General features: G+C 51.3%; 15 non-coding genes across 15 annotated transcripts; all 15 read left to right on the top strand.

Annotated features, from left to right (window-relative positions):
• The first annotated feature begins 1,904 nt into the window (after positions 1-1,904).
• Positions 1,905-2,068, top strand: LOC130131159 (U1 spliceosomal RNA). Its single transcript, XR_008812323.1, has one exon. It is a non-coding gene; the product is annotated as a U1 spliceosomal RNA (small nuclear RNA).
• A 2,209-nt stretch (positions 2,069-4,277) lies between these two features.
• Positions 4,278-4,441, top strand: LOC130131119 (U1 spliceosomal RNA). Its single transcript, XR_008812285.1, has one exon. It is a non-coding gene; the product is annotated as a U1 spliceosomal RNA (small nuclear RNA).
• Positions 4,442-6,650: 2,209 nt separating this feature from the next.
• On the top strand, positions 6,651-6,814 carry LOC130131151 (U1 spliceosomal RNA). The gene has a single exon (XR_008812315.1). It is a non-coding gene; the product is annotated as a U1 spliceosomal RNA (small nuclear RNA).
• A 2,209-nt stretch (positions 6,815-9,023) lies between these two features.
• Positions 9,024-9,187, top strand: LOC130131048 (U1 spliceosomal RNA). Its single transcript, XR_008812219.1, has one exon. It is a non-coding gene; the product is annotated as a U1 spliceosomal RNA (small nuclear RNA).
• Positions 9,188-11,396: 2,209 nt separating this feature from the next.
• On the top strand, positions 11,397-11,560 carry LOC130131150 (U1 spliceosomal RNA). The gene has a single exon (XR_008812314.1). It is a non-coding gene; the product is annotated as a U1 spliceosomal RNA (small nuclear RNA).
• Positions 11,561-13,769: 2,209 nt separating this feature from the next.
• Positions 13,770-13,933, top strand: LOC130131148 (U1 spliceosomal RNA). The gene has a single exon (XR_008812312.1). It is a non-coding gene; the product is annotated as a U1 spliceosomal RNA (small nuclear RNA).
• A 2,209-nt stretch (positions 13,934-16,142) lies between these two features.
• LOC130131149 (U1 spliceosomal RNA) lies at positions 16,143-16,306 on the top strand. Its single transcript, XR_008812313.1, has one exon. It is a non-coding gene; the product is annotated as a U1 spliceosomal RNA (small nuclear RNA).
• Positions 16,307-18,515: 2,209 nt separating this feature from the next.
• LOC130131045 (U1 spliceosomal RNA) lies at positions 18,516-18,679 on the top strand. Its single transcript, XR_008812216.1, has one exon. It is a non-coding gene; the product is annotated as a U1 spliceosomal RNA (small nuclear RNA).
• Positions 18,680-20,888: 2,209 nt separating this feature from the next.
• Positions 20,889-21,052, top strand: LOC130131047 (U1 spliceosomal RNA). The gene has a single exon (XR_008812218.1). It is a non-coding gene; the product is annotated as a U1 spliceosomal RNA (small nuclear RNA).
• Positions 21,053-23,261: 2,209 nt separating this feature from the next.
• On the top strand, positions 23,262-23,425 carry LOC130131102 (U1 spliceosomal RNA). The gene has a single exon (XR_008812269.1). It is a non-coding gene; the product is annotated as a U1 spliceosomal RNA (small nuclear RNA).
• A 2,209-nt stretch (positions 23,426-25,634) lies between these two features.
• LOC130131101 (U1 spliceosomal RNA) lies at positions 25,635-25,798 on the top strand. The gene has a single exon (XR_008812268.1). It is a non-coding gene; the product is annotated as a U1 spliceosomal RNA (small nuclear RNA).
• Positions 25,799-28,007: 2,209 nt separating this feature from the next.
• LOC130131100 (U1 spliceosomal RNA) lies at positions 28,008-28,171 on the top strand. Its single transcript, XR_008812267.1, has one exon. It is a non-coding gene; the product is annotated as a U1 spliceosomal RNA (small nuclear RNA).
• A 2,209-nt stretch (positions 28,172-30,380) lies between these two features.
• On the top strand, positions 30,381-30,544 carry LOC130131138 (U1 spliceosomal RNA). The gene has a single exon (XR_008812303.1). It is a non-coding gene; the product is annotated as a U1 spliceosomal RNA (small nuclear RNA).
• Positions 30,545-32,753: 2,209 nt separating this feature from the next.
• On the top strand, positions 32,754-32,917 carry LOC130131121 (U1 spliceosomal RNA). The gene has a single exon (XR_008812287.1). It is a non-coding gene; the product is annotated as a U1 spliceosomal RNA (small nuclear RNA).
• A 2,209-nt stretch (positions 32,918-35,126) lies between these two features.
• Positions 35,127-35,290, top strand: LOC130131046 (U1 spliceosomal RNA). The gene has a single exon (XR_008812217.1). It is a non-coding gene; the product is annotated as a U1 spliceosomal RNA (small nuclear RNA).
• The last annotated feature ends 17,346 nt before the right edge of the window (positions 35,291-52,636 follow it).

The following is a 52,636-nucleotide window of genomic DNA, read 5'->3' as shown; positions in this document are numbered from 1 at the left end:
CAGGATCACGCTATTCCTCCAGTTCTCCCTCTCCCCCGAACAGGCGCCCCGACCGATCAGAGGAGGCGCTACTGCAGCCACCTCGACACATACTCACATCCGGCTTCACACCCGCACACACGGCCAATTGTGGCTTTAGCGACACCAATCAAGGCGGGGGTAACACGGGGATTCGGTCCGGCGACGAGTCCTAAAAGTAGATGAAGAAAACCCAATTAAACAAATGAGACAAAAATATGATACTTGCTCATTCATTTATTGAGCAAAATGATCCAATATTTCACATCTGTGAGTGGCAAAAGTAGGTGAACCTTTGCTTTCAGTATCTGAAGTGACGCCCCTTGTGAAGCAACCTGTCAAACACAACTCATAAGGCCATTTTCCACCAGCGGAACTACCCGAACCTTTTAGGGGGCCGGCAGCTTTGCTGGTGTTTCCACTAGAGGAACTACCCCTGACCGGAACTCTTACTGGGACTTTTAAGGGAGCGTCTCTAGTCCCTGCTCTGGGGTCGGTACTTCTGAGCGGCCCTGAAAACCTGCTGGGAGGGGCTCGACGCCGATTGGTTGAACGTCGGAAGCAACCAGCCTTCTACTTCGGTGTTCAACAAGCGCAATTGTATAAGCCAGCAACCAAGCTGTGTGGTAGCAAACTTAATTTCGATCAAGCGAAATGGAGAAATCAGCCGAGAAACGGACAGACGAGGAGGTGCAGGCTTTGTTGGCTGACTACGCCACCGACGAGGTTCAGCGGGGGCTCGAGTCCTCCAGGAGAAACGAGACGATTTACCTCGACATTTCCCGCCACCTGGATGGGATAATTACGTCGCGGTGAAAGCTGTCGCAAAATGCTGACGTCAACTCATGATCCCGGCGGTTCCTACGTCGCTATGGAAACACGACTCTCGACAGGGCGACTACGGGGTAGTTCCACTTGTAATTCGCGCCAGCCTGTGAGTTCGTGTAGTTGTTCCTATGGAAAATCGCTAATAGCTATAGCTAACACTTTTCCTTCAAAGGAATCATCGAAGAACAAACATCGCCGTAAACTTTGAAAACCACTCTTCTTCCTCTTGATAAGCTTTGATGCTCGTCTCATCTGGGACCTATGACTGGTACGCTACAATCGGCTCTTTCGGCTTCCGATTAGTCTAGAGCGTTCACTCACCGTAGACTTTAGACCGATCAGGAGCCGTAACTGTGTACAGTCGAGGTAGACTTTACACTCCTCTAGAACGCCTCGAGTTCAATTGAGCTTTCGCAAAGTACCTCCCCAGAACGGTGCTTGTCCAATCCGACCTTAGCAACGGTCCGTCAAGCTTTCAAACGCACAACAAAATGCTGAAACGGTGTGCCTATGGGATCTGCAGATCGGATACTAGATATGTGAAAAGTTTGGAGGGGGTGTCATTTTCTTTCCCTTCCCGAAAGCCAGAACGCAAGAAGCGCAATGTCGTCAATAGATGTCACAGTATAGCAGACCCCATGGCCAGCTTAATCCATCCAAAATCAACAAAAATACCTGTCTGCTCCAAGCTAAGCTTGCTACTAGCTATTATTGATAGCTAATGTATTACTACTGTTACTTTTAACCACACAATGCGCTGATTTCTTTCTTCATGTTTTGGTGTTTTCCGGCTACTCCCTGGATAGTTCTGAAAGGCTTGACGGTCATAGCAACGGTAACTGACTTTGCGAAAGGTCAATTCCCCAAATGTTATAGACTCTGGACTGCATCATTTCCGGTAGTGGGGGACTGCGTTCGCGCTCTCCCCCGTTTACATGTTAAAAGAAACAAACCTTGATTTCTGTGAGGACAAAGCAGTCGCTTTACTTGATGCCGTGGCACCGTCATACAGATAGATGTGTGTCAGAATCAGCTCCTCTGTGCGATGGCTGGGGTTCATACTTACCTGGCAGGGGAGACACCATGATCAAGAAGGTGGTTCACCCACGGCGAGGCTTGACCATTGCACTCCGGTTGTGCTGACCTGTAAGAATTCCCCAAACGTGGGAATCTCGACTGCATAATTTCTGGTAGTGGGGGACTGCGTTCGCGCTCTCCCCTGATTAAATGTCAAAAGAAAAACAATAAGGTTCCCGTTAAGGCAGGAAAACACAAACTTTACGACATTCGGCGTGTTAATAATCTTGCGTCCCTTAATTCATCATCGGGGTTTCGTTCCTCTTTGTCTCCCCAATTATATGGGACCAATTACCCCACTCTTCCGATCCCTCCCGGTTTCTGCTCCATCCCCTCTGCCATTGCGGGGAGGGCTGCAGACTACCACATGCCTCCTCCGACGCATGTGGAGTCGCCAGCCGCTTCGTTCCCCTGACAGTGAGGCGTTTCGCCAGGGCGACGTAGCGCGTGGCACGATCACGCTATTCCTCCAGTTCTCCCTCTCCCCCGAACAGGCGCCCCGACCGATCAGAGGAGGCGCTACTGCAGCCACCTCGACACATACTCACATCCGGCTTCACACCCGCACACACGGCCAATTGTGGCTTTAGCGACACCAATCAAGGCGGGGGTAACACGGGGATTCGGTCCGGCGACGAGTCCTAAAAGTAGATGAAGAAAACCCAATTAAACAAATGAGACAAAAATATGATACTTGCTCATTCATTTATTGAGCAAAATGATCCAATATTTCACATCTGTGAGTGGCAAAAGTAGGTGAACCTTTGCTTTCAGTATCTGGAGTGACGCCCCTTGTGAAGCAACCTGTCAACACAACTCATAAGGCCATTTTCCACCAGCGGAGCTACCCGAACCTTTTAGGGGGCCGGCAGCTTTGCTGGTGTTTCCACTAGAGGAACTACCCCTGACCGGAACTCTTACTGGGACTTTTAAGGGAGCGTCTCTAGTCCCTGCTCTGGGGTCGGTACTTCTGAGCGGCCCTGAAAACCTGCTGGGAGGGGCTCGACGCCGATTGGTTGAACGTCGGAAGCAACCAGCCTTCTACTTCGGTGTTCAACAAGCGCAATTGTATAAGCCAGCAACCAAGCTGTGTGGTAGCAAACTTAATTTCGATCAAGCGAAATGGAGAAATCAGCCGAGAAACGGACAGACGAGGAGGTGCAGGCTTTGTTGGCTGACTACGCCACCGACGAGGTTCAGCGGGGGCTCGAGTCCTCCAGGAGAAACGAGACGATTTACCTCGACATTTCCCGCCACCTGGATGGGATAATTACGTCGCGGTGAAAGCTGTCGCAAAATGCTGACGTCAACTCATGATCCCGGCGGTTCCTACGTCGCTATGGAAACACGACTCTCGACAGGGCGACTACGGGGTAGTTCCACTTGTAATTCGCGCCAGCCTGTGAGTTCGTGTAGTTGTTCCTATGGAAAATCGCTAATAGCTATAGCTAACACTTTTCCTTCAAAGGAATCATCGAAGAACAAACATCGCCGTAAACTTTGAAAACCACTCTTCTTCCTCTTGATAAGCTTTGATGCTCGTCTCATCTGGGACCTATGACTGGTACGCTCCAATCGGCTCTTTCGGCTTCCGATTAGTCTAGAGCGTTCACTCACCGTAGACTTTAGACCGATCAGGAGCCGTAACTGTGTACAGTCGAGGTAGACTTTACACTCCTCTAGAACGCCTCGAGTTCAATTGAGCTTTCGCAAAGTACCTCCCCAGAACGGTGCTTGTCCAATCCGACCTTAGCAACGGTCCGTCAAGCTTTCAAACGCACAACAAAATGCTGAAACGGTGTGCCTATGGGATCTGCAGATCGGATACTAGATATGTGAAAAGTTTGGAGGGGGTGTCATTTTCTTTCCCTTCCCGAAAGCCAGAACGCAAGAAGCGCAATGTCGTCAATAGATGTCACAGTATAGCAGACCCCATGGCCAGCTTAATCTATCCAAAATCAACAAAAATACCTGTCTGCTCCAAGCTAAGCTTGCTACTAGCTATTATTGATAGCTAATGTATTACTACTGTTACTTTTAACCACACAATGCGCTGATTTCTTCCTTCATGTTTTGGTGTTTTCCGGCTACTTCCTGGATAGTTCTGAAAGGCTTGACGGTCATAGCAACGGTAACTGACTTTGCGAAAGGTCAATTCCCCAAATGTTATAGACTCTGGACTGCATCATTTCCGGTAGTGGGGGACTGCGTTCGCGCTCTCCCCCGTTTACATGTTAAAAGAAACAAACCTTGATTTCTGTGAGGACAAAGCAGTCGCTTTACTTGATGCCGTGGCACCGTCATACAGATAGATGTGTGTCAGAATCAGCTCCTCTGTGCGATGGCTGGGGTTCATACTTACCTGGCAGGGGAGACACCATGATCAAGAAGATGGTTCACCCACGGCGAGGCTTGACCATTGCACTCCGGTTGTGCTGACCTGTGCGAATTCCCCGAACGTGGGAATCTCGACTGCATAATTTCTGATAGTGGGGGACTGCGTTCGCGCTCTCCCCTGATTAAATGTCAAAAGAAAAACAATATGGTTCCCCTTAAGGCAGGAAAACACAAACTTTACGACATTCGGCGTGTTAATGATCTTGCGTCCCTTAATTCATCATCGGGGTTTCGTTCCTCTTTGTCTCCCCAATTATATGGGACCAATTACCCCACTCTTCCGATCCCTCCCGGTTTCTGCTCCATCCCCTCTGCCATTGCGGGGAGGGCTGCAGACTACCACATGCCTCCTCCGACGCATGTGGAGTCGCCAGCCGCTTCGTTCCCCTGACAGTGAGGCGTTTCGCCAGGGCGACGTAGCGCGTGGCAGGATCACGCTATTCCTCCAGTTCTCCCTCTCCCCCGAACAGGCGCCCCGACCGATCAGAGGAGGCGCTACTGCAGCCACCTCGACACATACTCACATCCGGCTTCACACCCGCACACACGGCCAATTGTGGCTTTAGCGACACCAATCAAGGCGGGGGTAACACGGGGATTCGGTCCGGCGACGAGTCCTAAAAGTAGATGAAGAAAACCCAATTAAACAAATGAGACAAAAATATGATACTTGCTCATTCATTTATTGAGCAAAATGATCCAATATTTCACATCTGTGAGTGGCAAAAGTAGGTGAACCTTTGCTTTCAGTATCTGGAGTGACGCCCCTTGTGAAGTAACCTGTCAACACAACTCATAAGGCCATTTTCCACCAGCGGAGCTACCCGAACCTTTTAGGGGGCCGGCAGCTTTGCTGGTGTTTCCACTAGAGGAACTACCCCTGACCGGAACTCTTACTGGGACTTTTAAGGGAGCGTCTCTAGTCCCTGCTCTGGGGTCGGTACTTCTGAGCGGCCCTGAAAACCTGCTGGGAGGGGCTCGACGCCGATTGGTTGAACGTCGGAAGCAACCAGCCTTCTACTTCGGTGTTCAACAAGCGCAATTGTATAAGCCAGCAACCAAGCTGTGTGGTAGCAAACTTAATTTCGATCAAGCGAAATGGAGAAATCAGCCGAGAAACGGACAGACGAGGAGGTGCAGGCTTTGTTGGCTGACTACGCCACCGACGAGGTTCAGCGGGGGCTCGAGTCCTCCAGGAGAAACGAGACGATTTACCTCGACATTTCCCGCCACCTGGATGGGATAATTACGTCGCGGTGAAAGTTGTCGCAAAATGTTGACGTCAACTCATGATCCCGGCGGTTCCTACGTCGCTATGGAAACACGACTCTCGACAGGGCGACTACGGGGTAGTTCCACTTGTAATTCGCGCCAGCCTGTGAGTTCGTGTAGTTGTTCCTATGGAAAATCGCTAATAGCTATAGCTAACACCTTTCCTTCAAACGAATCATCGAAGAACAAACATCGCCGTAAACTTTGAAAACCACTCTTCTCCCTCTTGATAAGCTTTGATGCTCGTCTCATATGGGACCTATGACTGGTACGCTCCAATCGGCTCTTTCGGCTTCCGATTAGTCTAGAGCGTTCACTCACCGTAGACTTTTGACCGATCAGGAGCCGTAACTGTGTACAGTCGAGGTAGACTTTACACTCCTCTAGAACGCCTCGAGTTCAATTGAGCTTTCGCAAAGTACCTCCCCAGAACGGTGCTTGTCCAATCCGACCTTAGCAACGGTCCGTCAAGCTTTCAAACGCACAACAAAATGCTGAAACGGTGTGCCTATGGGATCTGCAGATCGGATACTAGACATGTGAAAAGTTTGGAGGGGGTGTCATTTTCTTTCCCTTCCCGAAAGCCAGAACGCAAGAAGCGCAATGTCGTCAATAGATGTCACAGTATAGCAGACCCCATGGCCAGCTTAATCCATCCAAAATCAACAAAAATACCTGTCTGCTCCAAGCTAAGCTTGCTACTAGCTATTATTGATAGCTAATGTATTACTACTGTTACTTTTAACCACACAATGCGCTGATTTCTTCCTTCATGTTTTGGTGTTTTCCGGCTACTTCCTGGATAGTTCTGAAAGGCTTGACGGTCATAGCAACGGTAACTGACTTTGCGAAAGGTCAATTCCCCAAATGTTATAGACTCTGGACTGCATCATTTCCGGTAGTGGGGGACTGCGTTCGCGCTCTCCCCCGTTTACATGTTAAAAGAAACAAACCTTGATTTCTGTGAGGACAAAGCAGTCGCTTTACTTGATGCCGTGGCACCGTCATACAGATAGATGTGTGTCAGAATCAGCTCCTCTGTGCGATGGCTGGGGTTCATACTTACCTGGCAGGGAAGACACCATGATCAAGAAGGTGGTTCACCCACGGCGAGGCTTGACCATTGCACTCCGGTTGTGCTGACCTGTGCGAATTCCCCAAACGTGGGAATCTCGACTGCATAATTTCTGGTAGTGGGGGACTGCGTTCGCGCTCTCCCCTGATTAAATGTCAAAAGAAAAACAATATGGTTCCCGTTAAGGCAGGAAAACACAAACTTTACGACATTCGGCGTGTTAATGATCTTGCGTCCCTTAATTCATCATCGGGGTTTCGTTCCTCTTTGTCTCCCCAATTATATGGGACCAATTACCCCACTCTTCCGATCCCTCCCGGTTTCTGCTCCATCCCCTCTGCCATTGCGGGGAGGGCTGCAGACTACCACATGCCTCCTCCGACGCATGTGGAGTCGCCAGCCGCTTCGTTCCCCTGACAGTGAGGCGTTTCGCCAGGGCGACGTAGCGCGTGGCAGGATCACGCTATTCCTCCAGTTCTCCCTCTCCCCCGAACAGGCGCCCCGACCGATCAGAGGAGGCGCTACTGCAGCCACCTCGACACATACTCACATCCGGCTTCACACCCGCACACACGGCCAATTGTGGCTTTAGCGACACCAATCAAGGCGGGGGTAACACGGGGATTCGGTCCGGCGACGAGTCCTAAAAGTAGATGAAGAAAACCCAATTAAACAAATGAGACAAAAATATGATACTTGCTCATTCATTTATTGAGCAAAATGATCCAATATTTCACATCTGTGAGTGGCAAAAGTAGGTGAACCTTTGCTTTCAGTATCTGGAGTGACGCCCCTTGTGAAGCAACCTGTCAACACAACTCATAAGGCCATTTTCCACCAGCGGAACTACCCGAACCTTTTAGGGGGCCGGCAGCTTTGCTGGTGTTTCCACTAGAGGAACTACCCCTGACCGGAACTCTTACTGGGACTTTTAAGGGAGCGTCTCTAGTCCCTGCTCTGGGGTCGGTACTTCTGAGCGGCCCTGAAAACCTGCTGGGAGGGGCTCGACGCCGATTGGTTGAACGTCGGAAGCAACCAGCCTTCTACTTCGGTGTTCAACAAGCGCAATTGTATAAGCCAGCAACCAAGCTGTGTGGTAGCAAACTTAATTTCGATCAAGCGAAATGGAGAAATCAGCCGAGAAACGGACAGACGAGGAGGTGCAGGCTTTGTTGGCTGACTACGCCACCGACGAGGTTCAGCGGGGGCTCGAGTCCTCCAGGAGAAACGAGACGATTTACCTCGACATTTCCCGCCACCTGGATGGGATAATTACGTCGCGGTGAAAGCTGTCGCAAAATGCTGACGTCAACTCATGATCCCGGCGGTTCCTACGTCGCTATGGAAACACGACTCTCGACAGGGCGACTACGGGGTAGTTCCACTTGTAATTCGCGCCAGCCTGTGAGTTCGTGTAGTTGTTCCTATGGAAAATCGCTAATAGCTATAGCTAACACTTTTCCTTCAAAGGAATCATCGAAGAACAAACATCGCCGTAAACTTTGAAAACCACTCTTCTTCCTCTTGATAAGCTTTGATGCTCGTCTCATCTGGGACCTATGACTGGTACGCTCCAATCGGCTCTTTCGGCTTCCGATTAGTCTAGAGCGTTCACTCACCGTAGACTTTAGACCGATCAGGAGCCGTAACTGTGTACAGTCGAGGTAGACTTTACACTCCTCTAGAACGCCTCGAGTTCAATTGAGCTTTCGCAAAGTACCTCCCCAGAACGGTGCTTGTCCAATCCGACCTTAGCAACGGTCCGTCAAGCTTTCAAACACACAACAAAATGCTGAAACGGTGTGCCTATGGGATCTGCAGATCGGATACTAGATATGTGAAAAGTTTGGAGGGGGTGTCATTTTCTTTCCCTTCCCGAAACCCAGAACGCAAGAAGCGCAATGTCGTCAATAGATGTCACAGTATAGCAGACCCCATGGCCAGCTTAATCCATCCAAAATCAACAAAAATACCTGTCTGCTCCAAGCTAAGCTTGCTACTAGCTATTATTGATAGCTAATGTATTACTACTGTTACTTTTAACCACACAATGCGCTGATTTCTTCCTTCATGTTTTGGTGTTTTCCGGCTACTTCCTGGATAGTTCTGAAAGGCTTGACGGTCATAGCAACGGTAACTGACTTTGCGAAAGGTCAATTCCCCAAATGTTATAGACTCTGGACTGCATCATTTCCGGTAGTGGGGGACTGCGTTCGCGCTCTCCCCCGTTTACATGTTAAAAGAAACAAACCTTGATTTCTGTGAGGACAAAGCAGTCGCTTTACTTGATGCCGTGGCACCGTCATACAGATAGATGTGTGTCAGAATCAGATCCTCTGTGCGATGGCTGGGGTTCATACTTACCTGGCAGGGGAGACACCATGATCAAGAAGGTGGTTCACCCACGGCGAGGCTTGACCATTGCACTCCGGTTGTGCTGACCTGTGCGAATTCCCCAAACGTGGGAATCTCGACTGCATAATTTCTGGTAGTGGGGGACTGCGTTCGCGCTCTCCCCTGATTAAATGTCAAAAGAAAAACAATATGGTTCCCGTTAAGGCAGGAAAACACAAACTTTACGACATTCGGCGTGTTAATGATCTTGCGTCCCTTAATTCATCATCGGGGTTTCGTTCCTCTTTGTCTCCCCAATTATATGGGACCAATTACCCCACTCTTCCGATCCCTCCCGGTTTCTGCTCCATCCCCTCTGCCATTGCGGGGAGGGCTGCAGACTACCACATGCCTCCTCCGACGCATGTGGAGTCGCCAGCCGCTTCGTTCCCCTGACAGTGAGGCGTTTCGCCAGGGCGACGTAGCGCGTGGCAGGATCACGCTATTCCTCCAGTTCTCCCTCTCCCCCGAACAGGCGCCCCGACCGATCAGAGGAGGCGCTACTGCAGCCACCTCGACACATACTCACATCCGGCTTCACACCCGCACACACGGCCAATTGTGGCTTTAGCGACACCAATCAAGGCGGGCGTAACACGGGGATTCGGTCCGGCGACGAGTCCTAAAAGTAGATGAAGAAAACCCAATTAAACAAATGAGACAAAAATATGATACTTGCTCATTCATTTATTGAGCAAAATGATCCAATATTTCACATCTGTGAGTGGCAAAAGTAGGTGAACCTTTGCTTTCAGTATCTGGAGTGACGCCCCTTGTGAAGCAACCTGTCAACACAACTCATAAGGCCATTTTCCACCAGCGGAGCTACCCGAACCTTTTAGGGGGCCGGCAGCTTTGCTGGTGTTTCCACTAGAGGAACTACCCCTGACCGGAACTCTTACTGGGACTTTTAAGGGAGCGTCTCTAGTCCCTGCTCTGGGGTCGGTACTTCTGAGCGGCCCTGAAAACCTGCTGGGAGGGGCTCGACGCCGATTGGTTGAACGTCGGAAGCAACCAGCCTTCTACTTCGGTGTTCAACAAGCGCAATTGTATAAGCCAGCAACCAAGCTGTGTGGTAGCAAACTTAATTTCGATCAAGCGAAATGGAGAAATCAGCCGAGAAACGGACAGACGAGGAGGTGCAGGCTTTGTTGGCTGACTACGCCACCGACGAGGTTCAGCGGGGGCTCGAGTCCTCCAGGAGAAACGAGACGATTTACCTCGACATTTCCCGCCACCTGGATGGGATAATTACGTCGCGGTGAAAGCTGTCGCAAAATGTTGACGTCAACTCATGATCCCGGCGGTTCCTACGTCGCTATGGAAACACGACTCTCGACAGGGCGCCTACGGGGTAGTTCCACTTGTAATTCGCGCCAGCCTGTGAGTTCGTGTAGTTGTTCCTATGGAAAATCGCTAATAGCTATAGCTAACACCTTTCCTTCAAACGAATCATCGAAGAACAAACATCGCCGTAAACTTTGAAAACCACTCTTCTCCCTCTTGATAAGCTTTGATGCTCGTCTCATATGGGACCTATGACTGGTACGCTCCAATCGGCTCTTTCGGCTTCCGATTAGTCTAGAGCGTTCACTCACCGTAGACTTTAGACCGATCAGGAGCCGTAACTGTGTACAGTCGAGGTAGACTTTACACTCCTCTAGAACGCCTCGAGTTCAATTGAGCTTTCGCAAAGTACCTCCCCAGAACGGTGCTTGTCCAATCCGACCTTAGCAACGGTCCGTCAAGCTTTCAAACGCACAACAAAATGCTGAAACGGTGTGCCTATGGGATCTGCAGATCGGATACTAGATATGTGAAAAGTTTGGAGGGGGTGTCATTTTCTTTCCCTTCCCGAAACCCAGAACGCAAGAAGCGCAATGTCGTCAATAGATGTCACAGTATAGCAGACCCCATGGCCAGCTTAATCCATCCAAAATCAACAAAAATACCTGTCTGCTCCAAGCTAAGCTTGCTACTAGCTATTATTGATAGCTAATGTATTACTACTGTTACTTTTAACCACACAATGCGCTGATTTCTTCCTTCATGTTTTGGTGTTTTCCGGCTACTTCCTGGATAGTTCTGAAAGGCTTGACGGTCATAGCAACGGTAACTGACTTTGCGAAAGGTCAATTCCCCAAATGTTATAGACTCTGGACTGCATCATTTCCGGTAGTGGGGGACTGCGTTCGCGCTCTCCCCCGTTTACATGTTAAAAGAAACAAACCTTGATTTCTGTGAGGACAAAGCAGTCGCTTTACTTGATGCCGTGGCACCGTCATACAGATAGATGTGTGTCAGAATCAGATCCTCTGTGCGATGGCTGGGGTTCATACTTACCTGGCAGGGAAGACACCATGATCAAGAAGGTGGTTCACCCACGGCGAGGCTTGACCATTGCACTCCGGTTGTGCTGACCTGTGCGAATTCCCCAAACGTGGGAATCTCGACTGCATAATTTCTGGTAGTGGGGGACTGCGTTCGCGCTCTCCCCTGATTAAACGTCAAAAGAAAAACAATATGGTTCCCGTTAAGGCAGGAAAACACAAACTTTACGACATTCGGCGTGTTAATGATCTTGCGTCCCTTAATTCATCATCGGGGTTTCGTTCCTCTTTGTCTCCCCAATTATATGGGACCAATTACCCCACTCTTCCGATCCCTCCCGGTTTCTGCTCCATCCCCTCTGCCATTGCGGGGAGGGCTGCAGACTACCACATGCCTCCTCCGACGCATGTGGAGTCGCCAGCCGCTTCGTTCCCCTGACAGTGAGGCGTTTCGCCAGGGCGACGTAGCGCGTGGCAGGATCACGCTATTCCTCCAGTTCTCCCTCTCCCCCGAACAGGCGCCCCGACCGATCAGAGGAGGCGCTACTGCAGCCACCTCGACACATACTCACATCCGGCTTCACACCCGCACACACGGCCAATTGTGGCTTTAGCGACACCAATCAAGGCGGGCGTAACACGGGGATTCGGTCCGGCGACGAGTCCTAAAAGTAGATGAAGAAAACCCAATTAAACAAATGAGACAAAAATATGATACTTGCTCATTCATTTATTGAGCAAAATGATCCAATATTTCACATCTGTGAGTGGCAAAAGTAGGTGAACCTTTGCTTTCAGTATCTGGAGTGACGCCCCTTGTGAAGCAACCTGTCAACACAACTCATAAGGCCATTTTCCACCAGCGGAGCTACCCGAACCTTTTAGGGGGCCGGCAGCTTTGCTGGTGTTTCCACTAGAGGAACTACCCCTGACCGGAACTCTTACTGGGACTTTTAAGGGAGCGTCTCTAGTCCCTGCTCTGGGGTCGGTACTTCTGAGCGGCCCTGAAAACCTGCTGGGAGGGGCTCGACGCCGATTGGTTGAACGTCGGAAGCAACCAGCCTTCTACTTCGGTGTTCAACAAGCGCAATTGTATAAGCCAGCAACCAAGCTGTGTGGTAGCAAACTTAATTTCGATCAAGCGAAATGGAGAAATCAGCCGAGAAACGGACAGACGAGGAGGTGCAGGCTTTGTTGGCTGACTACGCCACCGACGAGGTTCAGCGGGGGCTCGAGTCCTCCAGGAGAAACGAGACGATTTACCTCGACATTTCCCGCCACCTGGATGGGATAATTACGTCGCGGTGAAAGCTGTCGCAAAATGTTGACGTCAACTCATGATCCCGGCGGTTCCTACGTCGCTATGGAAACACGACTCTCGACAGGGCGCCTACGGGGTAGTTCCACTTGTAATTCGCGCCAGCCTGTGAGTTCGTGTAGTTGTTCCTATGGAAAATCGCTAATAGCTATAGCTAACACCTTTCCTTCAAACGAATCATCGAAGAACAAACATCGCCGTAAACTTTGAAAACCACTCTTCTCCCTCTTGATAAGCTTTGATGCTCGTCTCATATGGGACCTATGACTGGTACGCTCCAATCGGCTCTTTCGGCTTCCGATTAGTCTAGAGCGTTCACTCACCGTAGACTTTAGACCGATCAGGAGCCGTAACTGTGTACAGTCGAGGTAGACTTTACACTCCTCTAGAACGCCTCGAGTTCAATTGAGCTTTCGCAAAGTACCTCCCCAGAACGGTGCTTGTCCAATCCGACCTTAGCAACGGTCCGTCAAGCTTTCAAACACACAACAAAATGCTGAAACGGTGTGCCTATGGGATCTGCAGATCGGATACTAGATATGTGAAAAGTTTGGAGGGGGTGTCATTTTCTTTCCCTTCCCGAAACCCAGAACGCAAGAAGCGCAATGTCGTCAATAGATGTCACAGTATAGCAGACCCCATGGCCAGCTTAATCCATCCAAAATCAACAAAAATACCTGTCTGCTCCAAGCTAAGCTTGCTACTAGCTATTATTGATAGCTAATGTATTACTACTGTTACTTTTAACCACACAATGCGCTGATTTCTTCCTTCATGTTTTGGTGTTTTCCGGCTACTTCCTGGATAGTTCTGAAAGGCTTGACGGTCATAGCAACGGTAACTGACTTTGCGAAAGGTCAATTCCCCAAATGTTATAGACTCTGGACTGCATCATTTCCGGTAGTGGGGGACTGCGTTCGCGCTCTCCCCCGTTTACATGTTAAAAGAAACAAACCTTGATTTCTGTGAGGACAAAGCAGTCGCTTTACTTGATGCCGTGGCACCGTCATACAGATAGATGTGTGTCAGAATCAGATCCTCTGTGCGATGGCTGGGGTTCATACTTACCTGGCAGGGGAGACACCATGATCAAGAAGGTGGTTCACCCACGGCGAGGCTTGACCATTGCACTCCGGTTGTGCTGATCTGTGCGAATTCCCCAAACGTGGGAATCTCGACTGCATAATTTCTGGTAGTGGGGGACTGCGTTCGCGCTCTTCCCTGATTAAATGTCAAAAGAAAAACAATATGGTTCCCGTTAAGGCAGGAAAACACAAACTTTACGACATTCGGCGTGTTAATGATCTTGCGTCCCTTAATTCATCATCGGGGTTTCGTTCCTCTTTGTCTCCCCAATTATATGGGACCAATTACCCCACTCTTCCGATCCCTCCCGGTTTCTGCTCCATCCCCTCTGCCATTGCGGGGAGGGCTGCAGACTACCACATGCCTCCTCCGACGCATGTGGAGTCGCCAGCCGCTTCGTTCCCCTGACAGTGAGGCGTTTCGCCAGGGCGACGTAGCGCGTGGCAGGATCACGCTATTCCTCCAGTTCTCCCTCTCCCCCGAACAGGCGCCCCGACCGATCAGAGGAGGCGCTACTGCAGCCACCTCGACACATACTCACATCCGGCTTCACACCCGCACACACGGCCAATTGTGGCTTTAGCGACACCAATCAAGGCGGGCGTAACACGGGGATTCGGTCCGGCGACGAGTCCTAAAAGTAGATGAAGAAAACCCAATTAAACAAATGAGACAAAAATATGATACTTGCTCATTCATTTATTGAGCAAAATGATCCAATATTTCACATCTGTGAGTGGCAAAAGTAGGTGAACCTTTGCTTTCAGTATCTGGAGTGACGCCCCTTGTGAAGCAACCTGTCAACACAACTCATAAGGCCATTTTCCACCAGCGGAGCTACCCGAACCTTTTAGGGGGCCGGCAGCTTTGCTGGTGTTTCCACTAGAGGAACTACCCCTGACCGGAACTCTTACTGGGACTTTTAAGGGAGCGTCTCTAGTCCCTGCTCTGGGGTCGGTACTTCTGAGCGGCCCTGAAAACCTGCTGGGAGGGGCTCGACGCCGATTGGTTGAACGTCGGAAGCAACCAGCCTTCTACTTCGGTGTTCAACAAGCGCAATTGTATAAGCCAGCAACCAAGCTGTGTGGTAGCAAACTTAATTTCGATCAAGCGAAATGGAGAAATCAGCCGAGAAACGGACAGACGAGGAGGTGCAGGCTTTGTTGGCTGACTACGCCACCGACGAGGTTCAGCGGGGGCTCGAGTCCTCCAGGAGAAACGAGACGATTTACCTCGACATTTCCCGCCACCTGGATGGGATAATTACGTCGCGGTGAAAGCTGTCGCAAAATGTTGACGTCAACTCATGATCCCGGCGGTTCCTACGTCGCTATGGAAACACGACTCTCGACAGGGCGCCTACGGGGTAGTTCCACTTGTAATTCGCGCCAGCCTGTGAGTTCGTGTAGTTGTTCCTATGGAAAATCGCTAATAGCTATAGCTAACACCTTTCCTTCAAACGAATCATCGAAGAACAAACATCGCCGTAAACTTTGAAAACCACTCTTCTCCCTCTTGATAAGCTTTGATGCTCGTCTCATATGGGACCTATGACTGGTACGCTCCAATCGGCTCTTTCGGCTTCCGATTAGTCTAGAGCGTTCACTCACCGTAGACTTTAGACCGATCAGGAGCCGTAACTGTGTACAGTCGAGGTAGACTTTACACTCCTCTAGAACGCCTCGAGTTCAATTGAGCTTTCGCAAAGTACCTCCCCAGAACGGTGCTTGTCCAATCCGACCTTAGCAACGGTCCGTCAAGCTTTCAAACGCACAACAAAATGCTGAAACGGTGTGCCTATGGGATCTGCAGATCGGATACTAGATATGTGAAAAGTTTGGAGGGGGTGTCATTTTCTTTCCCTTCCCGAAACCCAGAACGCAAGAAGCGCAATGTCGTCAATAGATGTCACAGTATAGCAGACCCCATGGCCAGCTTAATCCATCCAAAATCAACAAAAATACCTGTCTGCTCCAAGCTAAGCTTGCTACTAGCTATTATTGATAGCTAATGTATTACTACTGTTACTTTTAACCACACAATGCGCTGATTTCTTCCTTCATGTTTTGGTGTTTTCCGGCTACTTCCTGGATAGTTCTGAAAGGCTTGACGGTCATAGCAACGGTAACTGACTTTGCGAAAGGTCAATTCCCCAAATGTTATAGACTCTGGACTGCATCATTTCCGGTAGTGGGGGACTGCGTTCGCGCTCTCCCCCGTTTACATGTTAAAAGAAACAAACCTTGATTTCTGTGAGGACAAAGCAGTCGCTTTACTTGATGCCGTGGCACCGTCATACAGATAGATGTGTGTCAGAATCAGATCCTCTGTGCGATGGCTGGGGTTCATACTTACCTGGCAGGGAAGACACCATGATCAAGAAGGTGGTTCACCCACGGCGAGGCTTGACCATTGCACTCCGGTTGTGCTGACCTGTGCGAATTCCCCAAACGTGGGAATCTCGACTGCATAATTTCTGGTAGTGGGGGACTGCGTTCGCGCTCTCCCCTGATTAAATGTCAAAAGAAAAACAATATGGTTCCCGTTAAGGCAGGAAAACACAAACTTTACGACATTCGGCGTGTTAATGATCTTGCGTCCCTTAATTCATCATCGGGGTTTCGTTCCTCTTTGTCTCCCCAATTATATGGGACCAATTACCCCACTCTTCCGATCCCTCCCGGTTTCTGCTCCATCCCCTCTGCCATTGCGGGGAGGGCTGCAGACTACCACATGCCTCCTCCGACGCATGTGGAGTCGCCAGCCGCTTCGTTCCCCTGACAGTGAGGCGTTTCGCCAGGGCGACGTAGCGCGTGGCAGGATCACGCTATTCCTCCAGTTCTCCCTCTCCCCCGAACAGGCGCCCCGACCGATCAGAGGAGGCGCTACTGCAGCCACCTCGACACATACTCACATCCGGCTTCACACCCGCACACACGGCCAATTGTGGCTTTAGCGACACCAATCAAGGCGGGCGTAACACGGGGATTCGGTCCGGCGACGAGTCCTAAAAGTAGATGAAGAAAACCCAATTAAACAAATGAGACAAAAATATGATACTTGCTCATTCATTTATTGAGCAAAATGATCCAATATTTCACATCTGTGAGTGGCAAAAGTAGGTGAACCTTTGCTTTCAGTATCTGGAGTGACGCCCCTTGTGAAGCAACCTGTCAACACAACTCATAAGGCCATTTTCCACCAGCGGAGCTACCCGAACCTTTTAGGGGGCCGGCAGCTTTGCTGGTGTTTCCACTAGAGGAACTACCCCTGACCGGAACTCTTACTGGGACTTTTAAGGGAGCGTCTCTAGTCCCTGCTCTGGGGTCGGTACTTCTGAGCGGCCCTGAAAACCTGCTGGGAGGGGCTCGACGCCGATTGGTTGAACGTCGGAAGCAACCAGCCTTCTACTTCGGTGTTCAACAAGCGCAATTGTATAAGCCAGCAACCAAGCTGTGTGGTAGCAAACTTAATTTCGATCAAGCGAAATGGAGAAATCAGCCGAGAAACGGACAGACGAGGAGGTGCAGGCTTTGTTGGCTGACTACGCCACCGACGAGGTTCAGCGGGGGCTCGAGTCCTCCAGGAGAAACGAGACGATTTACCTCGACATTTCCCGCCACCTGGATGGGATAATTACGTCGCGGTGAAAGCTGTCGCAAAATGTTGACGTCAACTCATGATCCCGGCGGTTCCTACGTCGCTATGGAAACACGACTCTCGACAGGGCGCCTACGGGGTAGTTCCACTTGTAATTCGCGCCAGCCTGTGAGTTCGTGTAGTTGTTCCTATGGAAAATCGCTAATAGCTATAGCTAACACCTTTCCTTCAAACGAATCATCGAAGAACAAACATCGCCGTAAACTTTGAAAACCACTCTTCTCCCTCTTGATAAGCTTTGATGCTCGTCTCATATGGGACCTATGACTGGTACGCTCCAATCGGCTCTTTCGGCTTCCGATTAGTCTAGAGCGTTCACTCACCGTAGACTTTTGACCGATCAGGAGCCGTAACTGTGTACAGTCGAGGTAGACTTTACACTCCTCTAGAACGCCTCGAGTTCAATTGAGCTTTCGCAAAGTACCTCCCCAGAACGGTGCTTGTCCAATCCGACCTTAGCAACGGTCCGTCAAGCTTTCAAACGCACAACAAAATGCTGAAACGGTGTGCCTATGGGATCTGCAGATCGGATACTAGATATGTGAAAAGTTTGGAGGGGGTGTCATTTTCTTTCCCTTCCCGAAACCCAGAACGCAAGAAGCGCAATGTCGTCAATAGATGTCACAGTATAGCAGACCCCATGGCCAGCTTAATCCATCCAAAATCAACAAAAATACCTGTCTGCTCCAAGCTAAGCTTGCTACTAGCTATTATTGATAGCTAATGTATTACTACTGTTACTTTTAACCACACAATGCGCTGATTTCTTCCTTCATGTTTTGGTGTTTTCCGGCTACTTCCTGGATAGTTCTGAAAGGCTTGACGGTCATAGCAACGGTAACTGACTTTGCGAAAGGTCAATTCCCCAAATGTTATAGACTCTGGACTGCATCATTTCCGGTAGTGGGGGACTGCGTTCGCGCTCTCCCCCGTTTACATGTTAAAAGAAACAAACCTTGATTTCTGTGAGGACAAAGCAGTCGCTTTACTTGATGCCGTGGCACCGTCATACAGATAGATGTGTGTCAGAATCAGCTCCTCTGTGCGATGGCTGGGGTTCATACTTACCTGGCAGGGGAGACACCACGATCAAGAAGGTGGTTCACCCACGGCGAGGCTTGACCATTGCACTCCGGTTGTGCTGACCTGTGCGAATTCCCCAAACGTGGGAATCTCGACTGCATAATTTCTGGTAGTGGGGGACTGCGTTCGCGCTCTCCCCTGATTAAATGTCAAAAGAAAAACAATATGGTTCCCGTTAAGGCAGGAAAACACAAACTTTACGACATTCGGCGTGTTAATGATCTTGCGTCCCTTAATTCATCATCGGGGTTTCGTTCCTCTTTGTCTCCCCAATTATATGGGACCAATTACCCCACTCTTCCGATCCCTCCCGGTTTCTGCTCCATCCCCTCTGCCATTGCGGGGAGGGCTGCAGACTACCACATGCCTCCTCCGACGCATGTGGAGTCGCCAGCCGCTTCGTTCCCCTGACAGTGAGGCGTTTCGCCAGGGCGACGTAGCGCGTGGCAGGATCACGCTATTCCTCCAGTTCTCCCTCTCCCCCGAACAGGCGCCCCGACCGATCAGAGGAGGCGCTACTGCAGCCACCTCGACACATACTCACATCCGGCTTCACACCCGCACACACGGCCAATTGTGGCTTTAGCGACACCAATCAAGGCGGGCGTAACACGGGGATTCGGTCCGGCGACGAGTCCTAAAAGTAGATGAAGAAAACCCAATTAAACAAATGAGACAAAAATATGATACTTGCTCATTCATTTATTGAGCAAAATGATCCAATATTTCACATCTGTGAGTGGCAAAAGTAGGTGAACCTTTGCTTTCAGTATCTGGAGTGACGCCCCTTGTGAAGCAACCTGTCAACACAACTCATAAGGCCATTTTCCACCAGCGGAGCTACCCGAACCTTTTAGGGGGCCGGCAGCTTTGCTGGTGTTTCCACTAGAGGAACTACCCCTGACCGGAACTCTTACTGGGACTTTTAAGGGAGCGTCTCTAGTCCCTGCTCTGGGGTCGGTACTTCTGAGCGGCCCTGAAAACCTGCTGGGAGGGGCTCGACGCCGATTGGTTGAACGTCGGAAGCAACCAGCCTTCTACTTCGGTGTTCAACAAGCGCAATTGTATAAGCCAGCAACCAAGCTGTGTGGTAGCAAACTTAATTTCGATCAAGCGAAATGGAGAAATCAGCCGAGAAACGGACAGACGAGGAGGTGCAGGCTTTGTTGGCTGACTACGCCACCGACGAGGTTCAGCGGGGGCTCGAGTCCTCCAGGAGAAACGAGACGATTTACCTCGACATTTCCCGCCACCTGGATGGGATAATTACGTCGCGGTGAAAGCTGTCGCAAAATGTTGACGTCAACTCATGATCCCGGCGGTTCCTACGTCGCTATGGAAACACGACTCTCGACAGGGCGCCTACGGGGTAGTTCCACTTGTAATTCGCGCCAGCCTGTGAGTTCGTGTAGTTGTTCCTATGGAAAATCGCTAATAGCTATAGCTAACACCTTTCCTTCAAACGAATCATCGAAGAACAAACATCGCCGTAAACTTTGAAAACCACTCTTCTCCCTCTTGATAAGCTTTGATGCTCGTCTCATATGGGACCTATGACTGGTACGCTCCAATCGGCTCTTTCGGCTTCCGATTAGTCTAGAGCGTTCACTCACCGTAGACTTTTGACCGATCAGGAGCCGTAACTGTGTACAGTCGAGGTAGACTTTACACTCCTCTAGAACGCCTCGAGTTCAATTGAGCTTTCGCAAAGTACCTCCCCAGAACGGTGCTTGTCCAATCCGACCTTAGCAACGGTCCGTCAAGCTTTCAAACGCACAACAAAATGCTGAAACGGTGTGCCTATGGGATCTGCAGATCGGATACTAGATATGTGAAAAGTTTGGAGGGGGTGTCATTTTCTTTCCCTTCCCGAAACCCAGAACGCAAGAAGCGCAATGTCGTCAATAGATGTCACAGTATAGCAGACCCCATGGCCAGCTTAATCCATCCAAAATCAACAAAAATACCTGTCTGCTCCAAGCTAAGCTTGCTACTAGCTATTATTGATAGCTAATGTATTACTACTGTTACTTTTAACCACACAATGCGCTGATTTCTTCCTTCATGTTTTGGTGTTTTCCGGCTACTTCCTGGATAGTTCTGAAAGGCTTGACGGTCATAGCAACGGTAACTGACTTTGCGAAAGGTCAATTCCCCAAATGTTATAGACTCTGGACTGCATCATTTCCGGTAGTGGGGGACTGCGTTCGCGCTCTCCCCCGTTTACATGTTAAAAGAAACAAACCTTGATTTCTGTGAGGACAAAGCAGTCGCTTTACTTGATGCCGTGGCACCGTCATACAGATAGATGTGTGTCAGAATCAGCTCCTCTGTGCGATGGCTGGGGTTCATACTTACCTGGCAGGGGAGACACCATGATCAAGAAGGTGGTTCACCCACGGCGAGGCTTGACCATTGCACTCCGGTTGTGCTGACCTGTGCGAATTCCCCAAACGTGGGAATCTCGACTGCATAATTTCTGGTAGTGGGGGACTGCGTTCGCGCTCTCCCCTGATTAAATGTCAAAAGAAAAACAATATGGTTCCCGTTAAGGCAGGAAAACACAAACTTTACGACATTCGGCGTGTTAATAATCTTGCGTCCCTTAATTCATCATCGGGGTTTCGTTCCTCTTTGTCTCCCCAATTATATGGGACCAATTACCCCACTCTTCCGATCCCTCCCGGTTTCTGCTCCATCCCCTCTGCCATTGCGGGGAGGGCTGCAGACTACCACATGCCTCCTCCGACGCATGTGGAGTCGCCAGCCGCTTCGTTCCCCTGACAGTGAGGCGTTTCGCCAGGGCGACGTAGCGCGTGGCAGGATCACGCTATTCCTCCAGTTCTCCCTCTCCCCCGAACAGGCGCCCCGACCGATCAGAGGAGGCGCTACTGCAGCCACCTCGACACATACTCACATCCGGCTTCACACCCGCACACACGGCCAATTGTGGCTTTAGCGACACCAATCAAGGCGGGGGTAACACGGGGATTCGGTCCGGCGACGAGTCCTAAAAGTAGATGAAGAAAACCCAATTAAACAAATGAGACAAAAATATGATACTTGCTCATTCATTTATTGAGCAAAATGATCCAATATTTCACATCTGTGAGTGGCAAAAGTAGGTGAACCTTTGCTTTCAGTATCTGGAGTGACGCCCCTTGTGAAGCAACCTGTCAACACAACTCATAAGGCCATTTTCCACCAGCGGAGCTACCCGAACCTTTTAGGGGGCCGGCAGCTTTGCTGGTGTTTCCACTAGAGGAACTACCCCTGACCGGAACTCTTACTGGGACTTTTAAGGGAGCGTCTCTAGTCCCTGCTCTGGGGTCGGTACTTCTGAGCGGCCCTGAAAACCTGCTGGGAGGGGCTCGACGCCGATTGGTTGAACGTCGGAAGCAACCAGCCTTCTACTTCGGTGTTCAACAAGCGCAATTGTATAAGCCAGCAACCAAGCTGTGTGGTAGCAAACTTAATTTCGATCAAGCGAAATGGAGAAATCAGCCGAGAAACGGACAGACGAGGAGGTGCAGGCTTTGTTGGCTGACTACGCCACCGACGAGGTTCAGCGGGGGCTCGAGTCCTCCAGGAGAAACGAGACGATTTACCTCGACATTTCCCGCCACCTGGATGGGATAATTACGTCGCGGTGAAAGCTGTCGCAAAATGTTGACGTCAACTCATGATCCCGGCGGTTCCTACGTCGCTATGGAAACACGACTCTCGACAGGGCGCCTACGGGGTAGTTCCACTTGTAATTCGCGCCAGCCTGTGAGTTCGTGTAGTTGTTCCTATGGAAAATCGCTAATAGCTATAGCTAACACCTTTCCTTCAAACGAATCATCGAAGAACAAACATCGCCGTAAACTTTGAAAACCACTCTTCTCCCTCTTGATAAGCTTTGATGCTCGTCTCATATGGGACCTATGACTGGTACGCTCCAATCGGCTCTTTCGGCTTCCGATTAGTCTAGAGCGTTCACTCACCGTAGACTTTTGACCGATCAGGAGCCGTAACTGTGTACAGTCGAGGTAGACTTTACACTCCTCTAGAACGCCTCGAGTTCAATTGAGCTTTCGCAAAGTACCTCCCCAGAACGGTGCTTGTCCAATCCGACCTTAGCAACGGTCCGTCAAGCTTTCAAACGCACAACAAAATGCTGAAACGGTGTGCCTATGGGATCTGCAGATCGGATACTAGATATGTGAAAAGTTTGGAGGGGGTGTCATTTTCTTTCCCTTCCCGAAACCCAGAACGCAAGAAGCGCAATGTCGTCAATAGATGTCACAGTATAGCAGACCCCATGGCCAGCTTAATCCATCCAAAATCAACAAAAATACCTGTCTGCTCCAAGCTAAGCTTGCTACTAGCTATTATTGATAGCTAATGTATTACTACTGTTACTTTTAACCACACAATGCGCTGATTTCTTCCTTCATGTTTTGGTGTTTTCCGGCTACTTCCTGGATAGTTCTGAAAGGCTTGACGGTCATAGCAACGGTAACTGACTTTGCGAAAGGTCAATTCCCCAAATGTTATAGACTCTGGACTGCATCATTTCCGGTAGTGGGGGACTGCGTTCGCGCTCTCCCCCGTTTACATGTTAAAAGAAACAAACCTTGATTTCTGTGAGGACAAAGCAGTCGCTTTACTTGATGCCGTGGCACCGTCATACAGATAGATGTGTGTCAGAATCAGCTCCTCTGTGCGATGGCTGGGGTTCATACTTACCTGGCAGGGGAGACACCATGATCAAGAAGGTGGTTCACCCACGGCGAGGCTTGACCATTGCACTCCGGTTGTGCTGACCTGTGCGAATTCCCCAAACGTGGGAATCTCGACTGCATAATTTCTGGTAGCGGGGGACTGCGTTCGCGCTCTCCCCTGATTAAATGTCAAAAGAAAAACAATATGGTTCCCGTTAAGGCAGGAAAACACAAACTTTACGACATTCGGCGTGTTAATGATCTTGCGTCCCTTAATTCATCATCGGGGTTTCGTTCCTCTTTGTCTCCCCAATTATATGGGACCAATTACCCCACTCTTCCGATCCCTCCCGGTTTCTGCTCCATCCCCTCTGCCATTGCGGGGAGGGCTGCAGACTACCACATGCCTCCTCCGACGCATGTGGAGTCGCCAGCCGCTTCGTTCCCCTGACAGTGAGGCGTTTCGCCAGGGCGACGTAGCGCGTGGCAGGATCACGCTATTCCTCCAGTTCTCCCTCTCCCCCGAACAGGCGCCCCGACCGATCAGAGGAGGCGCTACTGCAGCCACCTCGACACATACTCACATCCGGCTTCACACCCGCACACACGGCCAATTGTGGCTTTAGCGACACCAATCAAGGCGGGGGTAACACGGGGATTCGGTCCGGCGACGAGTCCTAAAAGTAGATGAAGAAAACCCAATTAAACAAATGAGACAAAAATATGATACTTGCTCATTCATTTATTGAGCAAAATGATCCAATATTTCACATCTGTGAGTGGCAAAAGTAGGTGAACCTTTGCTTTCAGTATCTGGAGTGACGCCCCTTGTGAAGCAACCTGTCAACACAACTCATAAGGCCATTTTCCACCAGCGGAGCTACCCGAACCTTTTAGGGGGCCGGCAGCTTTGCTGGTGTTTCCACTAGAGGAACTACCCCTGACCGGAACTCTTACTGGGACTTTTAAGGGAGCGTCTCTAGTCCCTGCTCTGGGGTCGGTACTTCTGAGCGGCCCTGAAAACCTGCTGGGAGGGGCTCGACGCCGATTGGTTGAACGTCGGAAGCAACCAGCCTTCTACTTCGGTGTTCAACAAGCGCAATTGTATAAGCCAGCAACCAAGCTGTGTGGTAGCAAACTTAATTTCGATCAAGCGAAATGGAGAAATCAGCCGAGAAACGGACAGACGAGGAGGTGCAGGCTTTGTTGGCTGACTACGCCACCGACGAGGTTCAGCGGGGGCTCGAGTCCTCCAGGAGAAACGAGACGATTTACCTCGACATTTCCCGCCTCTTGGATGGGATAATTACGTCGCGGTGAAAGCTGTCGCAAAATGTTGACGTCAACTCATGATCCCGGCGGTTCCTACGTCGCTATGGAAACACGACTCTCGACAGGGCGACTACGGGGTAGTTCCACTTGTAATTCGCGCCAGCCTGTGAGTTCGTGTAGTTGTTCCTATGGAAAATAGCTAATAGCTATAGCTAACACTTTTCCTTCAAACGAATCATCGAAGAACAAACATCGCCGTAAACTTTGAAAACCACTCTTCTTCCTCTTGATAAGCTTTGATGCTCGTCTCATCTGGGACCTATGACTGGTACGCTCCAATCGGCTCTTTCGGCTTCCGATTAGTCTAGAGCGTTCACTCACCGTAGACTTTAGACCGATCAGGAGCCGTAACTGTGTACAGCCGAGGTAGACTTTACACTCCTCTAGAACGCCTCGAGTTCAATTGAGCTTTCGCAAAGTACCTCCCCAGAACGGTGCTTGTCCAATCCGACCTTAGCAACGGTCCGTCAAGCTTTCAAACACACAACAAAATGCTGAAACGGTGTGCCTATGGGATCTGCAGATCGGATACTAGATATGTGAAAAGTTTGGAGGGGGTGTCATTTTCTTTCCCTTCCCGAAAGCCAGAACGCAAGAAGCGCAATGTCGTCAATAGATGTCACAGTATAGCAGACCCCATGGCCAGCTTAATCCATCCAAAATCAACAAAAATACCTGTCTGCTCCAAGCTAAGCTTGCTACTAGCTATTATTGATAGCTAATGTATTACTACTGTTACTTTTAACCACACAATGCGCTGATTTCTTCCTTCATGTTTTGGTGTTTTCCGGCTACTTCCTGGATAGTTCTGAAAGGCTTGACGGTCATAGCAACGGTAACTGACTTTGCGAAAGGTCAATTCCCCAAATGTTATAGACTCTGGACTGCATCATTTCCGGTAGTGGGGGACTGCGTTCGCGCTCTCCCCCGTTTACATGTTAAAAGAAACAAACCTTGATTTCTGTGAGGACAAAGCAGTCGCTTTACTTGATGCCGTGGCACCGTCATACAGATAGATGTGTGTCAGAATCAGCTCCTCTGTGCGATGGCTGGGGTTCATACTTACCTGGCAGGGGAGACACCATGATCAAGAAGGTGGTTCACCCACGGCGAGGCTTGACCATTGCACTCCGGTTGTGCTGACCTGTGCGAATTCCCCAAACGTGGGAATCTCGACTGCATAATTTCTGGTAGCGGGGGACTGCGTTCGCGCTCTCCCCTGATTAAATGTCAAAAGAAAAACAATATGGTTCCCGTTAAGGCAGGAAAACACAAACTTTACGACATTCGGCGTGTTAATAATCTTGCGTCCCTTAATTCATCATCGGGGTTTCGTTCCTCTTTGTCTCCCCAATTATATGGGACCAATTACCCCACTCTTCCGATCCCTCCCGGTTTCTGCTCCATCCCCTCTGCCATTGCGGGGAGGGCTGCAGACTACCACATGCCTCCTCCGACGCATGTGGAGTCGCCAGCCGCTTCGTTCCCCTGACAGTGAGGCGTTTCGCCAGGGCGACGTAGCGCGTGGCAGGATCACGCTATTCCTCCAGTTCTCCCTCTCCCCCGAACAGGCGCCCCGACCGATCAGAGGAGGCGCTACTGCAGCCACCTCGACACATACTCACATCCGGCTTCACACCCGCACACACGGCCAATTGTGGCTTTAGCGACACCAATCAAGGCGGGGGTAACACGGGGATTCGGTCCGGCGACGAGTCCTAAAAGTAGATGAAGAAAACCCAATTAAACAAATGAGACAAAAATATGATACTTGCTCATTCATTTATTGAGCAAAATGATCCAATATTTCACATCTGTGAGTGGCAAAAGTAGGTGAACCTTTGCTTTCAGTATCTGGAGTGACGCCCCTTGTGAAGCAACCTGTCAACACAACTCATAAGGCCATTTTCCACCAGCGGAGCTACCCGAACCTTTTAGGGGGCCGGCAGCTTTGCTGGTGTTTCCACTAGAGGAACTACCCCTGACCGGAACTCTTACTGGGACTTTTAAGGGAGCGTCTCTAGTCCCTGCTCTGGGGTCGGTACTTCTGAGCGGCCCTGAAAACCTGCTGGGAGGGGCTCGACGCCGATTGGTTGAACGTCGGAAGCAACCAGCCTTCTACTTCGGTGTTCAACAAGCGCAATTGTATAAGCCAGCAACCAAGCTGTGTGGTAGCAAACTTAATTTCGATCAAGCGAAATGGAGAAATCAGCCGAGAAACGGACAGACGAGGAGGTGCAGGCTTTGTTGGCTGACTACGCCACCGACGAGGTTCAGCGGGGGCTCGAGTCCTCCAGGAGAAACGAGACGATTTACCTCGACATTTCCCGCCACTTGGATGGGATAATTACGTCGCGGTGAAAGCTGTCGCAAAATGTTGACGTCAACTCATGATCCCGGCGGTTCCTACGTCGCTATGGAAACACGACTCTCGACAGGGCGACTACGGGGTAGTTCCACTTGTAATTCGCGCCAGCCTGTGAGTTCGTGTAGTTGTTCCTATGGAAAATAGCTAATAGCTATAGCTAACACTTTTCCTTCAAACGAATCATCGAAGAACAAACATCGCCGTAAACTTTGAAAACCACTCTTCTTCCTCTTGATAAGCTTTGATGCTCGTCTCATCTGGGACCTATGACTGGTACGCTCCAATCGGCTCTTTCGGCTTCCGATTAGTCTAGAGCGTTCACTCACCGTAGACTTTAGACCGATCAGGAGCCGTAACTGTGTACAGCCGAGGTAGACTTTACACTCCTCTAGAACGCCTCGAGTTCAATTGAGCTTTCGCAAAGTACCTCCCCAGAACGGTGCTTGTCCAATCCGACCTTAGCAACGGTCCGTCAAGCTTTCAAACACACAACAAAATGCTGAAACGGTGTGCCTATGGGATCTGCAGATCGGATACTAGATATGTGAAAAGTTTGGAGGGGGTGTCATTTTCTTTCCCTTCCCGAAAGCCAGAACGCAAGAAGCGCAATGTCGTCAATAGATGTCACAGTATAGCAGACCCCATGGCCAGCTTAATCCATCCAAAATCAACAAAAATACCTGTCTGCTCCAAGCTAAGCTTGCTACTAGCTATTATTGATAGCTAATGTATTACTACTGTTACTTTTAACCACACAATGCGCTGATTTCTTCCTTCATGTTTTGGTGTTTTCCGGCTACTTCCTGGATAGTTCTGAAAGGCTTGACGGTCATAGCAACGGTAACTGACTTTGCGAAAGGTCAATTCCCCAAATGTTATAGACTCTGGACTGCATCATTTCCGGTAGTGGGGGACTGCGTTCGCGCTCTCCCCCGTTTACATGTTAAAAGAAACAAACCTTGATTTCTGTGAGGACAAAGCAGTCGCTTTACTTGATGCCGTGGCACCGTCATACAGATAGATGTGTGTCAGAATCAGCTCCTCTGTGCGATGGCTGGGGTTCATACTTACCTGGCAGGGGAGACACCATGATCAAGAAGGTGGTTCACCCACGGCGAGGCTTGACCATTGCACTCCGGTTGTGCTGACCTGTGCGAATTCCCCAAACGTGGGAATCTCGACTGCATAATTTCTGGTAGCGGGGGACTGCGTTCGCGCTCTCCCCTGATTAAATGTCAAAAGAAAAACAATATGGTTCCCGTTAAGGCAGGAAAACACAAACTTTACGACATTCGGCGTGTTAATAATCTTGCGTCCCTTAATTCATCATCGGGGTTTCGTTCCTCTTTGTCTCCCCAATTATATGGGACCAATTACCCCACTCTTCCGATCCCTCCCGGTTTCTGCTCCATCCCCTCTGCCATTGCGGGGAGGGCTGCAGACTACCACATGCCTCCTCCGACGCATGTGGAGTCGCCAGCCGCTTCGTTCCCCTGACAGTGAGGCGTTTCGCCAGGGCGACGTAGCGCGTGGCAGGATCACGCTATTCCTCCAGTTCTCCCTCTCCCCCGAACAGGCGCCCCGACCGATCAGAGGAGGCGCTACTGCAGCCACCTCGACACATACTCACATCCGGCTTCACACCCGCACACACGGCCAATTGTGGCTTTAGCGACACCAATCAAGGCGGGGGTAACACGGGGATTCGGTCCGGCGACGAGTCCTAAAAGTAGATGAAGAAAACCCAATTAAACAAATGAGACAAAAATATGATACTTGCTCATTCATTTATTGAGCAAAATGATCCAATATTTCACATCTGTGAGTGGCAAAAGTAGGTGAACCTTTGCTTTCAGTATCTGGAGTGACGCCCCTTGTGAAGCAACCTGTCAACACAACTCATAAGGCCATTTTCCACCAGCGGAGCTACCCGAACCTTTTAGGGGGCCGGCAGCTTTGCTGGTGTTTCCACTAGAGGAACTACCCCTGACCGGAACTCTTACTGGGACTTTTAAGGGAGCGTCTCTAGTCCCTGCTCTGGGGTCGGTACTTCTGAGCGGCCCTGAAAACCTGCTGGGAGGGGCTCGACGCCGATTGGTTGAACGTCGGAAGCAACCAGCCTTCTACTTCGGTGTTCAACAAGCGCAATTGTATAAGCCAGCAACCAAGCTGTGTGGTAGCAAACTTAATTTCGATCAAGCGAAATGGAGAAATCAGCCGAGAAACGGACAGACGAGGAGGTGCAGGCTTTGTTGGCTGACTACGCCACCGACGAGGTTCAGCGGGGGCTCGAGTCCTCCAGGAGAAACGAGACGATTTACCTCGACATTTCCCGCCACCTGGATGGGATAATTACGTCGCGGTGAAAGCTGTCGCAAAATGTTGACGTCAACTCATGATCCCGGCGGTTCCTACGTCGCTATGGAAACACGACTCTCGACAGGGCGACTACGGGGTAGTTCCACTTGTAATTCGCGCCAGCCTGTGAGTTCGTGTAGTTGTTCCTATGGAAAATCGCTAATAGCTATAGCTAACACCTTTCCTTCAAACGAATCATCGAAGAACAAACATCGCCGTAAACTTTGAAAACCACTCTTCTTCCTCTTGATAAGCTTTGATGCTCGTCTCATATGGGACCTATGACTGGTACGCTCCAATCGGCTCTTTCGGCTTCCGATTAGTCTAGAGCGTTCACTCACCGTAGACTTTTGACCGATCAGGAGCCGTAACTGTGTACAGTCGAGGTAGACTTTACACTCCTCTAGAACGCCTCGAGTTCAATTGAGCTTTCGCAAAGTACCTCCCCAGAACGGTGCTTGTCCAATCCGACCTTAGCAACGGTCCGTCAAGCTTTCAAACGCACAACAAAATGCTGAAACGGTGTGCCTATGGGATCTGCAGATCGGATACTAGATATGTGAAAAGTTTGGAGGGGGTGTCATTTTCTTTCCCTTCCCGAAACCCAGAACGCAAGAAGCGCAATGTCGTCAATAGATGTCACAGTATAGCAGACCCCATGGCCAGCTTAATCCATCCAAAATCAACAAAAATACCTGTCTGCTCCAAGCTAAGCTTGCTACTAGCTATTATTGATAGCTAATGTATTACTACTGTTACTTTTAACCACACAATGCGCTGATTTCTTCCTTCATGTTTTGGTGTTTTCCGGCTACTTCCTGGATAGTTCTGAAAGGCTTGACGGTCATAGCAACGGTAACTGACTTTGCGAAAGGTCAATTCCCCAAATGTTATAGACTCTGGACTGCATCATTTCCGGTAGTGGGGGACTGCGTTCGCGCTCTCCCCCGTTTACATGTTAAAAGAAACAAACCTTGATTTCTGTGAGGACAAAGCAGTCGCTTTACTTGATGCCGTGGCACCGTCATACAGATAGATGTGTGTCAGAATCAGATCCTCTGTGCGATGGCTGGGGTTCATACTTACCTGGCAGGGGAGACACCATGATCAAGAAGGTGGTTCACCCACGGCGAGGCTTGACCATTGCACTCCGGTTGTGCTGACCGGTGCGAATTCCCCAAACGTGGGAATCTCGACTGCATAATTTCTGGTAGTGGGGGACTGCGTTCGCGCTCTCCCCTGATTAAATGTCAAAAGAAAAACAATATGGTTCCCGTTAAGGCAGGAAAACACAAACTTTACGACATTCGGCGTGTTAATGATCTTGCGTCCCTTAATTCATCATCGGGGTTTCGTTCCTCTTTGTCTCCCCAATTATATGGGACCAATTACCCCACTCTTCCGATCCCTCCCGGTTTCTGCTCCATCCCCTCTGCCATTGCGGGGAGGGCTGCAGACTACCACATGCCTCCTCCGACGCATGTGGAGTCGCCAGCCGCTTCGTTCCCCTGACAGTGAGGCGTTTCGCCAGGGCGACGTAGCGCGTGGCAGGATCACGCTATTCCTCCAGTTCTCCCTCTCCCCCGAACAGGCGCCCCGACCGATCAGAGGAGGCGCTACTGCAGCCACCTCGACACATACTCACATCCGGCTTCACACCCGCACACACGGCCAATTGTGGCTTTAGCGACACCAATCAAGGCGGGCGTAACACGGGGATTCGGTCCGGCGACGAGTCCTAAAAGTAGATGAAGAAAACCCAATTAAACAAATGAGACAAAAATATGATACTTGCTCATTCATTTATTGAGCAAAATGATCCAATATTTCACATCTGTGAGTGGCAAAAGTAGGTGAACCTTTGCTTTCAGTATCTGGAGTGACGCCCCTTGTGAAGCAACCTGTCAACACAACTCATAAGGCCATTTTCCACCAGCGGAGCTACCCGAACCTTTTAGGGGGCCGGCAGCTTTGCTGGTGTTTCCACTAGAGGAACTACCCCTGACCGGAACTCTTACTGGGACTTTTAAGGGAGCGTCTCTAGTCCCTGCTCTGGGGTCGGTACTTCTGAGCGGCCCTGAAAACCTGCTGGGAGGGGCTCGACGCCGATTGGTTGAACGTCGGAAGCAACCAGCCTTCTACTTCGGTGTTCAACAAGCGCAATTGTATAAGCCAGCAACCAAGCTGTGTGGTAGCAAACTTAATTTCGATCAAGCGAAATGGAGAAATCAGCCGAGAAACGGACAGACGAGGAGGTGCAGGCTTTGTTGGCTGACTACGCCACCGACGAGGTTCAGCGGGGGCTCGAGTCCTCCAGGAGAAACGAGACGATTTACCTCGACATTTCCCGCCACCTGGATGGGATAATTACGTCGCGGTGAAAGCTGTCGCAAAATGTTGACGTCAACTCATGATCCCGGCGGTTCCTACGTCGCTATGGAAACACGACTCTCGACAGGGCGCCTACGGGGTAGTTCCACTTGTAATTCGCGCCAGCCTGTGAGTTCGTGTAGTTGTTCCTATGGAAAATCGCTAATAGCTATAGCTAACACCTTTCCTTCAAACGAATCATCGAAGAACAAACATCGCCGTAAACTTTGAAAACCACTCTTCTCCCTCTTGATAAGCTTTGATGCTCGTCTCATATGGGACCTATGACTGGTACGCTCCAATCGGCTCTTTCGGCTTCCGATTAGTCTAGAGCGTTCACTCACCGTAGACTTTTGACCGATCAGGAGCCGTAACTGTGTACAGTCGAGGTAGACTTTACACTCCTCTAGAACGCCTCGAGTTCAATTGAGCTTTCGCAAAGTACCTCCCCAGAACGGTGCTTGTCCAATCCGACCTTAGCAACGGTCCGTCAAGCTTTCAAACGCACAACAAAATGCTGAAACGGTGTGCCTATGGGATCTGCAGATCGGATACTAGATATGTGAAAAGTTTGGAGGGGGTGTCATTTTCTTTCCCTTCCCGAAACCCAGAACGCAAGAAGCGCAATGTCGTCAATAGATGTCACAGTATAGCAGACCCCATGGCCAGCTTAATCCATCCAAAATCAACAAAAATACCTGTCTGCTCCAAGCTAAGCTTGCTACTAGCTATTATTGATAGCTAATGTATTACTACTGTTACTTTTAACCACACAATGCGCTGATTTCTTCCTTCATGTTTTGGTGTTTTCCGGCTACTTCCTGGATAGTTCTGAAAGGCTTGACGGTCATAGCAACGGTAACTGACTTTGCGAAAGGTCAATTCCCCAAATGTTATAGACTCTGGACTGCATCATTTCCGGTAGTGGGGGACTGCGTTCGCGCTCTCCCCCGTTTACATGTTAAAAGAAACAAACCTTGATTTCTGTGAGGACAAAGCAGTCGCTTTACTTGATGCCGTGGCACCGTCATACAGATAGATGTGTGTCAGAATCAGATCCTCTGTGCGATGGCTGGGGTTCATACTTACCTGGCAGGGGAGACACCATGATCAAGAAGGTGGTTCACCCACGGCGAGGCTTGACCATTGCACTCCGGTTGTGCTGACCTGTGCGAATTCCCCAAACGTGGGAATCTCGACTGTATAATTTCTGGTAGTGGGGGACTGCGTTCGCGCTCTCCCCTGATTAAATGTCAAAAGAAAAACAATATGGTTCCCGTTAAGGCAGGAAAACACAAACTTTACGACATTCGGCGTGTTAATGATCTTGCGTCCCTTAATTCATCATCGGGGTTTCGTTCCTCTTTGTCTCCCCAATTATATGGGACCAATTACCCCACTCTTCCGATCCCTCCCGGTTTCTGCTCCATCCCCTCTGCCATTGCGGGGAGGGCTGCAGACTACCACATGCCTCCTCCGACGCATGTGGAGTCGCCAGCCGCTTCGTTCCCCTGACAGTGAGGCGTTTCGCCAGGGCGACGTAGCGCGTGGCAGGATCACGCTATTCCTCCAGTTCTCCCTCTCCCCCGAACAGGCGCCCCGACCGATCAGAGGAGGCGCTACTGCAGCCACCTCGACACATACTCACATCCGGCTTCACACCCGCACACACGGCCAATTGTGGCTTTAGCGACACCAATCAAGGCGGGCGTAACACGGGGATTCGGTCCGGCGACGAGTCCTAAAAGTAGATGAAGAAAACCCAATTAAACAAATGAGACAAAAATATGATACTTGCTCATTCATTTATTGAGCAAAATGATCCAATATTTCACATCTGTGAGTGGCAAAAGTAGGTGAACCTTTGCTTTCAGTATCTGGAGTGACGCCCCTTGTGAAGCAACCTGTCAACACAACTCATAAGGCCATTTTCCACCAGCGGAGCTACCCGAACCTTTTAGGGGGCCGGCAGCTTTGCTGGTGTTTCCACTAGAGGAACTACCCCTGACCGGAACTCTTACTGGGACTTTTAAGGGAGCGTCTCTAGTCCCTGCTCTGGGGTCGGTACTTCTGAGCGGCCCTGAAAACCTGCTGGGAGGGGCTCGACGCCGATTGGTTGAACGTCGGAAGCAACCAGCCTTCTACTTCGGTGTTCAACAAGCGCAATTGTATAAGCCAGCAACCAAGCTGTGTGGTAGCAAACTTAATTTCGATCAAGCGAAATGGAGAAATCAGCCGAGAAACGGACAGACGAGGAGGTGCAGGCTTTGTTGGCTGACTACGCCACCGACGAGGTTCAGCGGGGGCTCGAGTCCTCCAGGAGAAACGAGACGATTTACCTCGACATTTCCCGCCACCTGGATGGGATAATTACGTCGCGGTGAAAGCTGTCGCAAAATGTTGACGTCAACTCATGATCCCGGCGGTTCCTACGTCGCTATGGAAACACGACTCTCGACAGGGCGCCTACGGGGTAGTTCCACTTGTAATTCGCGCCAGCCTGTGAGTTCGTGTAGTTGTTCCTATGGAAAATCGCTAATAGCTATAGCTAACACCTTTCCTTCAAACGAATCATCGAAGAACAAACATCGCCGTAAACTTTGAAAACCACTCTTCTCCCTCTTGATAAGCTTTGATGCTCGTCTCATATGGGACCTATGACTGGTACGCTCCAATCGGCTCTTTCGGCTTCCGATTAGTCTAGAGCGTTCACTCACCGTAGACTTTTGACCGATCAGGAGCCGTAACTGTGTACAGTCGAGGTAGACTTTACACTCCTCTAGAACGCCTCGAGTTCAATTGAGCTTTCGCAAAGTACCTCCCCAGAACGGTGCTTGTCCAATCCGACCTTAGCAACGGTCCGTCAAGCTTTCAAACGCACAACAAAATGCTGAAACGGTGTGCCTATGGGATCTGCAGATCGGATACTAGATATGTGAAAAGTTTGGAGGGGGTGTCATTTTCTTTCCCTTCCCGAAACCCAGAACGCAAGAAGCGCAATGTCGTCAATAGATGTCACAGTATAGCAGACCCCATGGCCAGCTTAATCCATCCAAAATCAACAAAAATACCTGTCTGCTCCAAGCTAAGCTTGCTACTAGCTATTATTGATAGCTAATGTATTACTACTGTTACTTTTAACCACACAATGCGCTGATTTCTTCCTTCATGTTTTGGTGTTTTCCGGCTACTTCCTGGATAGTTCTGAAAGGCTTGACGGTCATAGCAACGGTAACTGACTTTGCGAAAGGTCAATTCCCCAAATGTTATAGACTCTGGACTGCATCATTTCCGGTAGTGGGGGACTGCGTTCGCGCTCTCCCCCGTTTACATGTTAAAAGAAACAAACCTTGATTTCTGTGAGGACAAAGCAGTCGCTTTCCTTGATGCCGTGGCACCGTCATACAGATAGATGTGTGTCAGAATCAGATCCTCTGTGCGATGGCTGGGGTTCATACTTACCTGGCAGGGGAGACACCATGATCAAGAAGGTGGTTCACCCACGGCGAGGCTTGACCATTGCACTCCGGTTGTGCTGACCTGTGCGAATTCCCCAAACGTGGGAATCTCGACTGCATAATTTCTGGTAGTGGGGGACTGCGTTCGCGCTCTCCCCTGATTAAATGTCAAAAGAAAAACAATATGGTTCCCGTTAAGGCAGGAAAACACAAACTTTACGACATTCGGCGTGTTAATGATCTTGCGTCCCTTAATTCATCATCGGGGTTTCGTTCCTCTTTGTCTCCCCAATTATATGGGACCAATTACCCCACTCTTCCGATCCCTCCCGGTTTCTGCTCCATCCCCTCTGCCATTGCGGGGAGGGCTGCAGACTACCACATGCCTCCTCCGACGCATGTGGAGTCGCCAGCCGCTTCGTTCCCCTGACAGTGAGGCGTTTCGCCAGGGCGACGTAGCGCGTGGCAGGATCACGCTATTCCTCCAGTTCTCCCTCTCCCCCGAACAGGCGCCCCGACCGATCAGAGGAGGCGCTACTGCAGCCACCTCGACACATACTCACATCCGGCTTCACACCCGCACACACGGCCAATTGTGGCTTTAGCGACACCAATCAAGGCGGGCGTAACACGGGGATTCGGTCCGGCGACGAGTCCTAAAAGTAGATGAAGAAAACCCAATTAAACAAATGAGACAAAAATATGATACTTGCTCATTCATTTATTGAGCAAAATGATCCAATATTTCACATCTGTGAGTGGCAAAAGTAGGTGAACCTTTGCTTTCAGTATCTGGAGTGACGCCCCTTGTGAAGCAACCTGTCAACACAACTCATAAGGCCATTTTCCACCAGCGGAGCTACCCGAACCTTTTAGGGGGCCGGCAGCTTTGCTGGTGTTTCCACTAGAGGAACTACCCCTGACCGGAACTCTTACTGGGACTTTTAAGGGAGCGTCTCTAGTCCCTGCTCTGGGGTCGGTACTTCTGAGCGGCCCTGAAAACCTGCTGGGAGGGGCTCGACGCCGATTGGTTGAACGTCGGAAGCAACCAGCCTTCTACTTCGGTGTTCAACAAGCGCAATTGTATAAGCCAGCAACCAAGCTGTGTGGTAGCAAACTTAATTTCGATCAAGCGAAATGGAGAAATCAGCCGAGAAACGGACAGACGAGGAGGTGCAGGCTTTGTTGGCTGACTACGCCACCGACGAGGTTCAGCGGGGGCTCGAGTCCTCCAGGAGAAACGAGACGATTTACCTCGACATTTCCCGCCACCTGGATGGGATAATTACGTCGCGGTGAAAGCTGTCGCAAAATGTTGACGTCAACTCATGATCCCGGCGGTTCCTACGTCGCTATGGAAACACGACACTCGAGAGGGCCACAGCGCGGTGTGAGCGAGCCGCAACAGTACCCCTCCCCTCCACGGGAGCCACTAGGCGACTTGCCCGGCTTGTCGGTATGGGAATTATGAAACTCAGTGAGCAGCCCAGGGTCCAGGATGAGCTGGCGGGAGACCCAGCTACGTTCCTCCGGACCGTAGCATTCCCAGTCCACCTAATACTGGAACCCCCGTCTTCGGCGCCGGACGTCCAGCAGCCGGCGGACCTTCCACTGGGGGTACCCATCCACGATCTCAGTGGCAGGCGGAGCTGGGGCATCAGAGGACTGTGGGAGACAGGCTTAACCCGAGACACATGAAAAACAGGATGGATCTTCAAGGAAGCCGGAAGCTTCAGACTCACCGCCGCGGGACTGAGCACCTTCCTGATCTCAAAGGGCCCGACAAACCGGGGGTTCAGCTTCTTCGCGGTGGACTGAAGCGGGAGGTCCTTCGAGGACAGCCACACCCTTTGGCCTGGTTGGTACGTAGGCGCTGGGGACCGGCGTCGGTTGGCTCCCCGACTGGCGCGCTCGGCTGCCCGGAGCAGAGCAGCTCTGGTCACCTCCCAGACGCGACGACACCGGTTCAGATGGGCCTGCACGGAGGGAACTGCCACTTCCGACTCATGTGCAGCAAAGAGAGGCAGCTGGTAGCCCAGGGACACCTCAAAAGGTGAGAGACCGGTGGCAGAGCTGACCAGGGAGTTGATGGCATACTCGACCCAGGGGAGGAACCGACTCCAGGAGCTGGGCTTCTTGGCGGCCACGCACCGGAGGGCAGACTCCACGCTCTGGTTCATCCGCTCCGTCTGCCCGTTAGTCTGTGGGTGATATCCAGAGGAGAGACTAACAGAGGCACCCAACCCCTTACAAAAAGCCCGCCATACCTGGGAGACGAACTGGGGCCCTCGGTCCGAGACGACGTTCAGGGAAAGGCCGTGGAGACGGAACACATGGCTCGTCAGGACGTCCGCCATTTCAGAAGCCGAAGGGAGTTTGTGGAGGGCCACCAGGTGCACTCCCTTACTGAAACGGTCCACCACTGTCAGGATCACAGTGTTACCCTGGGGGGGAGGCAGTCCGGAGACAAAATCCAACGCCACATGGGACCAGGGCCGGCTTGGAGTTGGGAGGGGCTGCAGCAGACCCGCGGGTGCCTGGTGAAAGGCCTTTACGAAGTCCCTGACGTCGTTCCTCATGGTGGGCCACCAGAAACGCCGAGCCAGGAAGGTGAGGGTGCGGTGGACACCCGGGTGGCAAGCAAACTGACTGGCATGGCCCCACTGAAGAACCCAGGACCGGACTGAGTCCGGGACGAACAGGCGGCGTGGAGGTACGTGGCTCGGGGCGGGATGGGAGCGCAACGCCTGCCTGACCACGGTCTCGATGCCCCAGGTAACCACGCCAACCACCCTGGCCTCAGGAAGGATGGGAGTCGTCTCCTCTGTATCTGGAGTCTGCCTTCGTGTTGCGGGACCCGGGGCGATAAGTCAGCGTGAAGTCAAACCGACTGAGGAAGCTGGTCCACCGTGCCTGCCGACCATTGAGACGCTTGGTTCCTCGAATGAACGTCAAGTTCTTATGATCAGTCCAGATGGTGAACGGCTGTTCCGCCCCCTCCAGCCAATGGCGCCACTCCTTCAGAGCAGCCACCACTGCCAGCAGCTCCCGGTTCCCGACATCGTAGTTCTCCTCGGCGGGGAGGAACCGACGAGAGAAGAAGGCGCATGGATGGACCTTCTGGTCAGACGCTGACCGCTGGGAGAGGACAGCCCCAAACCCGGTGTCCGAAGCGGCCACCTCCACGATGAACTGCCTCTTGGGGTCGGGGTGGAGCAAGACAGGGGCGCTGGTGAACCTCTCCTTGAGGGACTGGAACGCAGCCTGGTGAGAGGTTCTGCCACGCGGCTGTAGTTCCTGATGAACCTCCTATAGAAGTTCGCAAACCCGAGGAAGCTCTGTAATTCCTTCTGGGATGTGGGATCGGGCCAGTCCACCACAGCCTGCTCTTGCGGGGGACGGCCCGGGTCTGTCCCCTCTCAATAACGAAGCCCAGTTAGTCAACGGAAGGGGAATGGAGCCGGCACTTCTCTGCCTTGACGAAGAGCCGGTTCCGGAGGAGACGTTCGAGGACATGCTAGACATGTTCCTCGAGGGTCCTGGAGAAGATGAAGATGTCATCGAGGTAGACCACCACAAACTCGTCGAGCATGTCGCGGAGAATGTCATTCATGAGAGCCTGGAATACCGCCGGGGCGTTGGTGAGGCCGAACGGCATGACCAGGTACTCATAATGACCCCGGGGCTTCTTAAAGGCTGTCTTCCACTCGTCCCCCTTCCGGATCCGGACCAGATGATAGGCACACCGGAGGTCCAGCTTATTGAAGACAATAGTCTGGGTGAGGGGCTCAAGGGTGGAACTCATGAGAGGAAGTGGGTACTTGTTCTTGATGGTTATCTCATTGAGTTGGCGATAGTCAATGCAGGGTCGGAGGCCCCCGTCCTTCTTCTTCACGAAAAAGAATCCAGCTGCCACCTGGGAGGACGAGGGCCGAATGAGCCCCGCTGCCAAGGACTCGGAGATGTACTCGTCCATCGCAGCCTTCTCGGGGATGGTCAGACTGTACAGACGACTGCTGGGAAGGGGTGCCCCAGAGTGGAGGTCGATAGCACAGTCATAAGGCCGATGAGGAGGAAGAGATTGGGCCCGGGTCTTGCTGAAAACCTCACCTAACTCATGGTACTCAGGCGGAACGGAGGAGAGGTCGGGAGGCAGGGCACTAGGGGCACGTCGGGGGGATGTGCCGGGAGCAGCCTAGAGACATTGGGCACGACAGGAGGAGCTCCACTCCATGATGTTACCGGAGGCCCAGGCGATGTGTGGCTCATGCTGCACGAACCAGGGGCGCCCTAGGATCACAGGGACTAACGGGGACTGGATGATGAAGAACCGAAGTCTCTCCACATGGTTCCCTGCTATGGTGAGAGAGACAGGGTGGGTGCGTTGGGTGACGCTGGCCAGGCAGTGCTCGTCCAGCGCGAAGGCCTCCATGGGCTTCTCCAGCGTCTCTAGCGGGATGTTAGCCTGGGCAGGAAACTCTGAGTCCAGGAAACACTCATCAGCTCCCGAGTCGAGGATTGCACCCACCATGAGCCGCTGGTCAGCCCAGGCCAGGGTAACGCTAACCAGATGGTTCTGTGGGGCAGGACGGCGGGAACAGGAAAGTCGGCTCACTAGGATCTCCCGGGGCCCCAGTGAGCCTAGTCTTTTGGCCGAGTGGGGCAACCGCTGATCAGATGTCCCTTCTGGCCACAGTAGAGGCATTTACCTGCCTTGAACCGGGCCTCCCGTTCGGCCGGACTAAGGCGCGTGCGCCCCAGCTGCATAGGTTCCTCCCCCGTCGTGGTCTGGGGCGCGGAGGGAGAAACGGCCACAGGGAAAGTGGGGCGAGCAGGAGTAGGGGTCCTGTCAGGAGTGCTGGACGACTGGGGAATGGACGGGGATCCACGCAGGGCTCGCTCGCGCCTCCTCTCCCGGAGGCGTCCATCGATGCGGATGGCGAGTTTGATCACGTCATCGAGGGAGGTGGGCTCCTCCCGGGTGGCTAGCTGGTCCTTGACAGCCTCGTTGAGACCTCTCCGGAAGGTGACCCGAAGTGACTGGTCGTTCCAGACGCTCTCAGCTGCAGCCAGCCTGAACTCCACCGAGTAGTCTATGTCACTGCCACTGCCCTGCTGCATACTGCTCAGCCGAGCACCAGGGTCCTGGCCACCGACTGGATGGTGGAAAACCTTCTGTAGTTCCGCCACAAAGTCCTCGTAGGTGAGGCAGAAACTGGCCTCCATGGACCAGGAAGCATTGGCCCACTGAGCTGCTCGGCCTGTGAGCAGGTTGGTCACATAAGCGACACAGGCAGCATCAGATGTGAACATGCTGGGTTGGTGCAGGAAGACCAGCTCACACTACATGATGAACGTGGCACAGGTCTCAAATTCGCCACAAATGGTCGTGGGCTGGATAGGCAGGGCTCCCGGGGAACTGGGTTGAGCCCCACAGGGTTAACTGGGGTAGCGGTCCCAGGGGGCGGGTTACCCACGACTCCAGGGGCAGGCTGGCCCGGCGGCTGGATGGTGAGAGCCGCCGTGATGGTTTGCAACTGCCGCAGGATCTCTGCTTGTTGGCTCGCCAACGCCGCCTGCTGGCTCGTTAGGTTACCCACAGAGGCCTGGAGGGGCTGGATCTGAGTCTGAAGATCCCTCACCGCAGCAGAGGCCGCCTCTAGCTGCTGGGTGTGGGAGTTGGTCAGTTGGATCTGTCTGATGCGAGCTGCTTGAACCGGACTGGTCGGTACGCTCTCCGTGCCGGCTGGGGTCGTCATGGTCAGTTCGTACTGTTAGGGTTTGTGGAAGACCCCAAGCGCACGACACCAGGCAGAGATGGGGTTAGCCGAAGCTGGCGTACTTTATTACTTGCTCGTACAACGGTAAAACACAGGAGGGCAATGAGCGACAAGAAAACGGGAAGTCCAAGGAAAAAAACTCTCGGGTAATCCAAACTGGGAACACGGCAGGATACTTCCACAGGGAAACTTTACAAAGAAAACCATAAACCAAGGGCTGAGATAAACTCGGAGAGAAACACCAGGAGGGAAGAGTAACCACTACTGCGAGGGGGTTACGGCACGAACTGACAACGGGCGCTGGGAGACCAGCAAACTTAAGTCCAGCCCTGACGACTAAACCCGGCCCTGACGAGCTGATTGGCTGCCGGCGCGGGGTGGGCGGGCCACGGCGCGGGGTGGGCGAGCCGTAACAAACAACGCTTTTTTTCTGAGGTCCTCAGAAACCTCCTTTGTTCTTGCCATGATACACTTCCACAAACATGTGTTGTGAAGATCAGACTTTGATAGATCCCTGTTCTTTAAATAAAACAGGGCGCCCACTCGCACCTGATTGTCATCCCAATGATTGAAAACGCCTGACTCTTAATTTCACCTTCAAATTAACTGCTAATCCTAGCGGTTCACACACTTGTGCCACTCACAGATAATGTAATATTGGATCATTATCCTCAATGAATAAATGACCAAGTATAATATTTTTGTCTCATTTGTTTAATTGGGTTCTCTTTATCTACTTTTTGGACTTGTGTGATAATCCGATGCTGTTTCAGGTCATACGTGTATGCAGAAAATTGTAAAGGGTTCACAAACTTTCCAGCACCACTGTAAACAATAATGCGTCTCCGCTGCTTCTCACTCGCGCATGGCTATTTGACTGATAACGTAATACACGTGCGAAGTGGAGCCTTGACGTCACCGTTTTCACAGGAACCGGTTTTGCTAGTTCACACGGCGACGCTGGAGTTGCGTTTTCGGTGTGCACATGACTCAGATTTTACACCAAATAAGCTCGATACTAGATTTAAGAACTGGGCAGCTGAAGGAGTAACAGCTCTATATTGTAACGTGCATGGATAAGTAGACACGTTGGTCCTTCACTAACGGATCGGAGCCTTTAGTCGACTGGTTAACGTTATCGCTTGCGGAGCGAGAGATGCGGGTTTGCGTCCCGGCTGTGGCGGTTCCCGAGCTACTCCACGAATTCGCTGCAATATAATGAAAGAAAAAACACTGTTTAATTTTAAAATGTTTAAAAAGAAACACTTGTTTTAAAAACAAGACTCTTACAGTTATATCTGAGGAAGAATGGGCAACAATATGGAGGTATCAATGGAAGTGTACTAGTTGGCAGAAATGGGGGGAGTTTGGCTGGAAAAACCTGATAAGGTATTTTATTACAGCCTCTCAGAAATCACATGATGATTGTAACCTCCCTGTTTGCTGGGGAAACTGTGGAAACCAGAATGCAGACCGCCACCACATTTTCTGGGACTTTCCTGTTATCAAAGACTATTGGAGAGCAGTACATAATGCCCTACAAGACATGTTTAAATGTGAAATACTCCTACATAGTAAGACCATGTATTTTTGGTGTATACCCCAAGAATGGTTGAAAGGAGATACATCTTTAATGAGTATACTGCTGGTGGCTGGTAAAAAGACTCTTACTAGGAAATGGTTCTCACAGCAGAGCCCAACTTTAACACATGGATGGAAATTACAATGAGCATTTATAACATGGAGAGGAGAACAGCATCTGTCAATCATACACTGGAACAATTAGCCTTATACTGGAAAACATGGTTTGACTACGTAGCATCCCATAGAGCTGATTTTATTTTCACAAACCAATGATTATGCTGTAAAGAACAAATCACTCCCTACTTGTACATGTTTTTATTTCCTGTGCTCTGTTCTTTCTTTTCCATAAGTGGATAAAAAAATGTTTTTTATAAATTAAAAAAAGCACCAGCATATCGAGCAAAGACGTTCCCGGAAATGCTTTCTTAAATGAAGCGGGTAAAGAATATTCACATGTGTGTAATGTGTCAGAGCAGCCTGATGGGGGCGTGTCATGGAGGCTGTGTGGATGCAGTGTTGTGCCACAGTATGAAAGTGATTCTGCATGTCCAGCTGGTGTAGCAGGATGCTTCATGTAAGGACGTCTCTTTGGTTCGCAGGTTTGAGCTGTAGAATGGCTCACGTGCTGACTCCGTCCAGGACTGATCACGTGCTGACGCACGTTACCGTCATTAATGTGGCACGTGCTGCAGAGATGGCGCGGTGCTTCTGTTGACTCGTTGCTGGTTTACTTCTTGTTTATGTTTGTTTTGTTTTTCTACGTTTTTCTTCCTCTTTTGGTCTTTTGTACTTTATCATTCGTATGTTGCTCAAAGAAACTCAGTAAAAACTTAAAATAAAAAAGGAATTGTAAAGAGTCCAGGACTTCTGTAGAAAAATTAACATGGCAGTATAGATTAGGGGGCCTTCGGTTACCCAGTTTTAAACATTATTATTTGGCAGCTCAAATGTGATTTTATGTAATCCTTTTTTGAGGGTGACAGCGTCTCCTCCTGGATACAAATTGGATTGCACTACCTGAAAGAAAAGGTATCCAGTGATTTTATTCACAAGTGGAACAGCAGAATTATATCCAGCAGGACAGACAATCCTATTTTAAAGCATTTGATTAAAATATGGTGCGAAGTCTTGGACTGAAAATGGGACCGTCACCAAAAACACCTCAGACAACGTGAACTCATACCCATGACTCTAAACAAGAGGATTCTGGAGACTTGGCATCATAAGAGGATCCTGCATTTAGAAGACGGCTATGAAAAAGGACTTCTCGTGTCCTCTGAAATATTGAAGAGGAAATACAACTTGTCCAACAAGACATTCTTCTGCTGTCTTCGCTTAAGATCTTTTCTTTGAACCAACCTGGGCCCTGGAATGACTTCACATGTACTAATGTGAAGAAACTGCTTCATGAGGGAAATGTACACACATTTACTTCTAAAATGTACTCCTTACTGCTGAATGAGGGCCCAAAGCCAGGTCTGCACAACTCTAGAGTGAGATGGAAAGCAGATGTGAACATAGCAACTGATGAACAACTCTGGTCAGATTCATATCAAGGCAGTTTGTCAGCTACCATTAATGCCCGGTGCAGACTGGATCACTACCATTTCCTCCATTAACTGGACCTCACCCCACATAAACTACATAAATCCAAACCTGAATTGTCAGAAATGTGCTTCAGGTGTAGTATAGAGGCCGGCTCCTTCCTGAACTGTACTTGGCTTTGTACCAAGGTGAGGCCCTTTTGGTACGACATCTGTGACACCTTGATGAAGATCACAGGAGTTACCTTCCCATTAGATCCTGAGGTTTGATTACTGAGGAATTTCACAAGTGTCAGTAGATCCTCAACCAATTCCCAAATTACATTTATGGAAACCGCTTTATGTGTGGTCAGGAAATGCATAAAAGTTGTGGTGATAGGAGTTAATACTAATATTCTTACATATATACATTTGTTTATGCTGCTGGAAAAATGTTCATGTTTGTGGGTGACAAGAATGTTTTTATTAGTTTGAAGTTGCTACTAAGGCGAGATGAATAGTTTGTTTGTGTATAGCTACATCTAAAGGAAAGGGGATGTGGTGATAGGAGTTAATACTAATATACTCACCAATACTTACCACCTGAGGGCAGTAGGCACAAACATACCTACCTGTAAGCTATACCAGTACTGACTTTAGTAGTCTGTAGGAGTCCGGCAGAAGAAGACGCCACACGATACTTGATGCACATGTTAGCTGAGTTGTCACAGTACCTTAATAAATATTTGTAATTGCTGAACCCAAGTTTCTTCATTTATAATAAGAAACATTACAAAAGTGACATGGAAATCTGATCCCCCTCTCCTCCTTGGAAGATGGTTTTGGGAAATGAACAGTTGTATTCCTCTTGGAAAGATCACACATAGTCTTAGAAAAGGATACAACACCTTTCTGAAAATGTGGCTGCCTTACCTAGAGTACATAACACATCACTAACGTCACCATAGAGATGTGATCATTTCTGGTTAGCCAGAAGGACTCTTTTAAGGACATAACACCGTGTTAGCACAGTGTCTCTGTATTTCATGCTATGTGCTGACTTTAGGAAGGGTAGGGAATTGTTGTTTTTTGTTGTTGTTGTTTGTGTTTTGTGTTCTATGGTTGTTAAAATGGGTTTGAAAATGAACAATAAAATATTCCAAAAACGAAAAAAATTCTCCATGACCACAGAGGTCAGCCCGACAGGTTTGTAGTCATTTAGGCTTGTAGTCGGTGGCTTTGGGGAAACAAGGATAATGGTGGAGGCTTTGAGGAAGGCTGGCACCCTGTAGTCATCCTGGGAGTTTTTAGAAATATCTGTGAACACTGGATACAGCTGGTCTGCAGTGTTTAAGGGTTGAGGGGGAGACAGCATCAGGTCCAGCTGCCTTGCGGGGATTTTGTCTTTTGAGCAGCCTGTTAACATCCCTCTCCTGGATCAAGAGAGAAGGTTTTGTAGGGAGGGAGGGGTGGGCTCAGGCTGGGAGGTGTTGGTAATGGAAATGGACATGTATAGTGGTTATAGGGATACATAATTCCCCTTATTGAGCTAGTAGGAACGTTTGTTTACAGCTGCTGTTGTCTCGGTTCGTGTTTACAGTGACACACTTCCGCTGCGCGGGTTTTTGCTGTTGTTGTTATGGTGAAGGAATAAATGGTGCACGTTGTGTAGCCGAAAGAGAAAGTTGTCACGACTCCTGATTGAGCTCCTCTACACTGGTCACCCCGAGGTTTGTCTCTTGGTAGTTATCAGAGACAATCTTTCAAACGAACATGGTTGACGAAATCAACGCGGTTTCTCTCAAATTGCCAGAGTTCTGGGAGTGATCGGCAACGACATGGTTCGCCCAGGCGGAAGCGCGGTTTGCTATCCACAAAATAACAGATGATGCTACTAAATGCTACTACGTGGTATCGGCGCTCGGGTGTTCGACTGCAACTAGAGTGGTGAGTCTCCTTACGAATCCTCCGGCGGCAGACAAATACAAGGGGCTCAAAGACCACCTCTTGAAGATTTTTGAACTTTCCGACGCCGAGAGGGCCCACCGTCTCTTTTCTCTGCAAGGCTTGGGTGACAGCAAGCCATCCGAGCTCATGGACACAATGCTGAATCTGCTGGGACCGGCGCACACACCTGATTTCCTCTTTGTCCAACTGTTTCTGCGACAACTGCCTGCTCAGGTGCGTGCCGCTTTTGCTAACACCCGCATTACCGATTGCCGCAAGCTAGCTGAAGAAGCTGACAAGTTCTTCCTGGCCAGCCAACAGCAGCACTGCGCGTCCGCGCTCACCCCTGCCCACCCCCACACGCCACCACCTGGTGACTCCATGGTGGTCGCCGCGGCAACCCCCGGTCGGCGACAGGAGCCCGGCCTGTGCCTTTACCATGCAAAGTTCCGGGGCCAAGGCGAAAAAGTGCAACTCCCCGTGCAATTTCAGCTCGTCGGGAAACGCCAAGGCCGGCGCTCACTAGGGGCCATGGGCGTCGGCGTGGAGGACAACAGGCTACTTTTCCTGCAAGACTCCATCTCGGGGTGGCGTTTCCTATGCGACACTGGGGCGCAGAGGAGTGTCGTACCTGCGTGGACGCCCTGTCGGGCGCTCACGGCCCTTCCATGGACGCTGCTAACGGCAGCTCTATCCGTACGTACAGCACGAGGCACATTGACATGTGTTTTAACGGACAGCGGTTCAGCTGGGATTTTGTCACCGCCGACGTGGCATTTCCCCTCCTCGGTGCAGATTTCCTTTGTGCTCATGGGCTGCTGGTGGACGTCAGGAATCGACGCCTGATTGACGCCGTCACCTTCGCTTCACACGCGTGTACACTCAGTGATACAGGCTCCGTCAGGCTGTCCAGCATGCTCTCCAACGAGGACGTGTTTCTCCATCTTCTCTCTGAGTTCCCTGACTCCCTCACTCAGCCCACATTCTCGTCATCTACGATCAAACATGGGGTTGAGCACCACATCGTCACCACTGGCCCGCCGGTGCACGCCCGAGCTCGGCGCCTCGACCCGACCAAGTTCTCTGTCGCCAAGGCGGAGTTTGAGAACATGGAGCGCCTCGGCCTCATCCGCCGCTCCAGCACCCCTCCATAACGTGCCTAAGCCTGGCGGTGGGTGGCGTCCATGTGGTGACTACCGTCGGCTCAATGACGCAACAACACCGGACCGCTACCCGGTTCCTCACATCCAAGATTTCTCCGCCCACCTGGCTGGGAAAGTGATCTTTTCCAAGGTGGACCTCGTCCGTGGATACCACCAGGTGCCCGTCCATCCCGCTGATGTCCCCAAAACGGCTGTGACAACTCCGTTCTGATTGTTCGAGTTCCTGCGCTGGCCGTTTGGGCTCAAGAACGCCGCGCAGTCCTTCCAACGCCTCATGGACTCAGTGTTGCGGGACCTGCCTTTCCTCTTTGTGTACCTGGATGACATCCTGGTCGCTAGCGCCTCCGTGTCCGAGCACTTGTCCCACCTCAGAGCCCTTTTCGAGAGGCTCAGCCTGCACGGGTTGATAGTTAACCCGGCCAAATGCCAGTTTGGTCTGAGCACCATCGACTTCCTGGGCCACCGGGTCACCAAGGATGGGGCGGCCCCCTTCCATCTAAGGTGGAGGCCGTCGCAGACTTTCCACGCCCACACACGGCCCAGTCCCTTCGGGAGTTCATTGGCATGGTGTCCTTCTACCACCGGTTCATCCATGCTGATCTCCTCCGCCCCCTATAGTATGAGGCTCTGAAGGGCACAGCCCCCAAACATGCTGTGGACTGGTCTGCAGAGAGGGACACGGCTTTTAAGGATGTGAAGGCCGCCCTGCCTGACGCGGCGATGCTGACACACCCTGTGTCTGGAGCGCCCATCGCCATCACGACGGATGCTTCGGACTACTCTGTTGGCGCGGTTTACGAGCAGTGGGTGAGTGGCGCGTGGCAGCCGCTTGCCTTCTTCAGCCGGCAGTTGAACCTGAGAGAGCGCAAATACAGCACCTTTGATCGTGAGCTGCTTGGCCTTTTCCTCGCTGTTAGGCACTTTCGTTTCCTACTGGAGGGCCGCCAGTTCACGGCTTTCGTCGATCACAAACCGCTGGTGTTCGCGATGGCCAAGGTGGCAGAGCCGTGGTCAGCCCGCCAGCAGCGACAGTTGGCCCACATCTCAGAGTTTACCACCGACGTGAGGCATGTCGCTGGGAAGTCCAACCCGGTCGCCGACTGTCTCTCCCGGGCCATCGCCGGGGCCGCCCATTTGGGACTCGACTACAGTCAGATGGCGGCTGACCAGGCCGCCGACCCAGGAGTGCAGGCATGCAGGACCGCCGTCACAGGGCTGCAGTTGGAGGCTGTGGCTTTCGACGACGCCGGCGCCACGCTCCTGTGCGACGTCTCTACGGGTCAGCCCCGCCCCGTCTTTCCGACTGCTTGGAGGCGGCGGGTCTTCGACGCAGTCCATGGGCTGTCTCACACTGGCAGAAAGCCTTCACAGAGGTTGGTGGCGGCAAAGTTTGTCTGGCATGGACTCAAAAAGGATGTGAGGGACTGGGCTGACACCTGTGTGGAGTGCCAACGCTCCAAGGTGCTCTGGCACGTCAAAGCGCCCCTGATACCTTTCACGGTACCCGAGAGGAGGTTCGACCACGTGAATATGGACCTAGTAGGCCCCCTACCCCCCTCCCGTGGTTTCACATACCTGCTCACCATGGTCGACAGGACCACGCGATGGCCAGAGGCCGTCCCGCTTTCGTCCACGACAGCGCCTGAGGTTGCCGGAGCGTTCATCGGAACCTGGGTCGCCCGCTTTGGCACCCCATCTGACCTCTCCTCGGACAGAGGGCCGCAATTCACGTCAGCGTTCTGGGAGGCGATCGCCGCGGGTTTAGGGGTGAGGCTCCATCGCACCACAGCGTATCACCCTCAAGCGAATGGATTGGTCGAGAGGTTCCATCGGATGAAAACATACTCTGCCGACCGCAGCTCCGTGGGGACATAGGACGACTGAGAGCCGCCATGCTGAGAAGTGGGGACTGGTGCAAAAGCCCTGGCTTCCTCCTGCAGCGCAGTCCTTTGGCAGCTGGCGGACTAGGGAGCTGTGGCGGTGGGAAGGAAATCCCCCGGGACCCGAAGTGGCTGTCCGTAGACCAGTTCGGCGGAGGAGGACTGGAGGTCCTCCTTGGGGGCCGTCCTGAGCCCAAGCATGACCCAAGGCAGTTTGTCGACCCAGCGGTCGTCCTTGAGGGTACCCCGGATATCCATCTCCATTAGCATGCCCCATAGTCCTTTCACTTTCAGCAAGTGTTCCATCTGAAATTTCCACGTTGCCAAGTTCTCTGGTCCACTCAGCTTGTCAATAAACAGCTTATCTTCCATTGTGAATTCCACAACACCGTTTAACTCACACAAAACTCGGTGTAAAACAGGCTTTTAGCGACGCTCTGGGCCCATAACCTATTGCTCTTTCACGTGTTTATTTAGAAAAGTCAAACCGGAACTACAAGCAGACACTAGAGGGCAGTACAGCACATTAGCGATACCCATTGTCAAATTACTGTTTTACAACAGTACTAACGGCAGGAATGGACAACGGGGAAAGCTCAAAACAGACGAGGCACTCTAGCGACCAAAAGTCTCTGAGTCTCAGTGTGTGTCTCAGTGAGAGTGTGAGACGAATCGACAAAGTGCCAGAGCAACCAAGGGATATATATACCCAGGGAAGACAAATCAGGGAGATTGGGCGCAGGGACCGGCCAGCCAATCGGAGACAGGGGAGGTGAGTGAAGCCGAGCACTTCGGGCCATTCAGGCACATGGTGAATTAAAGCACCAATCAGGGGATGGGAGAGCCCAGATCACAGACTATGACATGCTCACTTAACATTAAACCTGACGCTCTCTCTTGCCAGTTCTCTCTAGACGAGGCCCCTTCCAGTCTGGAACTCTTCCCGCATAGTGGCTGCGGTTACGTGGTGGATTGAATCACTGGTGAGGGAAGCCCAACGAGCCCAGTCTGATCCAGGTAATGGACCTGCTATGTCAACCCCCCCCCCCCCCGTCCCTTGAGAGGGGGGATCGTGTCATGGTATGTGATCTGCGCTCTCCCATGCCCCACAGCTGCCACGCCGCCTCCAAGTTCTGTTTGCCCCACGGACGGCCCGCCGCCTCCGAATTCTGTTTGCCCTGCAGCCGCCACGCCACATCCGAGGTCTGTTTGCCCCGTGGCTGTCCCACCGCCTCCAAGGTCTGTTTACCCCAGCGGCTGTCCTGCCACTTTCAAGGTCTGTTTGCCCTAGCGGCTGTCCTGCCACTTTCAAGGTCTGTTTGCCCCAGCGGCTGTTCAGCTGCCTCCGAGGTCTGTTTGCCCCAGCAGCCGTCCAGCCGCCTCCGAGGTCTGTTTGCCGCAGTGGCTCTCCAGCCGCCTCCAACTTCTGGTTCCCCAGCAACTCTCCAGCCACCTCCGGAGTCCGGTTCCCCAGCGGCCCTCCAGCCACGGTGGTACTGTCAGTGTCGCTGGCCTCCGCGTCATCCATCTGCCAGTCCACTAGAGATGCTCTGCCTCCTGCGTCTTGGTCACCCTCCCAAATGGTCCCAGCCCTTGGGCCGTCCGCTTGAAATCCCTGGCCCCATTCGTCCTCCCCCTGTGCCCCTCTGTCCGTCCTGCTGGGTGCTCTGGGTCCTTTGGTTTTGGGACATCTGGAATCTGTCCCTTGATGGGGGGGGGGGGCGGGGTCCTGTCCTGTCCTGTCATGGTCTGTGATCTGTGCGCTCCCATCCCGTGATTGGTGCTTTAATTCACCTGTGCCCGTGTGCTTGTATGACCCGGATTGCTCGGCTTCACTCACCTCCCCTGACTCTGATTGGCTGTACGGTTCCTGCGCACCTGCACCCAATCTCTGGCCTCCCCTAGTCCCTTGGTTGCTCTGGCGCATGGTCGGTTCATCTCAGATTCTCACACTCTCACTGAGACACACACAGAGACTCTTGGTCACTAGAGTACCTTGTCAGTTTGTGTGCTTTCCCGCTGTCTGTACCTGCTGTCTGTTGCTGCTTTTGTCTATGTTTTTTTTTTTTTGGTGATTAATGCTGTGTTCAAACCCAGCCTATCCTTGTTGTCTGCTTTTGGGTCCCCTCCTGCTCCTGTCCGTGACATGCTAACCACCTTTTTGTCCGTGAGTCTGTCCGCTCCCAGGTCCTGCAGTGGGCACACACCTCACGGTTGGCCTGTCACCCTGACGTCAACCAGACTCTGACCCTCATGAGGTAGAGGTTCTGGTGGACCTCCATCATTGCTGGCACCCTGGCGTTTGTTGCTGCCTGTATGGTCTGTGTGCATGCCAAAGCTTCCCATCACCCATCTCCTGAACTTCTCCGCCCACTGCCAGTTCCTGGTCGTCCCTGGTCCCACATAGCCTTGGACTTTGTCACCAGACTCCCTTTGTACCAAGGTAAAACCACCATACTCATCACTGTGGACTGATTTTCCAAGGCTGCTCATTTTGTGCCTCTCCCCAAGCTCCCCACAGCTCTAGAGACTGCTGATCTCCTCATGTCCCACGTCTTCTGCCTCCATGGAATTCCCCTTGACACTGTGTCCGATCGTGGGCCCCAGTTCATATCCCGAGTCTGGAAGGCGCTCTGTCAAGCCCTTGGAGCAACGGTAAGTCTGTCCTCTGGTTATCACCCACAGACCAATGGCCAGACGGAGCGAGCCAATCAGGACCTGGAAGCAGTGCTCCATTGTATTGCATTCAAGAACCCCTCTTCCTGGAGTACTCATCTGTCTTCAGTCGAGTATGCACACAACTCCCTGTCCAGCGCTGCTACAGGTATGTCACCATTTGAGTCTTCCATGGGTTATCAGCCACCCTTGTTTCCAGCTTTAGAGGAAGAGGTCGCCATTCCCTGGGTTCAGGCCCATTTTTGTCGCTGCAGTAAGGTGGGGAAGGATGCCCGCACGGCCCTGTTCTGCTCCACTGACCGCAAAAAGCGCCTTGCTAACCGCCATCAGACACCAGCCCCCAACTATCAGTCAGGTTAGGAAGTTTGGCTTTCTTCCATACATCTCCCCTTAAGGACTGATTCCAGGAAATTCTCTCCCCACTATATTGGGCTAAATGTGATTGAGTCCATAGTCAACCCCACTGTTGTGAAACTTAAACTGCCTGCTCATATGAAGATTTACCGCACGTTTCATGTTACTCAGCTCAAACCTGTCTCCACCAGTCCTCTCTCCTCCGGCCACCTTATCATCGATGACCTGCTGGATGTGCGCCGTCGGGGCTGGGGCTATCAATTTTTGGTGGGCTGGGAGGGGTATGGGCCTGAGGAACGGTGCTGGGTGCCTCATCGGGACATTTTGGATGCGTCCCTGATCCGGGACTTCTACTGGCCTGGTGGACTGCCTGGAGGCGTCCGTTGGGGGGGGGGGGGGGTACTGTTACCACTGTCAAACCACCACTATTGTGTGTGTCCTGCGCTTGGATCCCCACCTACCAGTGTTCATAACACATAGAGACACTTATTCATGTAACCCCCTTCCAATGCCCCTTCTAATCTGAGAGGACAGAGTGTTGCCCTCAATGATGCTTAGCGCGGTGCCTCCACCTGGAATGACTAGGCACACTACTACGT

Source organism: Lampris incognitus, chromosome 20 (assembly GCF_029633865.1).
Source record: "Lampris incognitus isolate fLamInc1 chromosome 20, fLamInc1.hap2, whole genome shotgun sequence".
Classification (NCBI taxonomy): domain Eukaryota; kingdom Metazoa; phylum Chordata; class Actinopteri; order Lampriformes; family Lampridae; genus Lampris; species Lampris incognitus.
The sequence above is the reverse complement of the archived record's forward strand: the minus strand, read 5'-3'. Positions and strand labels throughout refer to the sequence as shown.